This window comes from Peromyscus leucopus, chromosome 14, assembly GCF_004664715.2.
Source record: "Peromyscus leucopus breed LL Stock chromosome 14, UCI_PerLeu_2.1, whole genome shotgun sequence".
In the NCBI taxonomy this organism is placed as follows: Eukaryota; Metazoa; Chordata; class Mammalia; order Rodentia; family Cricetidae; genus Peromyscus; species Peromyscus leucopus.
The window spans coordinates 1,907,021-1,979,109 of NC_051075.1; the positions used below are offsets into that span (position 1 = coordinate 1,907,021).

At 42.7% G+C, this 72,089-nt stretch overlaps 1 protein-coding gene and 1 long non-coding RNA gene across 3 annotated transcripts; one reads left to right on the forward strand and one right to left on the reverse strand.

Annotated features, from left to right (window-relative positions):
• Positions 1 to 4,650: 4,650 nt before the first annotated feature.
• Nampt (nicotinamide phosphoribosyltransferase) lies at positions 4,651 to 39,548 on the forward strand. The gene is made up of 11 exons (XM_028891743.2): positions 4,651 to 4,824; positions 13,711 to 13,867; positions 16,038 to 16,141; positions 18,125 to 18,253; positions 23,951 to 24,109; positions 24,754 to 24,890; positions 29,531 to 29,756; positions 31,292 to 31,411; positions 35,079 to 35,219; positions 36,631 to 36,765; positions 38,381 to 39,548. Exons 1-11 carry the CDS (start codon positions 4,768 to 4,770, stop codon positions 38,489 to 38,491), a joined length of 1,476 nt encoding a protein of 491 aa, XP_028747576.1. The 5' UTR covers positions 4,651 to 4,767; the 3' UTR covers positions 38,492 to 39,548.
• On the reverse strand, positions 6,628 to 7,740 carry LOC119088965. Of its 2 annotated transcripts, XR_005092723.1 has the most exons (3): positions 7,545 to 7,740; positions 7,194 to 7,361; positions 6,628 to 6,752 (listed from the first exon to the last, which is right to left on the reverse strand). It is a non-coding gene; the product is annotated as an uncharacterized LOC119088965 (long non-coding RNA). The 2 variants fall into 2 exon arrangements; XR_005092722.1 differs by having other exon boundaries at positions 7,194 to 7,740.
• Positions 39,549 to 72,089: the final 32,541 nt, after the last annotated feature.

Below are 72,089 nucleotides of genomic sequence, written 5' to 3' on the forward strand. Positions count from 1 at the left end.
ATAGTGTTTGTTGCCTAATCATACAAATGAAGATGGAAACAATGAGACATGAAAATGAAAACATAAACACCCAGGACAGGAGAGGAGGAGGCAGAACTCAGAATCGTTTCAAGAAGGAAGGTCATCTTAGTTCAGTTTTAGACATAGACTTTATTTATAATTCACAAAATTTAGTTTAGAATCCAGTGAATCTGCTTCCCTTAACCCCAGCCTGTGCAGCCATTAATCTTCTCTCTTTCCCATATTTTTGTCTTTTCTAGATTTCATATAGAATTCATATAACATGTAATCTTAAGTTTCAGTTTCTTCAAGAATATCCTTCATGTGTCAAATACAGGCTAGGGACAGTCAAAGATAATATGTCTAGACATCTGAGTGTCCTTCATTTGAATTAATCCTAAGTAAAAACACTTAAAGAAACTCAGATTCTATGTGCAAGTTACATTTTTCTAATATGCATTAAAATAATTATTAAAATTAGGAATTTCTCTCTGGATACCACTAATATTCATCTCCTACAGCATCCATGGAAAGCACATCTCATTTGGGAAAATACTGAATTAAAAGATTTTGACATCTTCTAACAATTCTAACAGCCTTATTTTCTCAGCCATTGATTTGGACTATTGACTCTTACGTAACCATGAGCAAAATTTTTAATGATGACTAGTAAAACCTATATAATATTGCAACATGTGTATGTTTACCTTTCCGGAACCTAAACATTTTAACTTTGCTATATTTGTTCTCATCGTCTTAGTTACATTTCTATTGCCACAACAAAACACCATGACCAAGGCAATTTATAATAGAAAGCATTTAACTTGGGGGCTCATGGCTCCAGAGGGTTGGAGTCCATGACCACCATGGCAGTAGGGCATGGCAGCTTACATCTGCTCACAAGCACGAGGCAGAAAGCTAACTGGGAACTGTGTCGTCTTTTGAAACCTCAAAGCCCACCCCCAGTGACACACCTCCTCCAATAAGGCTACACCCCTTAATCCTTCCCAAACAGTTTCACTAACTGGGAACCAAGCATTCAAATATACGCACCTATAAGGGCCATTCCCATTGAAACCACAACATTCTACTCTATATTATAATGCAAAAAGCATTAGTTCAACTTCAAAGGTCCCCATAGTCTTTCACAGTCTCAATACAGTTTGAAAGTCTAAAGTCTCTTTTGAGACTCAGGGCAATCTCTTAATTGTAATCTCCTGTAAAATCAAAATAAAAAGGCAAATTACATACTTCCGACATACAATGGCGCAGAATATACACTACCATTCCAAAACGGATTAAAGCAGGCATAATGAGGAAACACTGGACTTGAGCAACACGGAAACCCAGGGGCAAGCTCCAATTCTTGTAGCTTCACCCCTGATGTCAAAGGCCTTAGATGGCTCTTCCTTCTAGACTTGCTGACTGCAACATACTTCTCTCTCCTGGGCTGTTCCCACACCCTGTCTACAGCTCTTCTTGGCAGACTACTCTGGCATCTCCAGCATTATGGGGTCTCTAACATAATCCAGGCTTCACTTTCACAGTTTCATGAAATGGCCTCTTTAGGCCTCCATGCAGGGGTGCCTTGGCCACACACTTGACCTCATCAGCTCCCCTTAACCTCAGAGGGAGGTCCCCAAACCCCTTTACTCCCATACTCTTCAAGATTAAAGCCAGGACCACGTGGCTGATGCTGCCAAACTCCTCTGCCTGCTTGAGATGGAACTTTAACCTCTCCTTGAGTTACATTGGCATGAGTTTTATTTGTTGATGTTTTTCAGAACCAGATAATGCCTTAGGCCTTTTCACAAGTTGTAGGATTAGCTGAAGGGGGAGGTCTCTCCCCTAGGGGCACCACTCCATTTATTCCGTTTTTTCCTGATCTCTTTCAGCATAAACCATGGCTCAAACACTAAATTTCCTGGTGCTCTTTTTCTTTTCAGACCATACCCCCTATCCCCTACGCCCTACCCCTAACCCCTATCCCCAACGGGGTTTAGCCGTGTAGCCCTGGCTGTCCTGGAACTTACTTTGTAGACCAATCTGACCTCTGCTTCCTGTCATGTGCCACCAGCCCCAACTTTCAAACTGTATGTTGTGTCTCTTTTTGTCCCATTTGCTCTTTTTCATTATAGATCTGTATAAGAGTGGTCACCATGCAAGAGTCAATGGTAGGCAGTCTTGAAACTTCCTCTGCCAAATAAATTAGTCCAAACCTTTTCAATTTAATAAATTTTACCCAGGGATCTTAGCAATTTAAGTAAGGAAAGGGTCTAAGCTTAACTTTATGAAGCTTTATTTTATATCTGCCTCTGTGATAGTTATGGCTACCTGATGAATCTTGAAGGGATGGGGAGAGAGAGGAAAGCACTATCGTCAGGGTTTGGAGATGAGAGAGATCTACACCTGCTTCTCCACTGTTTGTTGTTTTTGTTTGTTTAATGAGATGAAATTACATCAGTTTGAAAATACCTGAAGCAACCTTAAAATACAAAAGTGTATCAGAGGCTGTCTGAAAAACAGGAGGGGCTCAGCATCACCCACTTTGATCATAGCAAGAACCTAATGCCCAATCCGCTGTGCTTAACTGGCTCATCTGTAGGCTGAGAGAATGACCCAGGACTTTGAAAAAGCAGAAGGGACCTATTTGAATTTGGGTATTTATTATCTGTGCTGCAATAATTCACGAAAAAATTTGTCAGAACTTTTACATGCTACTAAATAAAGGTTTTATAACTAAATATTTCTTCCAAATTATCCTTCAGTATATATTATTTCAAAATGAACTTGTTTTTGTATTTGGTGATAATTTCATACCACAGTTCTAATCTCTATTTAATTCAAAACTGGTCTGGTCTACACATACAGTTTCACAAGAACACACCAAATTCCACCTTTGGCAATGTGGTTCTCTTTGGTGACATGATTCCTGTGTCAGTCAGCTTTCATCACTTCGACCAAACATTGAGGAAATCTTTGAAGGTTGAGAAAGTTTCTTTAGCTTCAGTTCACAGTTGCGTTGTGCTTGTGGTGACATGGTGCATCTCACAGAAGAGAAAGTGAAAGAATGAGACCGTTCCAACACCTCCCGTCCCTCAGTTATGAAACTGCCTCCAACCAGAGCCCAGCTCTTTCAGTTGTAGGGTTCCCCTACTGCTCAGAGGCTGGCAGTCAACGCTAGCATATAGGTCTCTGAGGGACATTTAAGATCAAAACCCCAACAACCTCATTGCCATCTTTTCCTCTAAAGACTGCTGTGGGATTGAGCCCACAGAACTTCTGCAGACATTATTCTTGAACTTAACTAGCAATGTCAGTATGCTTACAATGTTAGTGTTTTTACATTTTGAGCTTTTTTTATTTTTATACAAGAAAGTTCAAAGACTGCAAGATCAAATTTTGCTTTTGAAAAACGCTACCATAAACAAAGCCTACTTTGTAATCAGAATCCTATTTTTTTTTCTGCATAAAACAGCCTAGAACAGTGGTCAATTGGAGATGAATGGATTCCAGGAAGCCTCTAACTTGATGAGATCTATAAGGGCCAGTGCCAGTTTATTTATACTAATTTTCTCTTGCTACTTGTATTCTATTAAGAAACAAAACCCAAACCTTAGAATTTTTAAATGTTATTAAACATGAAAATGGAATTTGTTTTATGCAAAAAAATTGGAACTATGTACATGAAAACTGAACAAGGGGATGGTTTCATGGAAGTTGGATGACGTCAGTAGACGTCATTTCTCTTATTTGGGAGGTTGCAAGCTTTTTTCCCAGGATTTAACGATTTAAAAAAAAAAAAAAAACAGACTTGGCTGGTTGCCTTTTACTTCCCAACAATTTCAGATTCAATTGGGTCTTGTCCCTACATTGTCTGAGAGAGCTGAATTTAACCTTCCCCTTTAGACGCAAACTATTTTCTTCAGGAAAAGTCACATAGTCTTTCTTCAAAAAGGATCAAAGAGCTCAGCTCCAGACAGAGCAGGGAGGAAAGCGGGTCCACGCAGCATGGAACTCAAGACCTCACGCAGCTCCTGGGATTGGAAAAGAAAAGCCAGAGGATCACGATCGACACGGGGGACGGGACCAAAGGTTCCATCCATCCTCCAAGCAGGAGACAAAGGTAACTGAGCGCGTGCGGGAACAGGGAGAGGACAGTGGGAGGCCCCTCGGCCCCGGCCGGGTGGCGTGACTCCAACAAGCCTCCCTGGACGAGCGGGGACTGGGTAGGACAACAGGAAGGGCCGGGGCGGGGCGGGCAAGGAGGCTCCGGCAGGAGGGGCGAAGGCTGGGAACGCCCGGGCCCCGCCCCTGCGCCAGGCCACGCCCCTGCGCCAGGCCACGCCCCTCGGGGCCCGGAGCCGGCGCGGAGGCGGGCTCCAGGTCACGCGCTGGGGCGGGCGACCCGCGGCCCGCGGCCGGGGGCGGGCGCCGCCGAGGCAGAGCGCGTGCCTCACGTCCTCCTCGGCCCCGCCCCCGCGCTGCGCACGCGCGGGCGCGCCCCGCCCTCGTCCCCGGGGTGGGCGGGGCGCGGAGCCCAGCCGGGGAAGCCGCGGGAGCGCTGGGCTGGGGAGCGCGTGAGCTCCGGCGCCGCGTCACGGACCTGCCCGCCCTCCGGCCCTCCCCGCGCTCCGTTCCCGGCCCTCCCGCCCCCCCGGCGAGCGAGCGGTGACTTAAGCAACGGAGCGCAGCGAAGCCCATTTTTCTCCTTGCTCGCAGCCGCGCCGGGCAGCTCGTGGCGCGGCGCCTCCGCTCCGGCCCGAGATGAATGCTGCGGCAGAAGCCGAGTTCAACATCCTGCTGGCCACCGACTCGTACAAGGTGGAGCTGCGGTGTGGGCCTCGGGGCCGGGGGCGGCGGGAGCCGGGGCGGCGGGATGGGGCAGGTGGAGGAGCCGCAGCGCGGCCGCTGAAGGATGGAGGCGCGGGCCGGAGGCGGGGCCTGCGCCGCGGCGGGGGCGCGGCCGGAGGCTCGGCGGGATGGGCGCACGCTGCGGCTGCCGGCGGCCTGGGCGCCCCGGCAGGGTGGACTGGATGGGACCGCCCGACGATCGGGCTGGTTAGGTAACAGCCCCGGGCTGGCCAGGTACATCCCTGCCCAGGGGAGCGCGGGGAGAGGTCCTGGCGGCGTGCCCTGCACCCAGCCCGTGGCTCCAGCGTGGAGGACAAACCCGGCGCGGGGAACCGCGTCTGATTCAGCCTTCCACTCGGCTGGGCTGCGTTTCAAACTCCTAGGGGTCATTCACGCGCCCGGCCCCTGATTGCAGAGGCCAGTGTACTGGCACTTCAGGGTCATCACAGGATTTCTGTGAAAAGGAAAGTGAAAGACCGGGCGGTAAAGGAACTTAACCCTAGAGAACTTGTGGGGAGGGAAATGGCCCAGTGCTTCAAGGTGTCTATTGATTTGACTCTTGCAATAAATCCACTTGAAATGCACCTTAGCAAAGGAGGAGTGAGGAGAAAATGCCCCACGATTATGTGAAGTGAACCACACTGATCTTAAGCTAAGTTTCGTTAGCCAAGACACTTAAGGGTACGATGTCAGACTAGTACCCTCACTAAAACAAATTAAATTTTAGCTTTCAGGCTTAGCATTTACTTAAGCATCGAGGTGGTTTTGAGTGTAGTAATTAGGCGTGGTGCGCTCGTGGTTTTGTTTTGGCTCCTTGCTTTTTAGTTTTTAACCCTTTGATCTGAGAGTCTCACAGAGTTCCATTTTGCTTATAACTCTAGTTTGTCCATTTCTTTGTAATCTATTGTAAGCAGGTGAGTTTTCATTTTAATAGATGCAAGATTTATCAACAGGTGGTCTTTCAAATGGAATTTGTACTTTATTTTATTTTACTTTTCCGAGACAGGGTTTCTCTGTGTAAGCCCTGACTGCCCTGGAACTCACTTTGTAGGCCAGGCTGGCCTCGAACTCAGAAATCCACCTGCCTCTGCCTTCTGAGTGCTGGGATTAAAGGCGTGCCTCTCCGTGTCCGACTTCAGATGGAATTTTAAAGTGGAATTCACCTTTGCAAGATTGTTACAGTTTCTACTGTGGTACTTAAGACTTTAAATTCTCTACTTGATTTAGTTCAGTTGAGGTGTTTTGGACATCCTTGGTGATTTTTAGAAAAGTTGCATTCGTGGTTTTCTAAAATTTAAATAAATATCCCTAAGTAATTTTCAAATATTTTACTGTATTATGTATGAAATGACTGAATGTAATGGAAAATATAAACAGATGTTAAGTGTAAACTTTTAAAGGGCCAGGCTTGGGAGAGCACATCTTTATTTTAATCCCAATACCCAGAAGCCAGAGAGGCAGGCTTCTTGAGTTCCAGGCTAGCATGCTCTACGTAGTGGATAGTGAATGACCAGAGCTATATAGTGTTTCAAAAAAAAAAGTGTGTAAGTATCAGTGATGTAAAACTGCTTTGGTTTTTGGCGGTGTTTTGGAGATGCTTTTCCTCAATGAATAATCAGAAAGCTCTCTAGCTTTCTAGAAAGTCATGCTTATCTGCATGATTATAATTTGCTTATAATTTTTATTTCTGCCCATTTTCATTAGACATTTTGTCCTTTATTTTTTGCCTTTTTATCTTAGGTAGAGGTAGCAAAACATGCTTAAAACTTGAGATTACAAGTAACGGAAATTCTTTTATTGGAAATTACATATGATTACATGTTCTTTTTCAGTTCTTAAAAATTCTTGGCTGTTTAGAAGAGAGTGGCTGGATGTTGATGAAGAGATTTCTTCTAAAACTAAAGGGGAAAAAAATCATTTCCTAAACTACACAAAGTAGCTAAGGTAGTGGCCAAGCATATAGCAACATGTGGGATACATTTTCAGGGTGTCCTTAAGAAAGGGCAGAACACTTGGGGCCAGTGGAGGAGCGTTTGAAACACACTTCCATTTCTGTGGTCTCATATTTCATTATGTGTAATAAGGAACTGAGCACACAGGCAGATGCAGCTCTTCAGTCTCATCCTGAGTTCTTTTTCCAAATAAAAAGGCCTACTCTTACATCTTTAATCATTTGGGTTTTCAGAGTAGCTTAAGGCACAGTTTCCCACCCAGCTTTAGTGACATTTACTAAAACCCAGCTAGGGAAGATAGATGTGAGCCAATCTAGTCATTGCAGGGGTTGGGTTGCACTCAGGACTTTGCTGTAAAGGAGGCATGGTTTTTCTTTTTTAGCTTACCTCTGGGATGGTCAGTTTCCAAATAACCGGGAAGCAGTAAAAGATGCTTTTCTTCTGTCCCACACAGAATTTCCACAAAACTGTATACATCAGCAGAGAACAGTTTTAACATTTTTCAACATTTTATCTCTAGCAGATTAGCAGAAGACATTGTCGTTTGTGCTGTGGCTAGAAAAGACAGGATACATAAAAGTAGTCCTTCAGTGATGTTCAGGTCCCATCATACCACTGAAATGTGCTGCCAGGGTAACTTGCTTCTCAGGGGCCTCCTAGGCCAGCTATCTAGAACTCAGCACTTTTTCAATCATGCATTAGCACATAATGGAGTAACACAGAGGAGAACAACAGTACCTTACAATCCAGGGTGGGAAAGGTTGATTTTAGAGACACTTCAGAGAGCTGCTTAACTTCCTTTCAGAGATGACGCCGTCAGCTGTTGTGTTCTCCAGTGGCTGAGGAACACAGGAAGTTGAACATTACTGCAGAAGAGTTTTAGAGAGATGAGAATCATATGACCAAGTTAGTTCTGCCTGGAACTTGCAGTGCTTTCCTCTCACCGCTCCCGTTTTTTTGTAATTGCCTCTCTAGTGCTTCTGAGAGAAGGTTAGGAACATGGACCCATGGCACCAGAGCTTATCAATGAGCAGGGGTTCTGCATTTTTTTCCTGATGAATCTTAAAGACATATATGTATCAGTCATAGTGACATACCTCTATAATCTTAGCACCGAGAAAGAAGAGGTAGGAGGAGGTCCCTTCAAATAAGTTTTATAAATTCTGGGGAACCTGGGCAATAGAAATAAAACGGTAGGGCTGACACCCTCAGTTAAAGATGCTTGCTACCAAGCCTGGTGGCTTGCATCAGCTGGGGAGCCATGTGGTGGAAAGAGAGAACCAACTCCTGCAAGTATTTATGAAGTAGTTTATGCTTCAGAACTAAATAGCAACAAGTTATTTTCTGTGGCAGCAAATTCCCAGACCTTCCCCACACCGTAATAACTCCTGAAAAGCAGGAGAACCAGTTAAAAATTTTGCTGTAGTAAGGCAGAGGTCAGCTGGGATGGGGCTAGTGGATCCTTTTATGCTGTATGTATTGCACAGATAATGTAACTTATCTGTGGCCTTCAATACGTCATCCCATTCTATTTTAAATCTTGGTTCTTAATTACCAGTTAAAAATGCAAGTGATAACAATTTGGGAGGAAAGATCTTGAGAAGCCATCAGGTCAACCTACTCTGGAGAAAACTATACCTAATTCCCCCAGGAGAGTTCTGTTTACCTCACGTATGCCTCCATCCCCAGTCCCACTGTCGTAGTAGGACAAGGGTAGACCCTGGAGAATGGAATAAATGTACTGATGCAGTTGTTTGGCTGACACTGCACATTGGAGAAAGCTCACCCTTGTTAAAACGGGGCTAGAACCTTTCTGTTCTAGGCATTGAAAGTTATTGTGTAGCACCTCATCATTTGAGAAGCACTGTAGGAGCTTTTTTTTTTCTTTTTATGTGTATGGCTATGTTGTCTCCATGCATGTCTCTGTCCCACATGTGTGCTGGGTGCCTCTGGATTCTCTGGAACTGGAATTACAGATAGTTGTGAGCTGCCCTGTGGGTACTGGGAATCAAACTCTAGTGCTCTTAACCACTGAGCCATTTCCAGCCCCTGAGCTTACCTTTTCTTCAAGAAGGCAAGTGGAATGAAGTTCTGTTAAAAGGCTATTTTCATAGCCTTCTGTGTTCTTCACAGGGCTGTGTTAGCCATAAGAGAGCCCTGCCAGTTCAGGGAACAATTGCCTAGGAATGTGAAGAATTGCATATCATTTTCTCTAGCAATAGAAATCAAAGCAGTGCAGAAATGAACAGGATTCAAGAACTTCCTTGTCATACACTTAATTTCAGGCATATGAAACTTATTAGTGTTGCTTAACATTAAAGACTGAGCTCTTGATTTTCCCATTCATTCCTTTCATAGTCTTCATTGACTCAATAAATGGAACCTTTTCTTTGAGGAGGAGCTGAGATAGGGTTTTCTATGTGCCTCTAGGTAGCCCAGGCTGGCCTTCGGTTCAAGGCAGTCTTCCTGCTTACCTGAGTGCTGGGGTCACAGGTGTGTGCCACTCACTGTCCCTGGCTTAAATTGTACTATTGATAACCCACAGAGCTCAAGCCAGGCTGTAGGAGGTATCTGTATCATCTCATTACATCCAATTCTAGTTCTCCTTTAGCTCCAAAAGTCCTTGGTAGGTGTCTTCTCATCTGACTTAGTTGTGTGCAGTATGTAGCTTCTTAATTCCTGGCTCTGTTCTGAGCACTGTAATAGTCCCTCATGCCAGATTGATTGTTTCGATTATTTTGTGTGCGGCACACACTTGGGTCTGAGATTGTGAGCAGGCTAGGAGTTGTAGCTCAGTGTTAGAACATGTACTTACCATAGGTAAGAGCCTATGTTCAGTCTCCAGCATCAGAAAATACAAGTCAGGTTCTATTTCCCTCAACTTAAAACATAATGGCTCCCATTGCAGTTGACACACAGTGAGCTCCTCTCAGCCCCTGTGGCTACGGATGACCTTACCTGTTCCGAGGACCAGCTACACTGGCCATTGCTGTCTCTTATGCCGACGAGTTTCCTGTCTTCTCATCTGAATCTTGTTTACATGTCACCACCCAGAGAAATCTCCCCAGTTCCCTTTAAAGATACTTGCCAGGTACCTTCTGTCCTGTCCTGATTTTTCGTAGTGTCCATCTTAATCAGCAATTACTTTGTCTGAGTATTGTTTTGCTCTTGCCCTTCTCATTAGCCCTGTAAGAAGTGAGACCACATCAGCCTATTTTACTTTCTCCCCTCAGCATCTGAAACAGTAAGCCTGGCACATGAAACAAACAGGTCATGTGTCTGTGAATAAACTGACTGGAGTTACATCATATCCCATTTTGTGTTGAAGGGTCAGTGACCACTTTAGCAGAAAATAAAGAGGGCAGCAAACTAGTAAAGCTAGAGTTAATGCTTAGAATGTTTGCTAAGAAACTCTGATTTTTTAATTTCTCTTAGAATTGTAGAATATGGTTCATTTCTAATTCAACAGCCTATGAAACTTTGTGTTTTAAATGGTATCTTTTTTTTTTAACATAGAAAACATTCTGAATATTTAGGCAAAAGCCAGTTTTAAAGCACTATTAAAAAATGCATCCTAAACAAAAGCTTTAAAGAATAAATGCTTATAGATGAAGAGATGGCTCAGCTGTAAAGAGCACTGGCTGCTCTTACAAAGGATCCAGGTTCAGTTCCCAGCACCCACATGGTTACTCAGCTCTTGTCTGGCCTCCTCAGGCATAGCATGAATGTGGTACACAGACATACCTGTAGGCAAAACATCCATACACATAAATAAAAATAAAGAATTTTTTTTAATTAAGGGCTTTAAATTTTAAAGCTATGTTATTTTGCAGAAGTATAACTTCATTGGTATGATGGAAAATTTTTATTATACTTTTAGGCCCTGGTGGAGTTAAATGAGTTAGAGATATTTCCATTCAACTTTTGACTCTTTGGACTTCTCAGAAAAGTAATTAATTTGCCTTGTGGTATATTTTTATGTACGTGGAATGTGTATTTGTGTTTGCATGTTTCTGGGCTATTCTGATCCTACAGACATTGTGTATAGGCCAGAGATTAATGTCTACTATCTTCTTCCTCAGTTGTTCTCCAAAATAGTATATTGAGGTGCAGTCTCCCCTTGAGCCAAGAGCTCAACAGTTTGGCTAGTCGTAGCTAGCTAGTTTGTTCTGTGGACCCTGTCTCGACCTCTCATGCTGGGATTGCAGTTGGGCCACCATACCTATCTGCATTTCCATGGCTGCTGGGGACCCCAATGGTCCTCATGCAGCAAGTGTTTATCCACTGATTCGCCCTGCAGCCTGCCTTACAGACTTGTGAATTCTGGTAGAAGATACACCGTTAAGTATATGAGCTGTAAAGATCAGAACTGACTCAGGTCAGGGTGGATGTTGTGAAACACAGCTGTGAACCTGAATTCTATAAAGTTTGCACTGTCATCCAGACCTGTATTTCAGTTTTCACCTTTCTCCTACCTCAATACCCGAGTTTCTCTAAAAAGCTGGAATTACTAGGTTGGAAGACTGATGTTGTTTTTACATACATCTTGGGTATATTTTAAATGCAGGTTTTTGTTTGTTTGTTTTTTTGTTTTTCAAGACTTATCTGTAGTTTTGGTGCGTGTCCTGGATCTCACTCTGTAGCCCAGGCTGGCCTCAAACTCACAGAGATCCACCTGGCTCTGCCTCCTGAGTGCTGGGATTAAAGGCGTGCACCACTGCCACCCGACATGGGTTTTCTTTTTTGTACTGAAATATTATTTATAAATATACCTAACTTGGGTTTTGGGGTTTTTTTTTTTTTTTTGCATTGTGGTAGACAATAGGTTTAATTACTGTGAGTTCTGTATTAGCTTTCTCACTGTTTTTTGCAGCTTTCCTAAAACTGACAGTGATCAGTCCATGACTTCCAATCTTTAAAGTCCAAAGTGTCTGCGTTGTGTTCAGGGTGCCTGTGCCTTTTATTGTAGGGTTTTTTTTTTGGGGGGGGGGTCGTTTGTTTGGTTTTGGTTGTTGTTGTTGTTGTTGTTGTTTTTATCTGTGCCTAACAAGAAGCTGCAGACTTGCAGGACTTGGCCCTCCAAGTCCATGTCACTATAGAGGTTCACCCCCACACCTTTGCCTGTGCAGCAGAAGGGAAGCCCCAAGCATGTCTCACTGGGAAGGAAGCACAGAGGATGGTCCTTCCGAAATAGCCGTGGACATACATTGATTTTAGAATGCTAATGCTAAGCTATAAAGAGTCTGTAGGTAGAGACCAGCTTCACCGAGATGGAGGCTGTGCAGCCAAAGAAACACTGGCTTTCCTAAACTTGAAATCATAGCTTAGCGGGAAACATGGGGTGGACCGTGGTCCGGGACACTGGTCCACCATGGCTGTAATTTACCCTGTACCTTAAATTTTAAAGTTCCTTTTTCTGTTCTTACCACTGTGCAGACACACACTACTCCTCCAGGCATTGATGTGTACACTTACACATTTATTACATATTTATATAATTGCCTTAATGTGACAAAAACACTACAGTGAAATTGAAAGTCTAGTGAATAAACTTGTTTTTCAAGTGGAAGTTGGAAAGTCTTTGACAGTGGCTCTTAGCAAATTCATAGAATAGAAATTGTGATAAAAGGCTTTTCTGTTTTTAAACTCATGAGTTTAGAGATCTAGTAGGAACTTACTATTCAATTAGGAGGCAATTTGGAAAATAAAATTGGCTTCGTTTATGTTTTTAAATGTTTTACTACATTTTATATTTATGTGTGTAGGGACCTGTGTGTGTGGTGCTCATTTAGAAGTCAGAGAATGGCATGGAGGAGCTGTTCTCGCCTACCACATGTGTCCCAGGGATTGATCTCAGGTCGTCAGGTTTATTAGCAGCAAGCCCCTGGACCTGCTGAGCCATCCCAGCCCGAGACAGCTCCTGTCTGCTTTTCCTTCTTCGTCTGCCGCTGCTGTTGCTCTCATCCAGGTCTCTGTAGAACACTGTGGCCGTCAGGAGCTCCTCCTCAGTGCCTCGTGGTTGCATAAAGAAGGGGGTATTAGAAGATGTTGACTGTTACCACACTCGGCATGTTAGATAGCTGTGAGATAGAATGAGCATTCTTGATCCAAACCTGACCTCATAAAACCAGTCACTGTCAAAATCTGGAGGCCAGGAAGATGGCCCAGTCAGTGAAGTGCTCACTGCAGAATCCCAAGGACCCGAGTTTGGTCTGTAGCACCTGACAGGAAAAGCAGCCGTGTTGGCAGGTGCTACAATGCCAGTGCAGCCGAGGCAGAGGCAGGGGACCCCTGGGTTTGCTGGCCAGCTCATCTAGCCAAATGGACGAGCTCCAGGTTTGATAAGAGATCCTGTCTCAGAAATAAAATGGAGAGTGACTGAGGAAGACCCGAAATCCACCTCTGGCCTCCATACGCATGCATGCACATGCCCACACACCACACAAACATACACACAAAAAGGTGAAAGTATTTCCCTCAGGTAGATAGGTCCTATTCCCAAAATACAAGTATAGTCAAGTACCCCAAAATCCCAAATCTGAAGTACCTCCAGTCTCAAACATTTCACCAAAAGCAAAAAAGTGCACACAACCTGTCTGAATCAGCTGCCTTGGCTTGTTTCATATGATTGTGTACCTCAGACCAAAAAGGGCTGTACCCTAAGACCAAGTGGAGACTTTCCACCCTAAGGGCTTTGAACCCACTTAAGTATAACCTCTTCAGTCACTTTTGTTTTGATGGTAAGATAAGGAATTATTAGCAGAATTGTGTTGTGTGGCCAGGGTGGGGAGGTTGATCAATAGCAAGTAAGAACCAGTCTGATTTGGGGTAATTTGAAGACCTGTCTACTGTGCTTCAGTTATACTCTTAGTGTTTCCTAATGAAGGTATCTTTCTTTGTATAGGTTACTCACTATAAACAATACCCACCCAACACAAGCAAAGTTTATTCCTACTTTGAATGCCGTGAAAAGAAGACAGAAAACTCCAAAGTAAGGAAGGTGAAATACGAGGAAACAGTATTTTATGGGTTGCAGTACATTCTTAATAAGTACTTAAAAGGTATTGCTTTTCCCAGTACATTTAAAACATTGCTTTTATGTGGCTTCATATCTTTTCTGTATTGTTATGTTCTGTTATTTGAAGTAACCTTTTGAGTAGTCTAATTTTGATATTTAATTATATTTGATCATCACTTTAAGAGTTGTTTTGGAAAGTTTTGTTTCGTTTTGTTTTGTCTGAGACAAGACTTCACTTTGTAGCCTAGGCTGGCCTCAAATTCACGGCAGTCTCCTGCCTCAGCCTCCCAAGTGTTTACACTTCTGTGTTAGATGTTTTCAGTTAGAGATAGGTTTTCTGAAACTGATGAATTACCAAAGAAAGTTTAGGACAGTCAGTAATACTCAGAGGCCATTCTTGTTTACTGATAGACCTAGCCATTTACTCAGAGCAAGAGATTTATATTTGGTCCTAAAACTCATTTTGAATTATGGTAGATTTAACTAGAATATTTTTATATTGCTTTAGACATATCTTACAGTTTCATTTTCAAAACTGTTTACAGTAGTGGGTTTAGTTCTAAGATGAATTTTAAAACAGGAAAACCCTCCAAAGTAATTTTTAGGGGTGGGTTGGTTGTTTGTTGAGGCCATTTAAATAGTATATTTTGTAATGGAGTGTCTAGGCAGGGAATCAGTTCCAAAGACCTTACACATCTGGACATTTTTTAAACAAAAATAATTTTTAATTTTATGCAAATGATAGTTATTTTAGGGTCAGATAGGTTATACATGCTGCATTACTGAAAACCCAGCCAGGTGTAAAGGTCCTACTGTGTGGAAAGAGACTGCACAGGGTATTTTAAATAATATTTAAATAATATTAATTAATATTGGTTTCTTAAGATAGATCGTACTTTTTTTTATTCAGTTATATAACTTTGGAAATTATTATATATAGGTTGTTACCGTGTGTGTGTGTGTGTGTGTGTGTGTGTGTGTGTGTGTTTGTGTGTGTGTGTGTGTGTTGCATTGATTGCCTACTTTAGGCTACAGCTTCTTAAACTTTTGCCATTGGGAATCCCTTCTTGACCTGAGGAGTTTTTACACAATCCTGAGTATATAAGTATATAAAATAGATATACAAAGCAAACATTAACTTCATAATACATCTGATGTTATCTTTTATTAAAGACCAAACAATACATATTGCTTATTTTGACAATGATCAAACTGCCCTTTCATATAAATCTGTAGTACAAATGGCAGAAGTGTGTTTAGGGCCATTTCATAATTGATGGGAATTCTGTTCTAATTCAAAGCCAAAATGCATAGACAATTTTTTATGAAACCCAAATCAGCAACTTAAACCACAGTTTTTAAAATCAAGCATTGTTAACACAGTAGAGTACAAACATACATTTGCTGAAGCTACGTACTTAGGAGTGACAGAAGGAAAACACTAAAGTCTGTGTTCTGTGATTAAACCATTGCGTTTCTAGAAGAGCAGAGGATTTTGTACACACAGTGAAAGTACGCAGTTTGTAACAGACAGTAGTCTTGGAGCTGAGCAGGGTATTTTAGGCAGCATTTGTTGACATTGCGTCGCATGACAGCATGCAAGTGCTCATGTGTGTGTTCAGACCCAACCGGATGCTGTTTCATGATCCAGCACAAGTGAACATTGCTGAAGAACTTTGAATTCATTACCTGTTTGGTTTTGAATTAACTTGTGACTCTTGTACATTCAGAAGTTTTTACTGTTGCCGTAGTTACAAGTTTCTAAGTAGCTGTGGGTCACCCTGTAAGTAGGCGCTGTGCCCTTGCCCTTTCTGTAGGAGAAAAGATGGAAGAATATCTAACAGCACTGCAGATGAGTTTTGTTTGGATGCTGTCTGTGCGAGTGACTTTCTGTTCTCTACCTGCTTGCTCGTTTTAGTTTCTCAAGGCAGTCTCACCGTGTAACCCAGAGTGGCTTCAGAACTCAGGACCTCCTGCTTGGGCTTCCTGTGCACTTCATTTATGAGTGTGAGCGCTGTGTTTGACTGCCCCCGTGCTTGTAAAATAGTGAACATTTGTGCTTAGAATGAGCTCTGCAAGTAGAGGTTTCTTTTCTGAATCTGCTCTTGACCTGATGAATCTCGTTCATCATAAAGGGGGTGAGAGAGCTGAAAACATGGCTATGGTGACTCAGCAATTCACAGAATGTAAACAAGACCTGTGTGTCCTTCCAGGTAAAGTAGTGACCAAAGAGAAAATCCAGGAAGCCAAAGAAGTGTACAAAGAACATTTCCAAGACGATGTCTTTAATGAAAGGGGATGGAACTACATTCTTGAGGTAAAAATGGCTGTCACTTTTTACCTGTTTTGGTTTTTGTTTAATTCAAAATTTCTTGCCATAGAATTTGAATAGAAAATTCAACTAAAGCTTTTTGTTGATGATCTGAATATAATGGTTATTTTTAGGTATTCTTACAAAAACTAAATAACATTTGATTTTCCTCTCTAGTGTGAATCACTAAGATAGTTTATAGTAGACCTATGTAATATGCTATGTATGTGATTTAGAATTAAAATAACTCATTTTTTGAAAGATAATGTAATACATTTCTGGAAAATACACCTTAGAAAATGGAGATACACTAATAATTTTTATTTATTTATTTTTTTTTTTTTGGTTTTTTGAGACAGGGTTTCTCTGTGTAGCTTTGCGCCTTTCCTGGAGCTCACTTGGTAGCCCAGGCTGGCCTCAAACTCACAGCGATCCACCTGGCTCTGCCTCCCAAGTGCTGGGATTAAAGGCGTGCGCCACACACTAATAATTTTTAAAGGGTAGGGTCACTTGGCAGTTTCAAAAGTGATTTCTAACTTTCTCAAGTGAAAGTAGATGCTGTGAGTTCATTACCACATAATTCTGGGAACTTTCTCTCAGCAACTAGAATAGTTTGGTGTAGCTCCTTAGAGTTGATGCTTGCTTTTCCCTTTACTGTAACGTCGTAAGCATCCAGATTACTGGGAATTGAATTACACAGGCAAAAGACACCTAGTGGTTTCTGTATTACTACACTAAGATTGGAATATGTCGAGCACCGTATGAAACCCACAGTAATTAGAAATACTTATAACTTTCATGCCTATAGTAAATGAGTCTTAAGCCTTGGTAACTGTGTTGGATGTCTAAAAAGTGTGCAGCCAAGCTAACACAGTGTGTTTGCCATCACTGCATTCTGTGAGGTCTGTTGTGAGGACAGTGTCTAAGCCTGTCATTCCTGGTGGTTCTACAGTCAGACCTAGGGCTGCTGAGTGACTTGCCTAAGGTCTTGCAGATGCTTTTGGGATCAAACCAGGGTTTGTAAGGCAGCATTCTGCTGCTACATCATGATGCCTCCAGCGTTTTTCATTGCACATAGTTTTCTCTCATTTAAGTGCTCTGTCCTGAATCACATAAACTCCTAGGATTTCCACAACAACTTGCCTTCTAGACAAAGGTTAACTGTATATAGAGAGTGGAGGTGCTGGCCCAGCTACTTTTCTATTGCTGTGGTAGGACACCATGACCACGGCAACTAGAGAAGCGTTTGTTGGGGCATACAATTTCAAAAGTTGAGCCTCTGACCATCATAGAAGGGAGCCGAGGGAGCGGTGCCTGAGGGCTTATAGCCTTCTCCACAAGGCAGAGAAAAAGCCCACCTCTAGTGACACACCTCCTCCAGGAAGGCCACACCTCCTAGTCCTTCCCAAACAGCTCCAGCATCTGGGACCCAAGTGCTCAGAGACACGAGGTTATCAGGACAATGACTTAGACTTTGGCATTGAATTTCAGGGTCTTGGGTTTAAAAGTCTACTTGCCAGAAAAAAGATAAAGCTTACTTAAAATTATTCCAGTGGTTTCCTTTTCTTTGTGTGTTCTTTCACACTAGTCTTTAATCTTCCCTCCTTTTTTTTTTTCATGTATGAAAATGACCTGTATAGAACAAGTTGCTTGTAGAATATTTTTAGCTTATGTCAGAATGAAATTTTTCTCTTTCTGAACAAGTCAGGGAAGTGCCGTTTTGATCAGTGTTGATCGTAAGTGGTAGGTGTTCTTAGCAGAAACAGCATGAACTTAAAGAGCTGGATTGGTGCCTAAGTTGTTAATCATTTTAATTCACTTTAGAAGCTGCAGGATACTCTGACTAACTAGATTATTGCTAATGATTTAACAACAGCTATACTTTCTGCAGTGGTAAAAATTTAGCTTCCATAAAATGTAAAAAAACTTCCTGTGACAGACAACTGCATATTGCCTGTTAAATGAGTGAATATTGTTGCCTCCTGCCAGAAATACGATGGTCATCTCCCAATTGAAGTAAAGGCTGTTCCTGAGGGCTCTGTCATTCCCAGAGGGAATGTGCTGTTCACAGTGGAGAACACAGACCCCGAGTGCTACTGGCTTACCAACTGGATTGAGGTGAGTACGTTTGGCTTTTATTCCAAATCTTACTTTAGTGGTGATTGGCGATAGAAAACTGTGGAATCCAGTAAGTTTGCTCCCAGTAGTAAAGCTGTGTAATCTACAACTGACTCCTGTCTCAGCTTCCTCATCAGTGAACTGGTAATTGAACTAAAGGATCTTTAAGGTCCTTCTAGTGAAATGTGATTTTAGGACACTCTATATAAATCAGATGACTAAAGATTGTTACTTAAAGCTCACTTGACATCTGTCCTATAATTCTCTTTCTTTTGTTCCTGCTGGGACTAGAATCTAGGGCTTAGTTCACACTAAGAAACTCTTCCACTAAACTGTACCTCTAGCCCTTTTTTCCAAAACATTTCTTGAGGCAAGGTCTCACTAGGTGGTTCAGACAGGCCTTGAGTTGGCTGGCCTCTTGCTTTAGCCTCCCAAACAGCTGCCACACCAGGCCAGCTAATCCCTGACATTCTCCATGTGTACTGGCTTAGAGCAAAATCAAGCAAGTAATCACTGCAGGCTTCTGTTGGACATTCTGTTGCAGTAAGAGTCAATTCATTCACTGATTTTTCAATGAATTTTTCAGCTTCTAACCTAAATACAGACATTCTGTGTTTCTACTGTTTAATTTCTAAGTCTAAAACAAGGGCACATATGTAGTAGGTATTTTGGGTTGCTTTACATGTATCTCTAAGTGGTTCCACATTGTCATAGTCACAGTTTTGATGATAATGTGATCTCTAGCTTCTTGATGGATTACTCTGCGGCGCATCTGTGGAGGAAATGACCTAGCAAGCAACAGTGAAGCGGCATGTCACTGAGCAGTGTTTACGTAGTCAACATCAGCATTTCAGTGTTGATGAAAGTAATTCATTGTTACACTGCTTGAAATAAGATTTGGAAAAAGAAGACCCGAGAATATGTTTGAAATACATTTTACTAAGGTGACAGAGTTTAAAATGCTTTTGGACTTTGGATATGCCATCAGCTAAGAGCAGGGCTAAAATAGGCTCGGGGGAAAAGGTACAGCCAGCTAAAATAGAAGTTTTGATTGGTCTATACTACATAGTAAAACTGAATGAAGTAAATGACAACAAATCTTAGTTTTGTACTAGCAGATTTTGATTTTGAAGGATAATATAAAAACACAAGAGCAGGAGAAGGGCTTGGGGGTTTGGTTTTGGTGGTACTATTTATAGAACCCAGGGCACAGGGCCTTGCACAAGCTAAACACACATTGGTTGCCCTGAACTATATCCTCCACCTTGTAGTAGAATAGTTCTTAACACACTGTCTCAGTACATTCAGACTAGCATTTTTCTCTTCAAAGCCAAAAATCTCTTAACAGGAAGCACACTGATCACTTTTAGTTTGCAACTGAGTATCCATCAGTGAGTCCTGCCTCCTGTGACTAGTTGGGTGTCCCCAAAGGTGAGTAAAGAGTAGGGAAATGGGAGCTGGAAGGGCGTAGCAGTTAAAGTGACTGACTTACAGTCTTGGAAACATGACCCAGGAACCCAGGTAAATGCTAGCCCACCTCTAATTTCAGCCATGGAGGGCAGAGAGAAAGGGATCTCCAGAGCAAGCTGGCCAGGGAGACTAGCTCTGGGTTTGATTGAGAGACCTGTCTCAATGAGTAAGATGGAAGAGCAATCCAGAATGATTCCCAGCATGAAGCTCAGGTATCCACATGCACGTGTGCACACACACACATACTCCACACACTTGAAAAATGGAAAAGAAAAAAGTGATTAAATAGTTACTACTTCACCTTGCCCTTTAGAGTTTTCCTTTATCCTCTTCTGAAAGTGGTTATTTAATGACTATTGTTGTCTTTGGTATATTTTACTAAGAAACCACAAAGTTAAAAAAAAAATTCTGACAGCTTAGAGTGATGGTTAACAATGCATAATTAGCATTTATTCCTCTCCCTCTTAACAAATACCAGTTTTAATTAAAAATTATTAAACATATGGGGCTATCTATGGAGGTGGCTCAGTGGTAAAAGTATTGGCTGCACCAGTCTGAGGATCTGAGTTCCTTTCTCCAGTAACCACGCAGAAAGCTTGCAATGCCACATGTAGTTGGAATTTACTTTGGGCTGATATGGGGGCTTGTTATTAGTTATGAATGCTTGGCCTTAGCTTAGCCTTGTCCCATTGCTCTTTTCACTTAATTTAACCTGTTTCTATTCATCTACGTTTTCCCTGTGAGCCTTTTACTTTTCTTTCTTTTGTATGTTCTGCTTTCCTGCTTCCTCCTTGTCTGTCTGTCCCGTCTCCCCTCCCCCCTCATCTCCCTGTCCTCTCCTTTTCTTTCTTCCCCAAGCCTAAATTTCTCTCCTGCTTAACTCTCTCTGCCAGGAAGCTCCGCCTGTACCTCCTCCCTTGCTATTGGCCATCCTCCTTTTTATTAGACCAGTCAAGTGCCTTAGGCAGGCAACACATGTTTGCATAGTTAAACAAATATTCCAAAAGTGTCTCGGGCATACAGGGGCTGAGAAGCAAGCACATCAGACCAGACACCCCCTCTGACCAGCAAACAGTGAAACCGTTCTGGTACTAAAAGATGCTATTAAAAGATAATACCGATGAAGTACCATTTTACAGATGGAGAAACTGAGGACTGCCAAGTGTGAGGATCTGAGCAGATAGGTGACTAGCCACACCATTTCAGTTATGTAAGTGATACTGTAATAAGCGCCTCTGAAAGGAAAGCTAAAGTCTGTCTTGATATGTGTGGGCATATTGCTATCTGGAAAAGTTGCCATCAAGGCCCACTGCTTCATTAGACCTTGGATTGGCCCCAATTAACTTGCCCCCTCTCCCCTTTGCTCCTCCCGCCTCCAGTGTCTTCTGTAAAGGGGAGTGGTTACAGCAGCGTGATTTAAGCTGGTTTTGGCGTGTGGAGAGGAAATGGTGTTCTGCAGGAGCACTGTGTCTAACGGTGGTTTCCCTCCTTCCGGGGGTCAGGTCAGTCATCTGCGTTAGAACACAGCTGCAGGTTCTCAGGTTTGTCATGCTCTTGAGAACACTGACAACTGAGCTAAAGTGCAGAGGTATCTGGGAACACCCTTGGTCACAGCACTCCTGAGTTTGAGACCAGCCAGGGCGACTAGAAAACAAACAAATGGAGAGCTGATTAAACTTGATGCGGCAAGTGAGTGTAATTTAAATATCCATCCACCACCCACCAAGGTGCTTGGCACAAAAATGAGAGTAAGATATACCTTATTAAGGGCCTCTATGGGAGAGTGGCAGTTTGTTAGCTGACCATGAATATCATGAAAAGGATATGCTGAATTGGTACCAGCAGCCTGAAAACAAAAGCTGCAGTGAGAGAAGTGGTAAGCGTGGCAAGGTCATGGAAGACCTCAGTTCTGTTTGGACTGCCATTCCTTCCCATACCTTGTAGGAAGTAGATGATAATTAAAGTTTGTGAGGAGCTAGACCAGCAGGAGAATGGCAAGTTCAAGGCTGACTTGGATCTAGAAATTGAAAGTAACTGATTAGTTTGTAAGGATGGTAGAACCTGTCTGAAGCTCGCACTGGAGTGACATCCAGTGACAGTGTGAGGTGCAGGCCACAGGCTAACACTTCAGAGTTAGGAGGCTCGTGGTGGTCAGTGCGGTCAAAAGAGGAGTGTTAAGAGATGTGTCAGACGAGAGTCGCGGTAGCTCTGCTAACAGCTGTTCCCAGACAGTAGCTTCACACAACTCTGTTCCCCATGGTTGTGTGGTCCCCAGATGTTCCTCAGTGGGTCTTGCTTGGATTTAAATACTCACATTCAGCTAAGCTGGGCAGCCTCCCATGGCCTCATGCTGAAACCTTCACTTCACTAGCTGAAACTGTTGGCTCTTACAGATCAAGAGTGCTTTACTGCACAGGAGCTCTAAGTAAACCAGTGTAGGAAGCTTCAAGACCTTGAAACTGGGAGTGGAAGTCATGTAATCTGATTACTACTTTGATTTGGTAAGAGAGACAGAGAGACAGGATTGGTCACGGGATAGCCCAGAACCAAGGGGTGAGGATTAGAGCTTCAGATGAGGAGAGGATCTTGGAGGGCCATTTGATTCCACCACAGCCATCTAAAGCCACAGTAGTTTGCTTTTTAGATGAGCCAATTGTCATGTCTGAGATTAAATAATCTCTTTCCATTGTAGCATGAATCTTAAAAAGTTCTTATTAATAAGATCAAACCCGGACCAGGTATTGGGGTGAACACTGGAAGATCAGAGAGACAGAACAAGCCACAGCTAACCTCACCTGGCCAACTTCTCAGCTGATCTTGTTTCCTCAGACTGGAAGCCTCTGAGTCCTCATATCCGAATGGCTCTCAGCTGAACTGTGCTAGAAGCCTGAAAGCTTAACCAGGCCAAATGCTTAACCAGCCAAATGCTGCTTGTTTAACAATGTCCAGTCCAGTAACATCTGATAAACTCAGACCAAAAAAATTTCATTACTTATTTAAAACAAGTAGTTCCTTTTTAAAAGTAGATTCCATAATCTCCCTTTTTATCTTATATCTATATTTTCTCTTTTTTCTTTTCATAATACATTCAGTAGTCTACCTTTTGTCATTTTTATATCTTCCCCTTTTTCTTCAGTGATCTACCTATTTATCCTATTATTTCTTTATATCTTTTTTCTCAGAGTAGATTCAATGATCTATCTCATATCTTACTCTCTTTTTCTTTTTGCTTTCTAGGGGTGAAGATATCTTTAGGGAATCTTGAAAAGAAAATTTTTGGGTTAATTGTCAAGTCCTCTATCATTTGTCCAGTCTCTGCATAAAAGGAAAGTTCAGGGCTTGTCATAAGTCCTTGCTCAAGTAGTCTGTCAGGCTATTTGTTTCATTTACTGATCACTTGGCTTATGTTTAGTAAGTTTATAAAATTTTGCCTGATAAAATTTGTATCAGAAATGAACTATCTTTTTGGTCTAGCTCAGTTATCATTAGTAATGATATCTTAACTTTTTCTAAAGTAGATTGGAAGCTGCTTCTGATAATATACCATCAGGCATAGAAAGTGAAGATGGAGATTTACCGTCCTAGAATGAAGGCTTACTTTCCCAAGCCAAAGTAACTAGTGTGATTCCAGTAGTTAAACATCAGCCTGAGTTTGGAGTTTCCTGGCAGCCAAGAAAAAAGTGAAATTGAAGAATAGCTCTTACTAGAAAGTGAGAACCTAGCAATTCTAACACTTCCTCTCATAAACACTTCCCATAGCTTTCTTCCAACAGCTTTGTAAAGCTGAGGATGTAATCATGGGTTTCTACTATCATAGACAACACTGCTAGAACCGAGTTGGTCTAAAGGGCTAAAGACATGACTGCTCTAAGTAGGTACTTCTCAGAGGCTGTAAGTCAGGGTTGGTTCATAGGCCAGTTTGGTGCTGGCCCACACAAATAAAGGAATCAAGAATAAGTGCTGAGGCCTTTAGGACAATGTGCTGTTGTCTCAGCATCAAGTGTTAGCCTGCCCGTCCGTGGCAGATTGCAGTTTGAATCAAAGCTTTTGTTTGGAGTTGTCTGCTTGAGACTTGGAGTCTCACTTAGCTCTGCTGCTTCCAGCATTGGACAGTGGCTGCATCCACAGTGAGCATTCTTTTCCTGAGAAGTCCAGAAGTAAGCCGTGATTTCCCCCAGAAGGAACCTGGATTTTATGTTAATAATGCAGTTAATTTTTTTGTTACAGACTATTCTTGTTCAGTCCTGGTATCCAATTACAGTGGCCACAAATTCAAGAGAGCAGAAGAAAATATTGGCCAAATACTTGTTAGAAACTTCTGGTAATTTAGATGGTCTGGAATACAAGTTACATGATTTTGGTTACAGAGGAGTCTCTTCACAAGAGGTAAGAAACCAAAATGAATCTCATAGAATACAATGTGAATTGTTGGTGGGTGTATTAGCCACTCCTGTTATTGTGAGAAAACATCATTATCAAAAGCAACAGACGGAGGAAAGTGTATGAGAGCCCGTCATGGCAGGGAGGCAGAGGTGGGACAAGAGGGCAGGAAGCCAAGAGCTCAAATGCAAGCATGCAGCGGAGTGAGAGACCCAGAAGTGTCGTGGGGCTTTCAACTCTTGAAGCCTCTTCCAATGACGTGCTTCCTCCAGCAAGGCTGCCCTTCCTAAACCTCCCCAAACACCACCGTGAGTTGGGGATGTCTGAGTCTATAGGGAGCTTTCTCATCCAAGCCAAGGTGAGAGGCCAATGCCTGATTCTCAGAATATCTCTGGACTGAACTTGCTTTAAGTAGGCCATTTCTTGCAACTCTGGAGTCTTAGTGAACAGGTAACTAAATGCCTACTGCATGTTGTCTCACTACATGGAATATGCCTCTAAATACTTGTTCCGGTTCTCTATATATTAGGTGGAGGGTAGGTGGACAAGTGCGGCCGAGAGTGGAGTGAAGCAATTGCAGCGGGAAAAGGGATGAGGCAGAGGGGGTGTTAGCTCCTGTTTTGAATTTTGGTTTGTGGTTGATCTTCCAGACTGCTGGCATAGGAGCTTCCGCTCATTTGGTTAACTTCAAAGGAACAGATACAGTGGCGGGAATCGCTCTAATTAAAAAGTACTACGGAACAAAAGATCCTGTTCCAGGCTATTCTGTTCCCGCGGCAGAGCACAGGTAAAATGGAGGCTGTTCTCCTGTTAAATATTTGAAGTCTTGCCTTGCATACACAAGGCCCCTGATCCTCTCTGGCCCTGCAAACAAACAAAAATGCTTTCTAAAACTTGGTTTGAATTTGTTATGTGTAACTCAGCAACACCTTACTTGACAACAGAGCCAGATGCTAAATAAACTTTCATGGAATAAACAGTACAAATTGAATACTTACACTTTTTATAAAGATAATTACTGTCAGGCAGGGCTGGGACTTTGAACCACTCTAGTGAAAGAATCGAAGCACATTTCCCAACACTATTGGTCTTATTTAAGGACTGGTTTTTCATTTGCTGCACTGTGTATGCAGATAGCTTTTTCTTCATTAGTGAAGTCTAGAAACACTAAGTACTGGTTACTCTCCCTGCTTTTCTCTGTGATCTCCCTACCTTTGCCCAGGAAATTGTCGTCTGGACCCAGTGTCTCCAATTCCAGATAAGTAAGCCATTTTAATGGAAAAGGGGGGGGGGGCGGTGTTCTGATTCTCTTGTGTTTACTTATTTACTCTTACTAAACCATCTCAAGGTACACTAGGAAATTATAATCCACGTTGCACAGTAGAGTACAAGAGTGCCCTCTTCAGTCCAATACACTGTACTTGCTGGGAGCAAAAGCAAGTGCTATTTGCACTGTGTATGGCCAGAAGAGCCTGTCTGGTTCTAGAGTCCCTTTATTGAAAGTAAATAGTATAGCTTGGCAGTTGTGGTGCACACCTTTAATCCCAGCACTTGGGAGCCAGAGGCAGGTAGATCTCTGTTTGAGGCCAGCCTGGTCTACAAAGTGAGTTCCAGAACAGCAAGCGCTACACACAGAAACCCTGTCTCAAAAAGAAAAGTAAGTAAACATGGTGTGTAGTAAGTATATGCCAATCCTTGCTTCTGGTTCTTAGACCCATTTACTACGGTCATTCGGGAATGCTTAAAGTTCTTTGTATGTTTGAGTATAGACTAAGCTGAGCATTGTCACTCTGATGCATTTTAACTCACCACCTTTGGTGTGCGAGGCCATCTGCTGGCTGCTTCGAGGGACAGAAAGATACACAGCTGACCCCTCACTAGTAACAGTCTGCTCTGCTAGAACTTTAAAGAGTTGTTCACAGTAGTCTCAAGGAAGGTTCATACGCACTGACAGGATCAAAACAGCTTTTATAGAGACAGTGTGTGAAATCTTGACTTCTTAAGGGAATAATAAAATTTGAAGGAGCATTTTTGAGTAGTACTTTTTCATATCTTACTATCTGCCAAGCATTACGAGGAGTGTGTATGCTTTAGGGGAGTAAGAGCTGGAGCAGTTGCATTAAAAGTAGACTGAGAAGTCAGTAAAGGTTAATTGATGAAGAGCCTGCAGGTTCACTTTCATGTGGAGCGTTCACTGTGTGCACATCATGCTGGCCTGTTTATGTGTTTGTTTTTAACACAGTCTCATGTAGTCCAAGATGGCTTCAAACATAGTCATTTGAGCTCCGGATTCTCTTGCCTCCATTTCCCAAATGCTGTGGTTATATAGTCAGTTCTAGTTTACTATTAGTTAGGCATTTCAGAAAGAAGTAGATCCCCAAGTTTTGAGCAAATGATATATTGGAAATAGCTTTTAGGTTATTTTGATGGCAGGCAAATAGAAAAACTAGAAGCTAGACTTTCTAGGAAATAGAATAGGAAACGGTAGCCTTGAGAGGGGTAAGGTTCAGAGCTAGGTGGCAAAATCAATGGAAAGAAGGTTGATAAATGTGAGATAAAATAGATTAATTGAAATGTGATTCAGGAGAATAGATGTAGCTAATATTAAGGACATCGCTGTATGGTGAGACCCCTGGGATGATTTTTCATAAAAGTTTCAGCATTAAGAAACAGAAAAGGCTGGGCGGTGGTGGCGCATGCCTTTAATCCCAGCACTCAGGAGGCAGTCTGGCCTACAAAGCGAGTTCCAGAAAAGGCGCAAAGCTATACAGAGAAACCCTGTCTTGAACCCCCCCCCCAAAAAAAAGCAAGAAACAGAAAAGTATGGGTGATAACTGATGAAAGTCATTTGAGTTTTTAATTTGTCTATACCCATATCTTTTAAAAATTTAATGTAATCACATAGTAGGCTGTCAGCTGAATAAGTGCTGAAGCAATAAGCGCGTGAGTGTACCGTGAGTCTAAAAACAAGGAGCATCTCTTAGGGCTTTGTCCTTAAATGAAAAGGACGCTGCATGCATGCACAGGGTGGCATCCAGTGTGTTTTATGACCTTGTAAGAGTTTCTGTATTTGACTGAAAGCATGCTTGACTTAACCGCTGACAGGGGGTGGCCTTGGGCTATCATTTATCTCTATTTCCTCTGCTTCTCTGTCCAACCACACAAGAGGAGAAGCTACAGTTGTACAGCAGAAGGCCGTCTGGGGTCAACGCTAACATCTACAATAGCTCTAAACCGTTACTGCTGTTGTAAATATTTCCTCAGAGAATCAGAGTCTGAAAATAAAGATAACTGAGTTACATTCGCTTTCCCCTCAGACTCTGGAAAGGTGTCAAGCTAACCTGGTGACTGAAGTTGGAGTAGTGGCATCAAAGTCACTGAACAACCGAACACTTAGGAGCTCTCCTTAGAAACTGTCCTAGAAGATCGGGTGTTGGAATGATGCTGTACAGAAGTCACAGAGGCTGCATCTGCGGGGTGGACAAAGTTCCATTTTAACAGAGAACCAGATTCCCAGTTAGATGGAAGGAAGGAGGGAAAAAACAGTGTCCAAGGGAGACTGTGGAAGAGGAAGCAGGGAAATGAAATCCCAAAACATTGAAAGGTAGAAAGTAACATTTCAGTCAAGGGAAAGAACATGCATCAGGAAAGTGGAGCAGCTGAGAACTAAAGCCCCCCTGGTGACTGAAATGACAGTGGTAATAGGCCTGTGGACACAGATGGCAGCCTTAGGACTGTCGAGACAGACTTAGTCAGTAGTGGCTGTGTAATGATGACGTCTGACTGGAGAAGTTGGCTCCCACGTAGTGCGTCTCTCCAGGGTTGGGGGTCAGTGAGGGTGACAAGAGCCGTAGTGATGCCCGCAGCCTTCTCCAGCGGCGTGGAGTAGAGACGTGACATGACGGCACAGCTGCTGCCTTGTAAGGAGAGCTGTCACTGCGAGGTGACCTGTGTGAGCAGACCCTGTCGATTGCAGATGAGTGTGGTCTGGTAGTCCTAAGAGCCGTTGGCAATAAGAGAACGGGTGTTGCTTCAGCCCTTCACGATAAAAAGAAAACATAAAATGACAGTGTCTGACTTCAGTGACTAGAGTTCTGTTAGTTGGCTTTCCATCAATATCAGGGGATGCCTAAGAAAATCAACCTAAAGGTTGAACAAAACATTGCTCCTGGTTTCGGAGGTTTGTCCTTGGTTGCTTGGTCCTCTCACTGGGCCTGTGGCAAGGCAAGCCCGAGCCGTCACGGTGAAGAAGAGCAGGCAGGCTCGTGCTCCCTAGTGGCAGCAAGGAAGCAGGAAAGGAGAGGGCGAGGCTTCGAGTGCCCTTTGTGGGCAGCTCCAGTGGCCTTTCTGCAAGGAGAGCCCCGAGTTTCTACCACCTTCCACCAGCACCAGTAACTGGGACTGAGCCTTCAGTACACGGGCACTTGGAGGACAGTCCAGATCAAAATTAGCAAGTTCTTTTAACCAGTTTTGAAGTAACCTTATAACTACATAAGCTTTACAATAAATCGGGTGGGATAATCTACTTTGCATTATTTTGTTGGGGAAAAGTCTAGAAAATTGGGGGAAAAGAAAAATAGATTGGCCAAAGGAAAATGGTAATAATATTTAAAGCTATGTGTAATTGTGCTTAAGAATTTTTTAACTACTTACATTATATATTAATCAACAAAAATCTTATAATTAATCATTAATCCTTTTAGTAAAAAAAATTAAATGAGGGCATTGCAAAAATCGTAAGTCATTCTTTCCTAATAGAAACTTTGTTTTGTTCTCTATTTTAAATTACATTATGCTCAAACTAACTGTTAAGATTCTTGTTCCTTGAACATATACTAATGAGTAAAGAACTTGTTAGGTAAACTGCATCACTGCCTCTTACTGGACATTTTAAGATAGGTATAGTTATTTGACTGTATATTCTGTGATAAAGTATAAATAATTGTTCTTAAGTATAAGATTTTGAAAAGTAAAACAGACAGATATATGTCTTGGTATACAGTTTCAGAAATTTGGTAGACAGTTCCAGAGAGTCATAGGAAAGAACCAGGTGCTTGCCTTGCCTGGCACATTGAAGTATTTTTCTAACATCCAGGCATGAAGTGTGGAAAGCTGCAGGCACTGACTTTGGTTAGGCTGAAGGATGCTGAAACAAAAACCAGTTTATAATTGTTAACTATTGATTCGAGAGATAAGTAATAATAACTACTAAGCTGAATATAGTTAACTTGTAGTGTTAAAAACAAATTGGCCAAGGAGTGGTTTGGCCCAAGTATTTTATTTGCTTTCTGATGTGCACTTATTAAACTGGATCTCTTCTCTGTGACAGTGATGGTATGGTATAGTGAAGAAGGTGGTTAATGTCAATTCAGACATAGGTCACATGTCTGCCTGAGTAAATCTGTATTTTTCCGCTTTGTTTTCTAGTACCATAACAGCTTGGGGGAAAGACCATGAGAAAGATGCTTTTGAACACATAGTAACACAGTTCTCATCAGTGCCTGTATCTGTGGTCAGTGACAGCTATGACATTTATAATGCTTGTGAGAAAATATGGGGTGAAGACCTAAGACATTTAATAGTATCAAGAAGTACAGAGGCACCACTAATCATCAGACCTGATTCTGGAAATCCGCTTGACACCGTATTAAAGGTAAACTGTAATGTATATTATTAAGATGCCTGTACACCAGCTGCTCCAGCACTTCTCATTTGTATACACATCATTTCAAGACTTTCTGGGAAAGTAGAGTTGTCCAAGGTCACATATAATTGCAGAGAAAGGAAATAGAGGTTAATTTATTTATATATTGTCAAGTAGACAATTAAAGGCCACTGAATAATAAGGAAGTCCTTATGTGCCTTCAGAATTAATAGCATTACCATCTTAATCAGGCTTGTGCTTTAATCAGCTTATTTATGGTTTATTCCATTTATTAGAAATTGCTGTTACAACTCTGAAGTTGTTAGTACAGAAGGCGTATGTTCAGGGTAATAAAGGATGAAAATAATCCAAAACTGTGTTTTAAGTCGTGCTTGACTAGGACTAGAACTGTCTAAGCAGAACTGCCTTTTAGTGCTCAGGGCTTGATTCGCCTGTTTTACAAAGTACTCATCCCAGCAGGAGTTAATTGATGCCTTCTATAGAGAGCTACTGACTGGTGCTTCACACCGAAATGTTTTCCTTAATCTCATCAAAAACAAAAAACAAAACAACCCTCTGGTGGCTCTGACTGTCTCTGTTGTAAAGGGGGAAATGACCCACCAAGGTTGGGAAACATGGGAACGGCTTAGGCCTCCTGTCTGGAGCCTTCCTGTACAACTGCTCTCAGCTGATGAGCAGACGACTTGTCACTCACTCGTAGGAGGTGGGGACAGAGATGAAAGGTCTTTTTAATTCTGTAAACAGCTCAGGCTCAGTGTCTTACTAAACAGCTTTTATATTTCCATTGTGATAGTTATAATAAAGTCATTTACATGGAATTTGACTAGGATCTTTAAGCAATTGATGTCAGGAAAGGAAGTGATTATTATGGGAAGGGATTGTGGCTGATAGGTCTTCTGTGTCCCTGACCAAGTTTTCCTGATCAAGTTCAGATCTGTGTTGAAGGGTGATAAATGTTGAGCAGCCATTGCATTGAGTGGCTCCGATATCACGCGTGTTAGCTTTAGTGGAGCAAAGAGCTGTGGACAAACGACGTCGTTCGTGTGTGTGCCTCGTTTCCGTCTTATTCCGACGGTTGCATTTTCTCTCAGCTTTGTGACTCAAATGTCAGACAAATGGAAATCAAACAGAACTGTTGGCCACAAGCAGAATAAGTCCAAATCAAAGGCATAATTATGAGTTTGTTGTGTCCTACCTTACATTCTTCTTTAAAATATATGTTGTTTCAATGTTAGGGATTTTCTTAATGGAATCTGTATAATGTGAAAGACACGAAGGAGAAAAAGCCCGTTTTGTGCTACTTTAACGATATAAATTGATGAAATAGAAAAGCACATACATTTTTCTAATGTGTTTAAAGGCATTGGAACCAAATTTCAGAAAGGTGTATATGTGGTTTAAGATTGTTTAAGTAGCTGAATTTTTGTATTCTCAAAGTTATTTAATAAAGAAAAATAATTCTTAGCTTGGGAAGCCCCCCCCCCCCCCAATTTTAGTTACTTGTGTCCTGTTTTTTCATGCAGGTCTTAGATATTTTAGGCAAGAAGTTTCCTGTCACTGAGAACTCAAAGGGCTACAAGTTGTTACCACCATATCTGAGAGTCATTCAGGGAGACGGAGTGGATATCAACACTTTACAGGAGGTAATGTATTTATATGAATCTCACAGTAAGGAAATCCCTGTTATTGAGACAGCTCCTTTTTATTCATAAGTAGCCCATTAAAATTTAAATGTAATTGTGAGTCTTATTTGGAATATTTTTGATGGTAAATGTCTTTGGTGTTTAGAAGTAACAGTAGCTTAAAATACAGAAATACCAGCCAATGCATACTCTCCAGGCCTCAGTAGCCACCTCTGTCGTGTTTCTAAAGAGAAACAGAATAAAGGCTTTTGTTAGGGAACTCAAAGTACGCATAAGAGTTGTCAGCATGACACAATCTAGAGTCATTTGGGAACAGTCTCAGTGAAGGATTATCTAGATCAGGTGGTCTGTGAACTCGTGGGGGTGGGGCATTGATTGTTCTAGACCCCCTCCCTCAGCTGCCTTTCTCAGTACCACCCACCTCTCTGGAAATGGCACTGTTCACAGTGGGCTGGGCCTCCCTGCATCCGTTAGCAATTAAGAAAAAGCCCCTCAGACATGACCGCTGCTGGCCAGTGTGATCTGAGCAGTTCTTCAGTTGACGTTCTCTCCCTGTGACTCCAGGCTTGTGTCAGGCTGAAGCTGACCTGTATGTGACAAGTAGTCCTCTATTGATGCACTCATGGGTATAGGAAGAATATCTTAAACTGACTCGCAAAGCAAAGCAGTTTGGGGAAGTAGGGGAAGAAACCCACACCTAGAGGACAGTACTTGACTTTTTCATGTTGGAAATTAGTCATATATGGTTTTAGAGACAGGAAAAGCAATTCATCTTAACAGTTTCCCTCTATATATGTTAATCAGAGTCCTTAATTTTGATAATGGAGGGGGTACTTTATCTCACAAACCATCTTCTTTCCTTGACTGCCAGCCTCACTCTTAGATTTCCCTGTCAACATTCATTGTCCTCGTGTGGCATGCTGCTCTATCTTCTGCTGTGGACCAGAACAAATCTGCCTAAGAAAAGAGGCAAAAAATCTCATTCCTGAGACAAAATACAGTGTCCTGTTACTGTTGCTGTCCTGGGGACTTGATTTCCTTGGGTAGTGTTAGACTCTCTCCATCAGAATGACTCACTAATGTCATTAAAATAGCACTGACTCCTCAAAGTCCATAAGAAGGAGGATTTCTTTGTCGTCTAACAGATTTCCAAAGCCTTTATTCTCACGTCGTTCTATCTTGTAATCTTATGTTCAGGTCAGTGAGCTTTCCCTTCCCATCAGCCGTCCTGCACCCTTATCTTATTTTTTTTATTTTATTTTATTTTATTTTTTTTTTTTTTTTTTGGTTTTTCGAGACAGGGTTTCTCTGTGTAGCTTTGTGCCTTTCCTGGAACTCACTTGGTAGCCCAGGTTGGCCTCGAACTCACTGAGATCCGCCTGCCTCTGCCTCCCAAGTGCTGGGATTAAAGGCGTGCGCCACCACCACCCGGCTCTTCACCCTTATCTTGAAACCCTTCTGTCTACATCCCGTGTATGTTTCTTCTATGAATCACAACTGGATTCAGATGACACTGGTTTTATGTAAATGTTACAAATTACTTTGACCTACATAAAGATGTAATGTGTGAAAAGCACTTGCTCACTGAGCACGGTTCATACAAGTGATGGTAACAGATAATTAAATCCAAGGGCGCCTCAGCTAACTAAACACCTTGGTGTGAAATACACAGATGGATTGTGCAGTGTAGTGATGTTTGTCCGTTTACTTCTCCCTGACTTCTTTTTCCTTCTGATTGGTTTGTGAGTGATTTGTGACTTGTCCTACAGTGGAGAAGATGAGCTGACACACTGTGGTGTGAGGCTCTCCTTCCCATTCTTGCACATCTATGGTGGTGGGTCTGAAGCTGTTTGACCTCCATGTGCCTGTCCCTGGGAAGTGGAGGGGGGGCTCTTTGTGACCACCTCAGGAGACAAGAAGGTAGTTCAGTTCAAAACAGCTACATAGCCAGTGTTGATTCAGATCTCAAGAGTTTGATTCCAAGTACTTTATTTTAGGAATATTTGAGCACGGCACAATTTGGGGAAAATTTTTCTGGTGATAAATAGCTCAATCCTGTGTGCACAATAAAGCCTAAGACATTCTTTTTTGGTTTTTCGAGACAGGGTTTCTCTGTGTAGCTTTGCGCCTTTCCTGGAACTCACTCTGTAGCCCAGGCTGGCCTTGAATTCACAGTGATCTGCCTGCCTCTGCCTCCTGAGTGCTGGGATTAAAGGTGTGCGCCACCACTGCACAGCAAGACATTCTTTATAAAGTACATGTGACAGCTTCCATAAAGATGGGGTCTGTAGAGTAACTACATATGACACCTTCCACAAAAATAGGTTCTGTAGATTAACAAGCTTGGCCACAAAGGTAGTGAAAAGGTCACTAAGCTATTAACCACATCTGCTCCTAGCCTTCTGGGCAAAGCAGGTTGTGTATCTCTCCCTTGAAGAGACAGTCCTGTGTGTTTATATTCCTGATTCCCTAGTGCTTGTCTGTGAGCACAAAAATCCCCCTTCCTCCCGCAGGACACTGTGATAGACACAGGGCCACAAGTGTGTAAAACCTAAAGGAATCACTTTAAAATAAACTGTGTTTCACCTTAATTCTTCTCATTGAAAAACATATTTTGGTTTAAAAAGACAAACACACACACATAGACACCCACAAGAATTAGATGGTTGGAATTTTAAATTTTACAAATGATTGCATTTTGTCAGTGTTGGATTATTAGCACATGATGATATTTGAAGTTTGATTCCTTTTACAATTTTGAAAATCAGGAGAAAAGATCAATTTGAGGTTTAGTATGAGAGAGAATGTGTAAATGATTCCCTTTAAAGCCATAATTGGCCTCCACCTTAATCACTTTGGAAATTCTTTTTAAATAGACCTTTTAAAGAGAACATGGCTTTTCATGAAATTCAAAAAACAATAAATTTCACTTATTGTTTCTATTGTGAAAGTGATTGGCTTTGTTTGTAAAATTAGAGATACATGATTGGTCAAGAAACCCCACGTGGAGAAACATAAATGGCACTGATAACAGGGCTTCACTGTAGTTTTTAAATTCTGTGTCTCTGGAAAACACTGTGCCATACATGTCTCGCCAGCTGGCTCATAGATAATCCTCCTCTCCCAGTGAGCCAGTCAAATCATAACAACATCTAAAGTGTCGTGCATAGTTTTGTTTATGCACTGGACGCCAGGCAGGTTGACTTGACTACCACTGTCACTGTTGTTAGGTACAAGTGAGTACTATATGCTCCTGTCCATAACCTCTGCCCTGTGCCATATAGTAACTGTTACATGTAGTAACGCAGTGCATGTGATGTTTTTGTGACGGTTAGAAATCTAGTAATTTGGGGCAAGTATTTCAGCGTCTGTTGCTGGCCTTGGGCAGTAGCTGAGGTGGCTGGGAGAGCTCACGAAGCCTCGGGCATATGCATCCAGTTTTCTTGCTCCTTCCTCTCAGCCTGACTGCACTGACTACTGTACACTGAAATTCTGCAAGTGGACCCCCCTTCCACATACCCACTGTAACCTGAAAGTGTGTGCTATTACCTGCCTGGGCGTATCTTAAGTATTGACTGGTGCAAAACAACTGTCAGCATTCACAGTATAGCCGTTTGAAAATAACCTCCATTGTCTTCAGATCATTTGTTTGCTTGTTTTTATCTAGATTGTAGAGGGAATGAAACAAAAAAAGTGGAGCATCGAGAATGTCTCCTTTGGCTCTGGCGGAGCCCTGCTGCAGAAGCTAACAAGAGACCTCTTGAACTGCTCCTTCAAGTGCAGCTATGTGGTGACCAATGGCCTTGGGGTAGGTCCTTCAGCTTCCTTCGTGTGTTAGGTTCATGTATCTGGGAAGGGCGTAAGGAGTGCAGTAGTCAAAGGACGGTGTGCTGCTGGGCTGTCGGGTGTGGTGGGTACTGCCCAAGAAAGAGGTCGGTAACAGAAGAGATATGGGAACCAGTTAACCGAATGATTTAAGACAGAGAGTGTAGTCAGCATTGCCATTGATTTGGTATATACCTTTTTATCACGAAGTTGCTTCTGTTTAGGTAAGATTATCAGCTAACCTGGCTATCATATACTGAAAATAATCAAGTATGTAATAATCACTGTCAATATCTTACTACAAGGGTAGAGTTTTCGCTTCTGGTTTTGATACTAGAATCATGTTCAATAACCATAGTATAGCTGGGCAATAATCCCTTTCAAATCTTTCATAGCCTCTTAAAGGCTGAATAGTGTGTGTGGAGTAGGGGTCAGAGAAAGCTAGGAACTCCGAAGAATAGAGCAGGCCAGATGGCTCAGCAGACAAAGGCACTTCCCATGCAAGTCTGGCAACCAGAGTTCAACCCCAGAAGCCCCTACAGGTGGGGGAGAGAGCCAGCTCCCAAGCTGGACTTTGACCACCTTCACACACATGCACACGGTGGTTATCAGTAAAAACCCTGAAGGAAGCCTGTGCACTGTCATCCACCTTTGGAGAACCACAGACTGTCTTGTCTTCGCTCCTGCTCTTCCACGCCACTGCCCTCTGTTAGTGTTTGCCTCCTACCTTTCTGGTTCTAGAATAAACGTCATACTGCCTTCAGATTCTTTAGTCTTGTTGTTACTGTTCTGAGTTAGGGTCTTGCAGTGTGGCGCTGGCTGGATTCGATTTTGTAGCAGACCTCTTGTCTGTGCTTCCTAAGTGCTGGGCTTACAGGCTTGTCCCACCATACCCAGCAGGTTCCCCAGGCCTTGGTCCTTTGTGTCAGGCCAGCACCCCACCTCGTGGCTGTGTCCCCAGCCTGTTACTGGGTGAAGGAAGCAATGAAGGACAGGCTTGTGGAACAAGAGTGTCTTTATGTTAAATACTCTGGTTCTCTGTACAGTATGTAAAGACGTGTGTGTTTATAGTTTGTAATGTAAGGGCCACATGGTATGTTTCTCCAAATCATCCTGTAAAAGCTAACTAAGATTTGGGTTTCCATAGCATGATAATTTTGAAGAAAAGCAGGCTAATTAATGAGTTCTATTTCTAACAGTCAGTTGTGAAATAATATAATTCTACATGCAACACTGTAGACATTTTAAGCTTGTATGTAATACACTTAAAAAAAAAACAAAACTGGTTCTAGCTATGGATCTAACCAACCTTGTCTGCAGCATTGAGCTGTATACATGTTTTTAGACGTTTGGTGTATGATGATTTATCATTTTTCTCTCAATTTTGATTTCAGGTTAATGTCTTTAAGGACCCAGTTGCTGATCCCAACAAAAGGTCAAAAAAGGGCCGGTTATCTTTACATAGGACACCAGCGGGGAACTTCGTTACACTTGAAGAAGGAAAAGGAGACCTTGAGGAATATGGCCACGTGAGTATCCATTGACTAGAGTTTTTAATGGGAGTAAACTGGCTTTTCAAATGAAGAAAAGAGAGTTTTGTGTCTACTTTCAAACGGCTTTCAGAACAGTTTTGTGAGATTTAATTTTTTTTTTTTCCCACATAGTGACGAACATGATAGATACTGATGGCTTTTAATGGGCTGTTTGGATATTTGGTCTTAATCTTACTGTTAGCACTCTGTGGAGAAGCATAGCAAATAATACTTTTTAAATGTTGCTCTTCGACACTATTAACTGTGTTAGAGTAAAATATTGTAATTTTATAATGGATGGACTAGCCAAATTCCAAACTGTTTGAAGGGAATTGTTTCTTTAGATCTCAGTAATAATCATTTCAGAAGGTTTTCTTTGGTCTTATTTGATTATCTCATGGAATTCTGTGCTTAAAACAAACAAAAAAAAAGCAAATTGTCTTAGCATAGAAATAGAGTGGGTTGATTCAGATTACATAACTAACAGATGGTAAAGCCATAACTGAGTTTTCTTATTCTAGTTAACCAAACTGGGAGGAACGTATAGTTTGTATGCTGAAGTAGGCCATGTGATCTGATGGTTTTCAGCACAAGTATACTTAAGTTTGTGTGCTCAAAAGTGAAAAGATACTGATCTCTAAGCCACTAGATGGGCGAGGGATTCAGTTTGAGAGGAAGGCTTATGTCTGTCAAGGTTTGGGACTGGCATTAATAAAATAGTCTGTCTTTCTATGAAAACTGTGAACTTGTAGATCAGGCTTTTAGAATGAAATCTCTATGTAGTCCACCAGCAGTTTTTTGAGCAATTTCACATAACAGTTAGAACTCCAAGACTATGCTGAATGGGGTCGTCTCAAGTGAAGCAAAGCCAGTTGAGACTAATTCAGAGGAAACATGGATTTGAACAGTGCTCACACACTTGTCCAGTCAGGAGTATGCTGGTGATCTCTGATCATGGAGACATTTTGGTTAAGAGATAAGAACCAACATCCCCTGGTACTTTATATTGAAATTTATAAAAGAAAATGCTACATCTAGGTGCAATTTAGAGCATATAAGATACCAGTTAATGTCATGTGTACTATAAGAAAAAAAATGAATTTCAATAGATTTTTCATATAGAAACTAATTCAGTCCTCATCCTCTCTTGATGTTTTTCCATGACTTTGCAGCTACAATCTTTGTGTAACTCAGTCACTATAAATGAGACCAAAAAAATCAATGCCTGTTTTTCTGTGTTTCTGTCTTGGGTTTGGTTTTTGGATTTTATCATTTTTTAAGGACAAAACTTAATGGCTAACAAATTTATTAAACTTCTAGATTGACCAGTCTAAGCAGTGTGGAGGCTGTTGGCCAGGCTCTGGAGGGATAATGTAGCAGGGACAGTTGTAGTTCTCTGAAGCAAACATGTTTCTTCAGTAGTACAAAGGCTGGGGTGTCTCGTGTTTTGTTACTTCTTTTAAGAAAACTGGCCTGAGAATTTTTATCGTAATCTCACTGTTGTAAGTGGACACTCTGAATGGCTTTGTGTGTTTGGCCTCTTAGGTGAATTGGTCAAAGCACAATTCAGAGATTTGATGGTCTTTTTAATGACGAAATTTACATCCTGCAGGATCTTCTCCATACGGTTTTCAAGAACGGGAAGGTGACAAAAAGCTATTCCTTTGATGAAGTCAGAAAAAACGCACAGCTGAGCATGGAGCAGGACGTGGCACCTCACTAGGCCTGGTTGTTTGTGCAGTGTGTACATACGTGCACTGTGTGTGCTTGTGTGTATGGAGTAACATGTTCGTTGTACAGATGTGTGGGTTTGTGTTTATGATGCATTACAGCCAGATTATTTGTTGGTTTATGGACATACTGCCCTTTTTATTTTCTTTTCCCCAATGTTTAGATGATCTCAACTTAGGAAATACTTATAACCATGTACAAGATTAATGCTAAAGTAAGCTTTTTAGGGCCCTTTGCTAATAGATAGTAACTCGATCTGCTGTTGACCTTTTCACAAATCACAGAATCAAGAAACTTTTATATATAACTACAGATCACATAAAACAGATTTGCATAAAATTACCATGACTGCTTTATGTTTATATTTAACTTGTATTTTTGTACAAATGAGATTGTGTAAGATATATTTAAAGTTTCAGTGATTTAACAGTCTGTTTCCAACTTTTCATGATTTTTATGAGCACAGACTTTCAAGAAAATACTTGAAAATAAATTACATTGCCTTTTGTCCATTAATCAGCAAATAAAACATGGCCTTAACAAAGTTGTTTGTGTTATTGTACATTTGGAAATTATGTCAGGACACATACCCAACAGATTACTAACCTCACTGCCCTTGTAGAGTATGCGTTAGTCATTCTACATTGAAGAGAATTGTGGTTCTTACTCGGGTGTCTGGGCATTGTACAGTTCTGTTCCTTGGTCATTGTATGTACCTGTGAAATGCCAAATGCGAAAGGCCTGTTCTGCAATTTTGTATGCCAGATATTGCCTGTGGCTCTAATATGCACCTCAAGATTTTAAGAAGATAATGTTTTTAGAGAGAATTTCTGCTTCCACTACAGAATATATACATAAATGTAAAATATTGAAAGTGGAAGTAGTGTATTTTAAAGTAATTACACTTCTGAATTTATTTTTCATATTCTATAGTTGGTATGACTTAAATGAATTGCTGGAGTGGGTAGTGAGTATACTTATTTTAAATGTTTTGATTCTGTTATATTTTCATTAAGTTTTTAAAAAATTAAATTGGATATTAAACTGTATGGACATCATTTATTAATTTTAAATTAAACCCTCAGTAACTAATATGTAAGCAAGTTCTTGATGTTATCCCCAATGGAAAGCGCAATTCTTAATAGAAGAATCTATCTTCATTGGAGATGTAGCTGAATTTACAATCTCCATCATCACAATGTTCATAGTGATATACTGCTAGACCCCGAGTTGGCCATTGCATCCACCTAGACACTAGTGTCTTTGAGGTGACTCACTGGGTCAGTTGTAAGGTAGGGTGGGCCAGCTGCCTGCAGGCCAGCTTGGCGCTGCTCCTTCATTTTAATGACATACTCTGTAAGGCTGCTTCCCACTGCAGTGGCAGAGATAGAGTAGTTGCAATTGAGACCAAATAGTCCTCAAAGCCTGGAATGTTCACTTCCATGTCCACTGAACACAAGCAGAAAGCTCGATATCCTCTGTTCTAAGAAAAGGAGCATGCCTTTGCATTTTAAGAGAGATGTTGGTTTTTCTGGGAAGGAAGAAGCTGAATTTTATGGAGTTTCTGTTGTTCTTTCTCATTTAAGAATCTGATACTAGAAAACTGATTTGAAAAGTTTTAACAACTTGCCATTAGGATGAAATTTTAAAAGCTGTAAGTCATCTACAACAGTTACATGAAAGCATTATCACTAATCTGATGAAGTGAATTCAAGGTTTTTGCAAGTGATCCTAAAACTTAAGGAGAACAGAAAGCTTACTTACTTTTAGTAATCCTTATCCTATAATACATGAAAAAAAATTAAACTGACCTTAAAAAAAATAAATTTGTAATTTAAGTAGTCTCGGTATGGTGTGGTGCATGCCTGTAATCCCAGAACCGAAGCAGAGACAGAAGGATCAGAAATCAACATCATCCTGGACTACATAACAAATTTCAGGCTAACCTGGGCTACCTGAGACCCTGAGAAAATTAAAATGTACCTAAGATTAGTAGTACTAAAAAGACATGTCCTGAGTGGGTATCGTGGTAGGCAGAGGTAATCCCAGTACTTGAGAGGGATCCTCCCAATACACAGGATTATTGTTCAACACCAGTCTGAGCTGTGTAGACCCTTGTCTCTGCTCCCAGAAAGGAGAGGCACAGCATCACAGAATGCTACAAGGCCTAGAGAGCACTACACAAAACTGCCATTGGTATCATGCTAAGCAGTGTTTTTCTTCTGTGACTTCAAACAGCTCCACGTGCCAGTTTTATCTTGAAATATTTAGTGAAAACTAGCAGTCAGCATTTGTGCACATGGGTCCAGAAGTGGAATGAGTAATTTCTCTTGGCTCTGGTCCCCTTGGAACTGATGAATTTTGAATTTCTGTCACTAAGCAGTATTTGGCCATCTCCATTCTGAGTACCAAATGGTTGACATAAATGTCCAGTGGAATAGTGCCGTGTGTCCCCTTAGATTGGCTGACCCTTCCTGACTAAAGCAAGTGACATATACAGACTTAGACACTAGATCTGCAGTTGACCTTAGTTAGTCCCCCTCAATTCATAACTTTAAGTAGGAAGTAGAATTTTGTGTTAAAACTTATTTGTACCCTATATTTAAAGTAAAAACTTTTTATGAATAGCCCTTTCTTGAAATAAACTGTTAGGAAAAAAAGCTTTTATAGTGAAATCCATCTTGGAAAATTAGAGAAAAATAGCAAGGTATTTGTTGTTGTATTTACCATAACTTAGAATTCACTTAAACTAGTATTTTGTAGTTTTACATTCCTTTTTAACCCATCCAATGGAGAATAGCAAATTTTCTCCCAAGTTGTATGTTAAGTCAATTCTAATATGTACTCAGCATCAAAGACAACATGTAATAAACATGGAAATAAAGTTTAGTTCTGTTAGTGAAATGTTAAATTTGACTGTGTGTGTCAAATAATGCCATTCCCAAACCTACCTCTTCTAGGTATTTCTCCAAAGAATTGGAGGATGAGAGAGGAGGGTTCATTGAGGATTGCTCGGGTTTTCTGCCTTCAGCAGCTCTGGATGGCAGCACCATTATTCATTAGGAGTGCTGGGGGGGGGCGGGGACTAGGTCCCTGGGACTTGGGGACATTGAAATGCAAAAAGTATCTGGAGAACACAGGATTGGAGACAGAAGGGCCCCTCCAGGCATGGGTAAGGTGTGGGGTGGGGGGTGGGTGTGTTTAGGAGTGGGGGTAGGGTGTGTAGGTGTTCACTGGAGGCACAGTGAAGAAGTCAGCCCTGGAGAGAGTGTGGACCAGTGGTTGGCACGCGCACACACACACACACACACACACACACACACACACACACACACACCACAGACCAAATCCAGCCCACCATCTGGTTTGTAGATGACTTCATTGAAACATAGCCCTAGCCAGTCATTTAGTTATGGTCATTGTTTTCCTGCTGTGGTGGCAGTGTTGAGTAGTTGAAGCACAAGCTAGAGCCGGCAAAGCTGAAACAGTCCATACCAACTGGCATTGAACTCTTGACGGTTAAGTGGCAGAGCATAAGCAAGCAAAGGATGCTGGCCAGATCAGCTAAAGAGAAAGGAAACGTGAGAACACATATACAGGAAAGCTTTATCTGGAGAGATGGCTTACTAGGTTAAAAAAAAAAAAAATCTTGCTGCACAGGCATGGAGACCCAAGTTCAAATCCCCAGCACCCAGAAAAGGCTGGGCGAGTTGGGCATGTGCCTGTGATCCCAGCATTGAGGTGGTGGAAGCAGAGCTTCCAGGCCTGGCTTGCTGGATGGCCAGCCGGGGCAGCTAATCAGGAAACTCCGGGTACAGTCAGAAACTTTGATGTATTCCATTCTTAAGCTCCTAAAGTCATTTCATAAGCATATAGATGAGAAGGAAAACTGGCATATTTGTCCAGGGTTATCTTTGTATGTAGTTGGGTAGTTTTTTAACTTTCAAGTCACAAGCTCAGGATTTAACCCTCTTCTATGAAAGTTCTTATTTGTGAATATACACAGTTTGCATACTTCAAGCTTCCTAATCCACTGATGCCACAGGTCATGGCTGTTAGGGACGGAAAACAAGTTCCAGGGAAACAAGAAATCCAGAGGCAGACAGGTGTGCTTTGGGATCTCAGCACTAGAAAGGTGCGGCTGGAGGGTGCCGAGTTCAGGGCCAGCCGGGGCTACCTAATGATGTCCTCTCAGACCCCTTTCCCAAAAGGAAAAGTCCTCCTCAGTGGGGTGGGAATACTAGAAACACAGCACCTGTGTGAGCCAGCAATACCAAGCTTGTGATAATTTTCTGAGTACTGAGCTAGCAAGAAAGAAATGACCAGGTCAGAAAGTACAGATGGAAGGTCATGAAACAGAAAAACACTTTTGTCCAGGAATGTTCACCAAAATGGGGACTGTGAACTCAGTTGTGGGCCAGGGTGGACGTGATGGACAGAGGTGAGCTAGCCCTGGGAAGTCCCCACGCTTACCCGTCAGGGTGAAGGCAATCCAGCAGAACCTCCAGTCCCCGGAGCACTCAGAGAAGAGCTGCTGATCCTCAGAAGATAATTTTAAAGAACAAATAAAAGCCCTTAAGTTGCCACTGCAGTCCACATCACAGCCCTGCTGTTTCGAGGTCAGACTGAGAACACCGGTTGAACTAAAGGGCAGAAGCCCTTACGGGATGGTAGAAATCAGAGCATAACCTCAGTGAGCTGTCACAGTAATGATCTAAGAAATGAGCAGCTCAGAACAGTCACACAAAATACCATGAACAAACACAGGGGCTGCAGACACTGGTTAGGAGACAGATTAGTGTGTTCTTTAAACATTTTTTTTGAAAATCACTTTGAAACATGCCAGGGAGTGAATTTTAAATGATAAAATATTTGAAATGAGGATTGATAGAATGAGCATTTAAAAATGCAAAAGCTGTATACAGAGGGACCAGTGGCTTGGAAAGTAGTGCAAGTTAAGCAAATAAAAACATAAAAACGGAAAAAGGCCCAGCATTGGTCCTAGGAGTGTTCTAGAAGCAGAGAAAACAGGGTAGAAGATATAGTTTAAGTAATTAGACACACACACATGTAACACACTGACACACAAAACAGCCAAAGCAGCAGAATAAATACATGCAGTACCTGATTCTTGACAAGTGCCAGTACAGTGAGGAAAAGAGTACTGGGAATGGAGTGCACATGTGTAGAAAATAAAGCAAGACATATTACCCTTCTGTATCAAAATAAGCACCAGAAGAAGTGGGCACGGGCATTAAGTAGGACTCCAGAACAATAACAAGGATTGCATGGAGCTACAGAGTGAGCTCTTAGCTGTCCATCTAACAGGAGATAAGTGTCCAGAATATACAAAGAACTCAAAAACTAAGACAACTCCCAGAAGAGTAAGAATTAAACAGACTTCTCAAAAGAGTAGAAATCGCCAATAAATAAATGCATGGGGAAAAGAGTATTCTCAGCCATCAGTGAGACTCCATCTCACCCCACTCAGAATGGTTATTATCAAGGATATAGTAACAGGTGCTGGGCTAGAGGGGAAAAGGGAGCCCTTGTACACTGGGAGTGTAAGTGCAGCCACTATGGAAGACAGTATGGAGGTTTTACACACAGTTGATTTTTAATAGAAATAGCCACTCCTGGGTATATACTTAAGTCACCATCATTATTCAGTCTGTGCACACTCAAGCTTATTGCTGCACTGTTTGCCACAGCCCAGTTAGGGAACCACCTTAGGTGTCCTTTGGCAGCCAGTGTGCTCTGTATCCACAGTAGCTTTGGTGCAGCCATAAAGAACAACAAACATCCTTTGCAGGAAAATGGAGACAGCTGAAGACCACCGTGTGAAGTACAATCGTCAGGCTTGGACCGATAGTGAAAGTTCTTAATCATTTACAGAACCTGGTTCTAAGGCGTGAGTGCAGAAGAGGGTTGTTTCGGACAAGGAATGGGGCCAGCAGGAGGTGGGTAATAGTGGTTGAATAGGATGAAAGTTCATGTATACATCTGGAAAATGTCTTAACGAAGGCTGAGATAGAAGTGTACAAATTGGGCCAGCTTGGGATACATAATGAGGCCCTGTCTTGAAAGCCCTTATTTTGTACAACTAATACATGATTATTTTTTATACGGCCTTGGGATTCACCTGAACTGGGGAAAGCAACCATCTAACGATCAAATCTCAATGAATCCTTAGCAAAATCGGCCACATCCAGACAGGAGAGTGAATCTGCAAGCCTGGAATAACAGGGCATCTTGGGAGGGCACAGGGTGTGCACAGATTTGAGCAAAGCCATTATTAACATTCATGAAAATGTATAAACCCATTATTTCATACACTTGCTAATAAAAATATGAAGGAAAGCCAGAACAAAACGTGATGTTTAAGGAAAAAGATAAGCCCTGCCTAAACAGCACCAACGGATGCAGGTGTCTGAAAGGAAAGTCATCCCCAAGACAACCTTGTTGCCACTAAAACAGTCAAGAGTATGGATAAACTGAGTTCTGTTACGATACCGAAAACGGAAATTCTGTGTGCCACCGTTTCAGAACATTCTAAGGGATAAGAAGAAAGAGCAGTGAGCAGGGTAGACACAGCTCGGCCAACGCTGACTGTGAAACAGTGGTGAATAGGAATGTGCCCTGGATTTAAAGTAAGCAGGACTTATACCAGGAAAGCATAAATCAGGAGCAACGTAAGTGGAATTGGAAGGATTCTGAAGTGCTTTGGCTATCAGGAGAGTCAATTTTAGACCACAATAAACATGTACATACTGAACGAATCGACGTGGAAGTAAGTATATTGCTCTCAGACTCACAAGAAAAGTCCAATGTGTATATGGTTTTTGAAATAAATGAGAAAAGCAAGTGGAACGATTAGCAAAATAAGTAAGATTAACCGTGAGCTGTATGCACATATGTGAACCATCCATATCCTAAACACATGAATCCAAAAGACAGAAACAGTCTATTTGCACTTACAAAAGTCACATCTAAAACAAGGTTGGAAGTACTTTTAAAGGAACAATTGACTGGAAGTCGTAGCTGTACTTTTTCTTGTGATCACATGACTTGTGTGCTCAGGATTTCTGACATCACTCATCCCCAGAACAGTGTGCGAGCAAGGTGTGGCACTGAGAAGGAACAGAGCATTCCAACACCAGGCTGTGGCGTACTTACCAGGCCTTGGGGAAAACGAGGTTTCAGACAGTGCTCTTCTCAGATGAGCCATGTTTGGAAATGTCAGGTTAGTCAGTGCAGCAAAGATGCATTCTGAGAAACTGCCTGCTCGTGGTCATTTTCCTGATTCTCAGGCCTCGGATGTCTATTTCTCACATCTGTTTCTGAACTTGTCTGGAGTTTTGGTGAATTACCCTTTCATTGATAGGTGAAGGGTAGGAAGGAATGATCAGGTTACCTGTGAGTTTTTCTAAATCACACACATTTACTCCTAAAAATCTGATAAATGCCAGAACCCGATAGTGGGAAGGGCTTGTGTATCTCACCCTCCAAAGATAGTGTAAGCCGCTGGTATCTCGATTGAGAACCACTGTTGTGTATAAACCACTTCCTGAGCACTGGTGCAGGACTTCACACATGACTGCTGTCTACCTGTGTTAGTAGGGTTCTCTCTCCTGTTTAGGGAGCAAGGCTCAGCACAAGATGGCCAAGAGTGGTCCTCTGGGGCTCATAAAACTTGTCATCACCCTAGCCTGCCTGAGGATGGAAAGATCACTACTTTTTTCCTACAGGACATCTCACATCATGTCCATACTGCAAATCTGTCCAAACACACCCTTCTGCCTTTTGCACACAATAGTTCTAAGGAGGTTGTATTATAAAATTGCTTTTATTGCTAAGCAGGGAAACAGTGTCACACAGTTGTGGGTGCTGGTTGTGTCAGGCTGTGGTGTGCATGGCACTTCTTGGAACAAGGGGTCTCTAATTACTGGTGGTGGGTGAGTAAAGCTTTCTGTTACCTGGGGCGACTAGACCACGGTCCAGGGAAGGGGCAACGAGCTAAACAGCTGCTGAATTTAGTATTTTGTATGTATGAGAATGTAGTGGGGGAGAGGAAGAGAGAGCATGGAGACTGATACCTCATTCTATGTATGAGAATGGGGGCGGGGGAGTGGAGTATAGGCTGATACCTCATTCCTCTCAAGTAGTTTTGAAACTAATTTTTTGTAACAAAAGCATTACACATAATTGGGGAAATTCATATACACATAACGGACACTGTGAATAGTGGAAGATTAAGTCAGGGCCATTAAGCCAAGTGACACTAACTTGCTAAGTGAGACTTAACTCATTGGTTGGAACCTTTGCCTGGCTCTGCCCGCCGTGGAGCATGTGCTAGGGTAAGTGAGGCTTGCTCCAGAGCACACTCAGCCACTGTGTACTGAAGAGAGGAAGGCTCTTCATCCAGAACTCTGCCCCACCTGGCACTGCCAAGCCCTGACTCATTGTACACCCCAAGTCTTCATTTCATCAAGCCAAAAACTGGTGCTTTTAAAGACAAAAAAAAAAAATTATCAGTAGCAGCTGGTTAGCTATTCAGAGTCATCTGCATCTTGTGTGGAATTTCAGACTAACATTTCCTCCTTTTGTTCCTGGAAGAGTGTGCAGGGAGGGTTGTTTGACCCCTCGCCTGCTTTTCGTGGTTCTGTCAAAACAGTCTTTCCTCCTCGCTGTGTCTGCCAACATACGGCAGCTCACTCCAGATACGGTTTCCTTGTCACTTCCTCCAGAACGCCCCTTCCAGGAAACATCTTTGTGAACTATAGACATGTATCACTTGGCTTCTGCCATAGTGTGCTATGCCTGGCCACTGTGTCCAGTGTCTGCATATTATTACACAGACACAAGTGTGTAAACAGATGTGTCTATTGCTCTTCTGCTAGAGTCACATGCAGCTTGCAGGAAGCAGGCAATTACATTTCTTGTTTGTCAGGCTCTGTGTTTCCTTTCTCTGGAGCCTCAGCTGACCCACTCCCTGGAGACAGACGAGCCAAAGCATTTCCAGCTATTTTTAGTTTCTTTGATTGCTAACTTGGACTGTTCTGGGAGGAGGCAATAGGATGGCTGGATTGGTCTCACTAAAACCACATCTCAGACAGTTAATGGCCACAGCTTTGGAGCAAGGGAAGAAAACTCATCTATAGGATGAACTGGTCAAATGGGCAAAGAGCACACCCTAGACTAGACCGCCCCTCAGCCGTCTGAGCTTGTAGGAAGACGGCAGCAGAGGACCGGTCCGCCTCTGACTCCAGAGCAAAGCCATCTGCTGAGGAGACTCAGCCACGCTCCCCCTCCCTCAGGAGCTTCCTGGTGTTTGAGCACGGCAGGAAACTGACCATGAGCGTGGGGAAGCCGCCGTCCTCACTCCCTGGTAACGCCGGTGGCCTCGCACAGGCTGTGGCCTCCACTGGACGGCGCCCTTTGAGGGTATGTAGCCATTGCTCGGCCTCACATCTGACCCAGTTTCACTTCTGAGGAGTGTTTTACATGCATCGATCTGAGGATATGTAGAGGAGATAGGTGGAACGTGTCTGGAGAGGAACGGAGAGGCTATGCTTGAGAGTCTAAGGGCTGACAATTAGCTCTTCTGCTTGTGTGAGTTCACACATTTGCTCGAAGTCATGCGAGCCAGAAAGAACAAATGGCTTTTGTCTCCATGTAAGAATTATAACAATATGAAGAAGGTAGATATCAAAGTTTTCCCAGTGGCTCCTGAATAGTCTATTTTGGTGTGGTGTGGTGTGGTGTGGCGTGGCGTGGCGTGGCGTGGAGCTAGCTGTGCTCTTGTGGTTTACTTCCTTGACTTTCCACAGATCTGAAGACCTCTTCAAAAGTCTTTGACTTTTACATCACTCATCTATTAGCACATTTCTTCAGTAAGGTTGGAGAGAACTATTTCAAGGTTTTTGTTGTTTTGTTTTGTTGGGTTTTTTGTTTTTTGTTTTCCAGAGACAGAGTTTCTCCGTGTAGCCCTGGCTGTCACTCTGTAGACCAGGCTAGCCTCGAACTCAGAGATTGGCCTGCTTCTGCCCCGCCCCCAGAGTACTGGGGTTAAAGGCAAGCACCACTGCACCAGGCAAGGTTTCTGGTTTTCATTACTAACTGGTTCATGCAGTAAAATAACCTTATTCTAAATGAAACCTCTATTTCATTGTCATACCAAAGACTGTAATTTTAGTATCAAATATCTAACTTGTGCACAAATTTCCCGTATTTTCTGTGGTGGTTGGAATGAGATGTCCCCAAATGTTTGGCATTTGAATATTTGGTCCCCAGTTGGTGGCTCTTTGGGGAGGATTTGGGCAGTGTGGCCTTGTTGGAGGAGGTATGCGACAGGGGTAGGTTTTGAAGTTTCCAAAGACGTGTGCCTGATCCATGCCGCCCACCTGTGGATCAGGATGTGACTCTCAGCTGTCCCTGCCCCCATGCCTTTGTTCTGCCAGCATGGACTTTAACCCCCCGGAACTGTAAGTCCAGTTAAATGCTTTCCTTTCTAAATTGCCTTGGTCATGGTGTTTATTATAGCAATAGGAAAGTAACTGAACTTCTTTTTCTTTTTCTTTTCTTGGGGGGAGGAGAAAGACTCCTTAGAATCAGCATTCAAATGAGATCATAAATTGCAATGGGCTTGCATGTTGTAGAATATTAGTTGAAGTGTTACATTTATGCTGTGGAACATTTGTTTAATGATGCAAAGATGTGTTGCATTCTTTTTATTGCATTTGTTTAACTCTGTAAAGCAGTGTTACTTTGCCTATCTAAAACACCTGATTGGTCTAATAAAGAGCTGAATGGCCAATAGCTAGGCAGGGGAAAGGATAGGTGGGGCTGGCAGGCAGAGAGAATAAATAGGAGGAGAAATCTGGGAAGAGAGATTGGGGAGTGAGAAAAAGGAGAAGGAGAGGAGGATGTCAGGGGTCAGCAACCCAGCCGGACAACCAGCAAGAGAGTAAGTAAAGACAGACACACAGAACAGAGAAAGGTAAAGGCCCAGAGGCAAAGGGTAGACAGGATAATTTAAGTTAAGAAAAACTGCCTAGAAAAAAACAAGCTAAGGCTGGGCATTCATAAGTAAGAATAACACTCCATGTATTTATGTGGGAGCTGAGTGGCGGGCCCCCAAAGAGCCAAAAAAGCAAAGAGTAAAAAGAGTAAAAGAAAGAAAACAACCACATTTACAAGTCTCTGTCTCTTAAGCCTGTCTTAGGACATGGGTTCCCTGGACCCTCTCTTTTGTTCTTCTGCTACCGCATTCGAGCTATCTCCCTTATCTTGGAAAGGATCTCACAATACTGAGCATGTTAATTCCCTCATCATGGTTATTTAAATGACCCATGGCCTTATATGTTCTCTATAAAGGATGGTAACTCAAGAAGCTTGATTAAAAATCAATGTTTAGGCAGTCCTTCAACATGCTTGTGGATCACATGTCTCTTACTTGCCTTCTGGAATTTCAACTGCTGTTCTCTAGGGAGAGATAGATACTAGGCTCATGCCACCAACTCAGTCCGGCTCCAAGACCCGTCTGAGGACCAGATATCTCACTCACACCTTCCGTCAGCTCCCCTCTACAGTTCCACTTCTTCAGACTGAGACTTGAACATCAGTCTGGCCACCCCTCTACAGGTTGGAATCCTAGACTTCCACTGCCAACTCTACTAGCTCTTACCAAATGCCAAATCCCGAGTACCTCTCCAGACTCCTGGGGCTCTGAGAATCTTCTAACTTTACAGAAAGTCTGCTACTGTCTTGGAACATTTCCAAATTTCTTTATAAAGCCAATATTTCCCAGATACCAAAACCAGCTGAAGACCCAACAAAAAAGACAGAAAATTATAGGCCAGTATCTCTGATAAACATAAATACAAATATCCTCAAAAGATACTTGCAAATCAAATTCCAAAATGCATCAAAAAGCTTATTCATCCTCATCAAATCGGCTTCACACTAGAGATGCACTGATGCTCAGTGTCAATATGGAATGGTGTTTGCTCTGCCCATGACCTCGGGCTATAGGGCCTGGAGGAGGTGGTGCTTCTTGCTGTTGTCCATGACCTCTTAAAAGGAAAGGGAGAAGGGTCAGGAGCCCCTTCTCCCTGCTGCCTGGTGTGACCGAACTGCCAGGGGGATTGGCTCCTGGTCAGATCAGGGGACAACTTCAGCTGTCTACTCTGTATTCATGAGTGTATTTCCTCAATTTACTCTAATAAATTTCCCTAATACTCCTTAACCAGACTCCCGTTATCTGGTGCCCAATGTGGTAGATTATAGATTGTGGAAATTTTGCATGAATTATTTTAATAAATCAATAAATGTAATTCACCACATAAACAATCTCCTGGCAAATCTGGGGACACAGGAAACACATCTCAACATAATGGAGGCAATACACCACAAGCTCACGCTTGGCGTCATGCTGAAGCAGGAAAACCAAGCATTCCCACTAGACCCGGGACGCCATGTGGATATCCTCTCCTTCCCTGCCTCTGTAACAGAGCTGAAGTCTTAGCTAGAGCAGCCAAACAGTGAGGGAGATCAGAAGGGTGCAAACAGGAAAATTTAAGTGAAGTGATTATTATATGAAGATAAGATTTTTATACATAAAACAGGAAATATCTTCATATAATAATTTTGGCATGAGACTAGTGTCACTGTTCTCTACCATTTCAGAAGTTGAGATCCTGGAAGTTTTAATTATTAACATGTATCATGACTTTACTAATATTTAAAGTATTTGATTTTTACCTCCTCTTGCTGATATCAACCTCATTGATTTTATTTAACATCCATTTTTTTATATCATTTTGAACAAGATATTTGACACCATCTATTTTACCATATTGGAGAAGGCAAGATAACTGCAAAGAGGTACTCAGCCCTCCTTGGCTCCTCTACAAAAACAATCAAGGAAACAAGAATATGGCTGTAGTCCTGTCAGTGACCACAGGAGAGCCCTGGACTTCTACAGGATCAAAACAGAAACTTGGTAAAAATCTAGAAACCTGAGACACAGCAAGAGAAACAAACTCTAACTCCACACTGGGGATGAAGGAATGTAAATAAAAGAGTAGTAGAGAGCTGTCAGCACCGATAAGGGCAACCCTAGCTACAGGAGAGGTTTATGACCTTGCATGTTTACAGCCTAAACTCAGACAATTGACATCTGACCCAGCGTCTAGCTTTGGAGAAGAAACCCATGCATCCCCCAGCAACCCTCTGGGTGCTGTAGCCAAGAGTCATCTTAAAGAGCCATCTTGAGAATTCAGACAGCACACTGTCATTTCTGGTCCCCACAGAAAACACTGGCCAGAGTTGGCTGGATGGAGTGATTGATACAAGCCGGCTGAGAGGACTAGACAGGACAGGAAGGTGTTAAAATCAGATGGCAGCAGAGTGCCATCCATAAGAACCAGGGACCAGGGAGCCTTCTCCAGTTTGGTGGAATGGCTAAGCCACGTGCAATTTCTCCTGGGTAATGTGCATGTTTCCTCCCACTACCTTCCCAGGCGACACATGGACGATGGCCACTAGCAAAGCAGAGAATAAACTCGAGCAATGGCACTGTGGCACCTTGACCTCTGAGGTGCACAGCTTCCAGGTAGAGAGAATTCTTGTCCAGAGATGGCTATGTGCTTCTCTCCCTTGCTCCTGAAGATACCTCAGCTAAGAAGAGTTTTACCAGCTTAGCTGTGACCCATTCCATCCTCAGTGGACTGTAAATTACAGATAAGGAGGAAAAGCCCTCCAGGCACACGTTCTAAGAACTCTGTAGAGGTCTGAGTGGGAGCACTCCCATGGGCTAAGATACTTGAACATTTGGCGCCTAACTGGGCGCCTGTTTGGGGAGTTTCAGAGTGTGGCCTTTTAGAGGACATGCCTCTGGAGGCAGGCGTTCAGGGTTTCAAGACTGTCATTTCCAGTTCACTCTCTCTGCTTGGGGCTCGCAGATGTGAGCCACTGGCATCCTGCTCCAGCCGCCATGCCTGAGGCACTTTCTCCTATGCATTGCCTTAGTCACGTTCTGTCACAGCGGCAGAACGGTCACTAACACAGATGTCTGCAGAGAAGCTGCTGGTGCCGGCTCTCTCCCTGACAGCAGAGCTGAGAGGACACTTGCCTGCCTCAACAGTTGCCTCTGCCCACTTCATCCCTGAAGATGCCACATCTGGAAGTCTGGAGTCCTCTCTCAGCAGCCACCCCATGTTGGCATCAGAGGAGATAACACCACCTTCCTGTGTCTGCACCTATGTGAGCCCTGCACCAGCTGCCCCTTGTCTGAGCCTACTCTGCAGATAAGACTCAGTGTGAGTGCCACTGTAGAGTGCTGTGATCCTGGCCCTGCCTCTCTCTGAAACACCTGAGCTTACACCTGTGCTAATCAGAGGACGGGTGCTTTTGGCACCTTACTACTGCTGGAACCACTGTCAATGCCTGCAGAAGTCCACCTCACCGACGTGTTAGCACGCACGCACGCACGGGAGCAGTAACTGCACAGGGCCCACCCTACATGCTGAGCTGTGCACTCTACCTGCCTGGACTGCCAGTGTCCCTATCATGCCCGAGTCACACAGACAGGGGGCTCTCCAACTCCAGTGTGGTAAGTGCTTTGCCCATACTCACAGTCACAGCAGGACCGTGGGGAGGTAATGTGAGGACAGTCAGCTGGAATCAAACTCGGAACTGCACAAATACTGACAGCCCACAACATCTCTGGGAGGCAGCTGTTTACTAAGAGAGCATCCTATAAATGTGCCAGAGATGTTCTTTTCGCCATATGTACAAGTATCATCATAGGAACATAAAAATATGAAAATAAAGGTAACATGACACCCCCTAAGATAACAGTAGTAACAAGTCCACATACAAAGTGGATGAAATGCCTCATGACTCACACACAAAAATGATTTTTTTAAAAACCTCAATGCACAAGAGCATAGATATAACTAGTTTAATGAAATTGGAAGGCAACTCACAGTATGAGTGAGGAATTAAGCAAAAAGAAACAAATCTTAAAAATGAACCAGTTGGAAATTTTCAAAGTGACGAGCTCTATAAGTTGGATTGAGAAAATGGTTGAGAAAAACGGTTGAACGCCTCAACAGCAGACTAGATCAAGCAGAATAGCAGAGCTCGAAGGCAGGACTGTAAACGGTTGGGTTTGTTAGATGTTCATGAGTGTTCTACCTGTATGTACGTTTGTGCACCAACAACCATGCATTACCTGTGGAGGTCAGAAGAGGGCAGCAGATCTCTCTGGAACTGAAGTTACAGACAGTTGTTAGCTACCATGTGGGTGCTACGAATCAAACCTGGGTCTTCTGGAAGAGCAGTGAGTGCTCTTAGGCACTGATCCGTCTCTCCAGCCCAATACAGATCTTTAGAAATACCACATTACAGCATAAACAAAGGGAAAAAATGGAAGAAAACATACAGGACCTTGGGACACCTTTAAAAGATCAAATATCAAGGTCAGGTGTGTTGACACATGCCTTTAATACCAGCACCCAGGAGTCAGAAATAGATGGGTCTCCCTGAGTTCTGAGCCAGTCAATGCTACATAGTTAGACCCTGTCTCAAAAGCAAGCAAGCAAACAAAGACACTCATTCAAATGTCTAGGTCATCACTGGCATACCTTTTTTGGTTTGCTTTTTGTTGCTGTGATAAACACATGACCAAAAGAAACTTAGGGAGAAAGGGTTCATTGCACTTCACAGCTTGGAGTCCATCACCCAGGGAGGTCAAGCAGGAATGCAAGGCAGGATGTGGGAACTGAAGCTGGGGTCATGAGGAATGTTGCATACAGACTTGCTCAGCCTGACTGCTTACACAACCCAGGACCATTCACCCAGGGTAGCATTACCCACAGTGGGCTGGGACCTCCCACATCATCATTAACCAAGAGAACACCCTACAGAATTACCTACAGGTTAGTCTAATGGAGGCAATCTTTCAATTAAGGTTCCTTCATCCCAGAAGACTGCAGTCTGTATCAAATTGACAGGCAAAAGCCGTGGGGGTAAAGGTCAAGAGAATGAAAATCTGTTCACTGAAACAGTAGCGGAAAACTTTCCTAATCTGGAGAAGACAATGGGCATCTGGGACACCTATAAAACCCCAGAGAGATGTGACCAAGGAAGACCCCCGTCATAGCATAGCATAGCCAAGTTGTCCAAAGCAGTTCTTAAATCTGTGGAAGAAAAGTGCCAATTCACACTTGGTGAGTAACCTCACTGGAGGCCAGGGGGCGTGGAATGGAATTTCACTCCTAAAAGACGAGACTCAGCAAAATGATCTTCAGAATTAAAGGAGAAATAAAGGCTTCCTAGAACAGCAAACACTAGGGAAACTCATGACCACTGGTCCAGCCTTGTCCAGGGGACAAGCAGAGTCCCACAGCAAGCAGAGCGGCAGCTGCCATCCCGACAGCATGGGAAGAGTTAGGTCCCGCCTGAAGTTAGACAAATGAGAAATGGGAAAATCAACAAACCTCAACAGAATAAACCATCAACCACAAAGATGGATGGCAGCACCAATCAAAGCAACCAAAGAAAACCAACAAAATGACCGATACAAGTCCATATCTTTCATTACTAACTCACAATGCAACTGGTCTTCATCCTCGTTAAAAGATACAGGCTAGCTGAGTGAATTGGTTAAGAAATTGGACTAAAGCACCTGACCATGATCCCAGCACTCAAGAGGCTGATGCAGGGGAATGTCAGGTTCAAGTAAAGCAAGAACCTCTTTTTCAAAAAACGCTGCCTACAAAATTCATTTCTCCAGTAAGGACACATAGACTTAAAGGGGAAGAGTGGAAATGATCTCCTAAGCAAATGAAGTCTGAACATCAGTAAGCAGTGGTGAGAGGCTGGGGCGGGGGGCCTCCCTGAAGCTGTCGCTTGGGCATTAATTAGTGAGAGGCCCTTCCATGTGTGGGTTGGTGAATCTGGAGCCATTTGGTGCCCTCTTCTCTCAGCCATACAGGCAAATCTGTTTACAACAGGAGGAAAGGAGAGTCGGACGACGAAGGAAGTTGATGATCAATGGCGTCTCTATTCAGCTGAAGCATCTATATCCCTACACTTGGTCACTACATAAAGTAATAAATCCATTTTTTTTGCTTGAGCTTGTTTCTATATTTCAACCCTCTAGTCCCATACTAAAACAGTTGTAAATATTAGAACAGATATGTGGTTAATAAAGGGACTTCTAGATGATTAAAGACTAAGAAAAGAAACAAAAACTGAGTAAGGGATGTAAGAGAAATGACTTGGCCGGTAAGCAAGAGACTACTTTAGTTACAGTGTTTTCTTTAGTCTAGATGTTTATTCGAAAGTACACTAAGTAAATTCAACATTTGGTATAAAGTGAAACACAGAGGATTAATGGGGTTGAGGCCAGCAGAGTGAATCACATACTGATGGGCGAGCCCTGGTAGAGTGTGAGCTGCAAGAGCTGCAGTCACTGCTGCAGAAGGAACCCATCAGTCACACCAGTGAATCTTTTGTGAAACTGGAGTTTGAATGGCTGCAAAGACAATCCTCAGAAGAGGCTTCTAAGCAGGAAGCTTAGCCTTTCAAACATAACATGTATCTGTGGTACATACCTGCTCCCAGACCTCAGGGGCAGAGGCAAGCATATCAAGAGTGAGACCAGCCCTGGCGACAGAATGAGACTGGTATCGGGGACCATGGGGATCCAGCCCCTTGATAGTCCCCTCCCAGGGTCCAGGAAGAATATACAACCAGCTGATAATTTAATCTTTGCTGATAAGAAAATGAGTCTACATACATGAAACTCTTTAGACCATACACTTTATTCTTGAGTCAGTTTTTTCTCTACACAGCTCCTATTCTGCTCTCACGCCTAGCTCCTTTCTTGCCTGATTTCTCTCTACATTTATCTGCTGTCCCCTTTAAGTTCTATGTTAATTCTCTCATCTTAGTTCTGCCCCACCTAGGTCCTCATCCATCTAGTTCCTTCCCATCTTAGCTCCTCTCCCATCTCCTTCTTTCTCATCTGACTCTTCCTCATCCTCCATCTCGTTCCTCTAGTACTCTCTTCCAGCCCTTCAATCTAATTCAATCACCAGATGGTCTGACCAGATTTATACATTTTTTTTTGGGGGGGGGGCTTTTGAGACAGTGTTTCTCTGTGTAGTTTTGGTGCCTGTTCTGGATCTTGCTCTGTAGCCCAGGCTGGCCTCAAACTCAGAGATCTGCCTGGCTCTGCCTCCCGAGTGCTGGGATTATCTTTTTTTCATGATTACACCTGGTGGTAGAAAGGACCTGGGGAAATCTTGTTGATCTTTTCTACCAAGGTCAGAGAAAAAACAAAAAATAATAATGACTGCCATGCCCTTCATGTAAATGTTTAATATATTATCAGAGAAACCATATTATCTTGGTTATAAGTGTAAACAAAAATCTGACCCAGATAAATAACTTAGGGTTAGCCACGTGGGCAGTTCTCAGGACATCAAAGCTGCTCACATACGAGCATCACACGTGCCAGTACGGGCTCCTGAAACAGCCGCCTTTCCTTGCTCAAAAAGCAGCTGGAGGGGCCACCAAACATCTTTGATCAGGAGAGGGAGAGATCCAGGAAGGTCAGGAACTCCCCTTACACACAGTGGGGACAGAAAGGACATGCTCAGCCACGTGCTGCTGAGGAACCTCAGACCTCGCAGCCATCCCAGTTCTGCCACTGACTCCACCTGGGGGAGACAGAAGCACAGCGAGACAGCCTGGGAGGAACAGAACCGTGCGTTTTCTTTTCTCACGCTACTTTACAAATGGAATCTTTCTTGTTTTTTTGTTTTTTTTTTGTTTGTTTGTTTGTTTTGTTTTTCTTAAACTTTAAATCAAAATGAAGCTAGCTCTTCATTTGGCTGAGGGACAGGATCAAAAAGATGGCTATGTGTTCTGCTTCACTTATTCCAGAACAGTACATGCTCTGCCCCATCTGATCTTCTAAGTCCCAGGCAGCACTAAACACTAGCTAAAAATCAGGACACGGGCTACAGATTAGGACAATAACTGTTTGGATGACCCTTCCAGATTTCCCACACATTCTGATCCCCACCTCTTGCTGGACACTCAGGGAGACTCATAGAAAAGGTTCTGTCTTTGTTTCCTAACTTAACCTGGTCTAGAAAGAGGCCCTCCTTCCAGGGCCTTAGCATGAGCAGCAGTGCAGGTGACAAGCTGCTTTTGCAAACACCGTCACATCTGTGCTCCCTACCCTATGAGCAATGGAGGGCACGTAATGTAGTCCTTGTTCCGTGGGTTCAAAACAGCTAAGGTAGTAACCAAGAGACGGGCACTTGAAACACAATTTAGTTATAACTCAATCCAAGGATATGGACCCTCGTATTAAAAGGCTACATTGTCTTTCTGTCTCAGCTTTGGTTTCTGTTACTGGGACAAAACACTATGATCAAAAACAAGTTGTTGAGGAAAGGGTTTATTTACCTTACACTTCCACATTGTAGTGCATCCCTGAGGGAAGTCAGGAAGGAACTCAAGCATGGCAGGAACCTGGAGGCAGGAGCTGATGCAGAAGCCGTGAAGGAGAGCTGCTTACTGGCTTGCTTCCCCCTGGCTTACTCAGCTTGCTTTTTTATACACCCCAGGACCACCAGGCAAGGGTGGCACTGCCCACCATGGGCTGGGTCCTCCCCCATCAATCACTAATTAAGAAAATGTCCTACAGGCTTTGTCCACAGCACAATCTTACTTGCGGTTCCTTCCTCTCAGATGACTTTAGCTTGGGTCCAGTTGACACAAAACTATCCAACCCCCCCCCCCCACACACACACACATGTTACCTTAACTAGTTAGTTACAGACCTTGAAGCTGACTGGCTAGTTAGCTATTGGAACCAGAGAAATCTGTTTCCAGTGTTACTACAAGTCTGGGCTTTCATGGAATGGCTCCAAAGAGCCGACAGTGACGAAACAGAATGAAACAAAAACATGAGTAGAGTGAAGAGATGGTCATCCTGAAAAGAACAGGTGGTGAGCCACTGGGGCTTAGAAAACATCCTTGTCCTCTTCTGCTGTTGTTTTTTTTTTCTTTTACTCTTTTGGGGGCCCACCACCCAGCTCCCAAACAAATCATATGCAGAGCCTTATTCCTACTTATGCCCGGCCTTAGCTTGGTTTGTTTCTTGCCAGCTTTTCTTAAATTAGTTATCCCATCTACCTTTTGCCTCTAGGCTTTTCCCATTCTCTTACTTCTGAAAATCTCACTCTTACTCCATGGCTTGCTGTGTAGCTGGGTGGCTGGCCCCTGGAGTCCTCCTGCTCCTCCGGCTCCTTCTTTCTTCACTCCTTCATCTCTTTTCTTCTTCCTCCTCCCAGATTTCTCCTTCTATATATTCTCTCTGCTCTGCCTATTTCTCTCTCCTGTCTTGCAATTGGCCATTCAGATCTTTATTAGACCAGTCAAGTGTGCAAGCACAATTCTTTTTTTCCACTCTCCAGCTTTCATGCTCTTTACTCCACAACATTCTTTAGAGTTTCCCTTCCCCATCCATACTGTTGCTAAGTGTCAGCTGTTTAGGCAAGGTCCCCTTTAGATTGGCCAATGTCCCTCTTCTGGGGAGGCTGACTTTGGACCCAGAAGCTCAGCCCCAGGCTCTGCTCAACTCTGGAGGAGACAGGACTTGGGCTATTGACAGGGATCATTTTCCAACAAGTGAATTACAAGTAATGAAAGGTGTTTCATGCCATGTGGATGATAGATGGGTTTGCACAGAGTAGAAAAGAGAAGGGAGGATGTGTCTGCCTTTCTATGTTCTCATCGCTGGTCTAAGAACATCCCTAAGACTCAGCTGCTCTTGACTTTGTTTATTGAGACTCATTTGGTTTTAGTTCATGTTATACACATTAAGGGAGTTTATTAAATCAGCTTTATACTAATACCTTAAAATGTTTTAATAGTAACAGCAGCAGCCATCACACATGAGAGCAGAGAATGTGGTATTCACTCAACCTTCAAAGCCGGGTGCCTCCGCAGTCAGAGTAGTCCCACAGTGGCTCTCTCCCACTGTAGGGAGGTGACAGCTGGCTGTCACTCAGTTCACAAGGCTGGGTACCTCAACAGTGCCAATCAGGTGCTAAAGCCCAAAAGGTTCCTGGAGAGCTGCCAGCCCCACACTGAAAGGCTATGTTTGACAGCAGAACAAGATCAGCAGCAGCAGCAACACATCTACTCATTGTCAGAAGGGAAGCCGAGGCAGCAAGCAAGGCAGCAACTGAAGCAGAAACCAGGGAGGAACTCTGCTTGCCATGGTCTCTGGCATAGTACAGCAGATGGAAATTTATATTTAGATGTCAACCCACCAGATGGATAATTCTCTGATGGAGGAACATCAAGCAAGGCTTAGGAGGCCACAGACTTTGAATACTGTTTGCTTCTGTCTTTAATTTTCTCATGTGCTACTACAATTCTCCCTCAAGCAGCTACAGGACTTATCCCACAGCCTGGATTGGTAGTGTGTTTTCTTCATGAATTTATTGGGCATACTTATTTCTGTGGAGTGACAGTAAGATGATTCCTTCTTAACTGTGTGGTTTTGTTGAATAAAATATGCTTTCATAGTTAGGTCTTTGTTCCACAGATACTGTGAGAAACTTAGAAACCTGTTTTAAATCATTAGCTCAGGCTGACATTGGATAATAATAGTATTGCCAACTGCAAAGATAGCATTTATACCATCAGCTGATTCAATGCCCCAAACTAAGTTCAGATTAGACCAAATGCCTCTGTGAATGGATTGTAAGATAAACCTTCACAGAAAATGCACAAGGACAAAGTTGCCAGGTGTCTGATCTGTTGAATCAAAGTTACGGTCATAAAGCAACTTTGGTGCCACCTTCCCTCTTGCTGAAGTCTAGCTGATAACATGAGACCTATGATTAGCTCCCTGCACAAATTCCTCAGCACAATCAACTCTGCACAAACTCCTTACCTCAGTTTTATGATACAACATTCTAGGTTCAGCTAGCTAACTGTTTATGTTGGGTCCTGAAATGTACGTGGGTGACAGGAAAAACAGTTAACCAATGTCCAGAGAGAGACAGCCTTTGTCCAGATAAACTGGGGGAAAGTTTTCCCAACTAGCCATGGCTACAGAGGATAATCTAACCTCACAGTCCTGAAAAAGAGTTACACGTTCCTCCTTGTGATCTGGGGTTGCACACAGGATAGGAGAATGCATTTTAAAATTTGGGATGCTTTTAACACCACTGCCCCAGCAGAGTGCCTTTGCTTTACACACACACACACACACACACACACACACACACACACACACACACACACACACACACACACCAGGGATCCGCCCAGCCTCGTTGCCATGGTTACTCCCTCCCAGGTGCACTGGCTGCAATCTGTGCTTTCCCCAGACAGTACAACTTTTTCTCTTTCTGTAAACATTTCACCCTGAGAGAAACTGACACTCTTACTTTTTTAATCATGAAATGTTAGTCTAATGTTAGCTATACTTAAAAAAATATATAGGTTAGTACATCATTTTCTTATTTCTTCCTTAGACTTTTCAAGAGTTTAGCCTTTCCCCCCTGTAACCTTTATAGAGTGTTTCTTTAATTAGATACAGAATGGCTGGATCCTCTTTTACAGCTGTAGCTGCCCCACTAAATAGGAAGCTGTCAGGTTTATTTCATGTGGTTATCAGAATGGCTCAGATTCTTATTCTTTACTCAAAAAAAGGAATGTCATTGTCAAATGGAACTTATTGCCTAAAGCTTTCTGTTGGGTGTATATAAACTGTGTAGGACAAAGTACTCGAAGAAGAGACCTTGAGAGATGAATTCAACTTAATGAATTACATCAAATGACCATCAGTATGTGTGTAAGTCTTATTCCCTCAGATAGATAACAATTATTCCTGACTCCTGCTACTCTGTTTGCATCCTTTTTACTACCCTGGAGCAGCCCTAGGAGCTGGTCTCTTGGGCAGCAATATCTGCTTGGTCCCTATGCTTCACTCAGCTTCCATTTTTATACAACCAGGACCACCTACCCAGGGGTGGTACCACCTGCAGTGGGCTGGACTCTCCCACATCGATCAATAATCAAGAAGACACCTCCACACACTTGTCTATTGACCATCCTAATGGAAGCATTTTCTCAATCGACGTTCCATCTTTCCAGACGATTCAAGCTTATAACAGGACAAAAACTAACCAGAACATGAGATAACAACGCTGACTGATAAAGAAAACAGTCTGTGAAGTGGTAGTTGAGAGGTGTGTGGCGGTGTTCCTGCTGAGTTCCTGGCCTGGTTCCAGAGAGCAGCACCTAGCCCTAATCCTTCCTTTGTTTAACCACACCTTTTGTTTCTCTTACCTTTTGTTTCTCTTATCACCCTATGTGAATCTTGTTTGAGAGTCAAGGATCAGAGAGTCCCCCAAGCATCAAAGGCCTATACAAAACTTGGTCCAGAAAACCCAGAAAACTGAGGTACCTGATAATTCAAGTAATTTGCCCCTGGCATTTGGTCACTGGGAGCTCCTTTTGGGTTGCTTTAAAGGTACGGAAATTAACTATCTAAACTGTAAAAAAGAGTAAATAAATATGCCCTAGGTGAAGGGAAAAGGGCTTCAGTCCTTCGAGGCTGGACCCCCCTGCAGCCATGAAAGGCTTGATTCATTCTTAAGATGCCTCTGTGTCTTTATTCCACGGACCCGTGTGAACCCACACACGCGTGTAGCGACTCACACAGCTACAGGGCTGACAAAGCAGGCGCCCCTGAATAACATCCCTGGAAGCCTTGCCTATGCACTTGACTAGCCTCAACTCTTACCACCCCATCTCTGATGACACCAGACATTTTCCTCATCCCCACTGTACTTTAAGATGATACACCAAGCACAGGGAAGTCCAGCACTCCCTCCTGCTACCACGTTTTGTGGACAGCACTGTTTCTAGTTTATCTTTAACCTTCATAGCCAGTAAGCCAGGGACCTGTAAGCATCAGTAAGCACAGGTGTTTATCTTTTATTTTGCTCATTGATCTAACACATATTGGGTACAGTTTGCTCAGCCCTAGCAAATGCTGGAGAGCAAGCTTCCCTGAGCTCCGAAGCCCTCCTGAGCCTAACTGAGGCCTAGAGCCTCAACAGGCACTGCAGTTAGTCCCTTACATTCTAGACGCAGTGCTGGGAAAGGACCTTTGTGGAATGGGCATCTGTGATGGATGCTGCACTCATATGCAGTCTCCACAGCAGACCTGGTCTGTCACAATCTCTCCAAAGCTTCCCTCACCTGCATACAGCTGTGATCCTTTAAGATGGCTGCCTCACCTAAGCTGACCTCCTCTTCCAGGGCAGCCTGCATCCAATGACAACAAGAAAGGCCGTCTTAGCTCTGTGCTCCTGTGGAGACAGGCAGTTGGGGCACACTAAAGCTAGTGCTTCCTGTCTGGTGGGGCTCCCTCCTTCCGCCTCTGTAGATGTAACCAACCGTCTTATTAAATAAGAAACACAGAACCAATGTAAAGGAGAAAGCCAAGCGCTCAGAGCTAAAATCTTAGCCTTCCTCCTGCGGTGCTCCTAGCTTCCTGAAAGAGACCTACTTCCTGTGTGTCTGTCTTTAGTCTTTCTGTTCTGCCTTCTCATTGGTTGTAAACCCAAACACGTGACTGCCTCATCACTGTCTGTATGTACAGCCCTCCAGGTCTTAAAGGCATGTGTCTCCAATGCTGGATGTATCTGAACACACAGAGATCCAACTAGCTCTGTCTACCAAGTGCTGGGATTAAAGGCGTATGCCATCACCGCCACACTCTTTTTATGGCTCTAATAGCTCTGACCCCTGGGCAACTTTATTTATTAACATACAATCAAAATCACATTTCAGTACAAGTAAAATACCACCATATTTCCCCTTTTCTATTTTAATAAAAAGAAAAAAAGTAAAAGGTTATAACTAACATAAGAAAAACTATATATAAAAGTACAATAACTATATACAATATATACAAGTAATAAATACCTAAACAATGTCTAGTCCATTTGTATTTGACAAATCAGAGAAAATAATTCCATTATCTATCCTATTTTGGTAAGTCCAAAATGTATCTAATTCACTTTCTATCCTGATTAATCTTCAACTATAACTAACTAGCCTTCAACTATAGCTAACTAATCTTCAACTTCCTCAGAGACACAAGAAGGAAATAATATTAGTTAACAAAAATAAAAACAGGAAGTGCATGCAAGCAACTTCCAAAAAATTTGTGAGTTGACAGAAACAGCCAGCTGCCTGAGGTTTCTCCGCAGTGTTGGGGCATCATCTTCAGCCTATAGGCTTAGCATATCTGACAGACTCATTTGTGAAGTAGGATGTACACAAGGTCAACAGTTCAACCTCACATTGGGTGAGAGCAGTCCATGTACCAGAAACACCTGAATTCCACTAGTGTCCTGTCATAATTCAGGATGTTAAATTCTGGAAATTGTTGACAGTTTTTTAATTCAGCTGTCCATTCTTCTTGGCTGTGTATATATGGCTTCATCTCAGCATCCCGTTCTTCTCCACATCCCTCTATTAAATGCCAGTCTACTATAGAGAGGTGTGAGCTTTCAGCTGCTGTTCCATTGCCCAACAGAAGCCATTGGCCCTCTGCCTGTTAAGCTGCCTTTGAAGAAAAGGGCACTATACCTTTTTCAGATTGCGAAGGGCACTTCAGGGATGGGGCCAAATTGTCCTGGCCTCAGAAGATGTCTTTTGATAAAGCCATAACCACACTTGTTTTGGCAACAATCAGTAGTCCTTTGTTTTGTGTTGTCTGTCCATTTTGTCCTGTTGATTCGAGGATACTTTGTTGTCCAGTGGCTAACTTTTGACACAATGAAAGTTAACTCCAATTGCAGTTTCTTCAGTGCCCATATTTTCTCTGAAGTAGATTAGTATTGCCAGGAGCCGACATGTGTCAAAAAAGAAAAATTTCTAAGTTATTAAAACATTTTAAATGCCATATTCTGTACATCTCTGAAGGATTTGAAGATGACCCGTCTAAAACATCTCTGCTCAATTTTTAAAACATATCTAATATGACTACAAGTTCTATTGTAATGTCTAACTACTAACTTTCATTTCTTTATATCCTAATAGTTGGTAATAATAACATTCAAGGATCAGAAAATTGCATTACATTGTTAAATGAATGGTATAAATACAATTAGAAATATACATATAGCATTGTCTAACAATATCAATTTCAAATTTGTATACAATATAAAACAATCCAATCCAATGTATTTAAAACTAGTAATTGTCTTTTTCTTTTTCTTTCTCTCTTTCTTTCTTTCTTTCTTTCTTTCTTTCTTTCTTTCTTTCTTTCTTTCATTCTTTCTTTCTTTCTCCCTTCCTTCCTTCTTTCCTTCCTTCCTTCCTTCCTTCCTTCCTTCCTTCCTTTCTTTCTTTTTTTTAAACAAGAACCTTAAATCTAATCTCCTTTGCTTATCCTTTTTCCTAACCCTTGACAATAACTTGTAACCAACCCCCCTAAACAATGAAAATTATCCCACACCCAAAACCCATTAAAAAGACCAAAAAACCACCCACCCCATACCACCTCTTTGGGAATGTGGGCGTTGTATTCTTAAAATTGCTTCCTGCTGGGTATGGGCAAAGTTATCTTTATCCTGAAAGAAAAATTTTAGGTTAATTGTCAAATTCTAGGAAAGGTAACTATATCCTTCATTATCCAGTCTGTGTATAATGCCAAAGTTCAGGGTTTATCTCAAGTCCTTATTCAAGTAGTCTTTGAGACTGGATCATCTCAGCTAGTCATCTCAAAATTGCTCTGAGCACCTTGTAGTTCAAAGTTGATCTGTAGATGATGTTTGTCAGCTTAGTGATATTACTATTGTCCACGTGGAATTGTTGTTGTTGTGGTGGGACCCCATCTTCTTCCTGGAGACTTCAGTTGATGTTAGGCCTGGCCGTGATTTCCTGCAGAAAACTGATAAGAGACTTGAACACAAAGACATATATATGCAGCTAATTGAAGCCTTTTTTCTAGAATTAGTTAGTACTGTATATGACCATTCATATATTAACAAAGTTTAAAATGTATATATATATATAAATCTTGTAAATTTTGATATAGAATTCATACTTTAAGAAAAGTTTAAAGAATCAGGGTTTTTTTGTTGTTTTTTGTTTTTTTTAAAAAAGAGAAAGCCGAGAGCTCAGAGCTCAGAGCTAAAATCTCACCCTTCCTCCTGCGGTGCTCCTAGCTTCCTGAAAGAGACCTACTTCCTGTGTGTCTGTCTTTAAATAGTCTTTCTGTTCTGCCTTCTCATTGGTTGTAAACCCAAACACATGACTGCCTCATCACTGCCTGTAACTACAGCCCTCTAGGTCTTAAAGGTGTATGTCTCCAATGCTGGCTGTATCCCTGAACACACAGAGATCTATCTAGCTCTGTCTACCAAGCGCTGGGATTAAAGGCGTGTGCTGCCACCGCCATACTCTTGCTATGGCTCTAATAGCTCTGACCCCTGGGCAACTTTATTTATTAACATACAATCAAAATCACATTTCAGTACAAATAAAATACCACCATACGCCTCCCTCCTCCCTCACAAGTGCTCACCTCCTTGATGAGAGAAAGACTGGGCGCAGACCTAATTCTCTCTGTAGGATTCGATTTCAGATTACTTCCCGCCAAATGGATTGTGTCCTTACTGCATACTACTAGATCCTCGACCATTTCTTCATTTCCACTATTTTGCTTTTCTTTTGAGACCTCCTAGAGGTCCCACTCTTTCTCAGCAGCACCGCCACGAGGACCAACCAGGTAATACACGGACCCCAGAAGACAGATAACATGCAAAGCACAGCCCCAGGCTCACTCTGTCCCTGCAGGCCGAAAGCCAGGCCTGTGCTTCACGGGAAGGAAACAAGTTAAAGCCAGTGTCCCTGGTGAAAGGCTTTTCCCAGATTACCCTGCCTCTGAGTGGTTCCCATGGACTTGAACCTTTCATTTTAGGCCCCTCATGAAAATACCCAAGCTCTACAAATTATTTCTATTTCTATTTCTCAAAAAGACTCTGTGCCCCACAAATGCTGCTCAGGAAAAAATGGTCAGGGTAGAGCCTTTTCCTGCCCTGTGATCCTTCTGTCAAGTGTACTAATTCAGCCATAAGTACTTAGGCCTTTCAGTGTTAATTGAAACAATTTCAAACATCTGCTTGGCCTCCAGGGGCATTGCATACACATGGTACACAGACATACATGCAGACAAAACACCCATACGCATAAAATAGAAATAAAATTTTAAATTGTTTTAAACTGAAGGGATATATTTCTTCAAAATAAGAGCTGTTAGTCACTAAGGGACTTTCAAATAGCTTACACAAGAATGAAACAATAAAGCTGGGGTTATTGAACACTGTTTAGTTGATAACTTTTTTTTTAATTTATTTTACAACACCATTCAGTTCAACATAATGGCCACAGATTCCCCTGTTCTCCCCCTCTTGCCCCCCTCCCCCCAGCCCACCCCCTATTCCCACCTCCTCCAGATCAAGGTCTCCCCCGAGGACCGGGGTCGACCTGGTGAACTCAGTCCAGGCAGGTCCAGTCCCCCCCTCCCAGACCGAGCCAAGCGTCCCTGCATAAGTCCCAGGATTCAAACAGCCAACTCATGCAGCGAGCCCAGGACCCGGCACCAACGCACAGCTGCCTCCCAAACAGATCAAGCCAAATGACTGTCTCACCCGTTCAGGGGGCCTGATCCAGTTGGGGGCCCCTCAGCCTTTGGTTCATAGATCCTGTGCTTCCATTCATTTGGTTATTTGTCCCTGTGCTTTATCCAACCTTGGCTTCAGCAATTCTCGCTCATATAAAGTTGATAACTTCTTAATGTCTAGAAATTTAAGTTTCTATATATTGGGCCTCAGAAAATTGTCTAATCGAAATCAAAAGTAACAATGGTAGATAACAGTAACAAATGAATGTTTTTTTTTTCTTTTTTGTAAGAGGATGAAAATGACAATAAAATTTTACACCTAAGTTGGTTACACAAAGTAATTCTTCAAAAAAAAATTATTACAGAAAAGCCAGTCTTTAAGGATCATGGAAAATGTCTTTGGGAAGTCAAAGGCAAAGCTCTATTTAACAAAGACCTGTAATAAATTCTCTATTTATTCAGAAGATCCGTTGCTGTTTGGTAGACACCATTAATGTTTCAGAATCTAGATAGCTTCATATTGAGACCTCAACTTTCTGAAAAAATTCTTCTTCTTCTTCTCCTCCTCCTCCTCCTCCTCCTCCTCCTCCTCCTCCTCCTTCTTTTTTGGTTTTCCAAGACAGGGTTTCTCAATGTAGCTTTGGAACCTCTCCTGGAACTCGCTCTGTAGCCCAGACTGGTCTTGAACTCACAGAGATCTGCCTGCCTCTGCCTCCCAAGTGTTGGGATTAAAGGCATGTGCCACCACTTGCTCTGGAAAAATTCTTTATTTCCCAGAATATCAAATGGCCACTTATTTTCCTATACTTGGAGGAGGAGGAGGAGGAGGCTGTTGCTGCCATTGTGTTGGTAATAGATTGTAACGATATTTCTAGAGCGTCTTTCCGCCATTTATGTGAGGTTACCCACCTTCCTCCTGAAGACTGCTTCCGTGGCCCTGATGTCTGGCTTCTCTTCATTCAGAACTGAGGCTATTGAAGCACCCAAAGAAGCCATCATCCTCAGATCTCGCTGTTGTCCTCCCAGGTGAGCTCTTCCTGGGATCCCTTGGGTACCTGTCTAAGAAAACTGTATAGAAGACACTTATAATTCATTGTCTGTGTCTAGAACACTTTTACTTTTAACCCAGCTGGCATATGTTCAAATGATTTCTCTCTAAGTCTAGACCTCACTAGGAGTGATGTTCATGCCTACAATACAGCTCACATGAGGTCAAAGCATCCCTCTTTCTGTTTAGTGATGTTCCCTCATCCTCGCAATGTAGAAATCTTACCAACTTTGGATCTAGATGGACCCTTTCAAACTGAAGTTAGCCACTTCTCTACTGTTTAATGTTCTCTTTCCACATTCTTCCGGTCTCATGGAAAACGGTCCAGGTCTTTTCTCAGCCTTTTCCTCATCTTCTTTTGTTTTCACATCATATCTCAGCCTTTGGGGAGATTTCCGCTGTCAACATTATCTTCTGAATGACTAATTCAGTCCTCAGATATAACCATTTATATTTTGTTGACTTCCTTGGAATTTTAAAATTAATTTAAGTAATCACACTGTCATGATTGCACATCTAGGAATTCTAATTTGGGGTTATTCCTTTTGATGGGATTTGATCTTAATTTATGGAAATGCTGTCCTCCGGAGTGCTGCCAAGGACTCTAAGTTCCTCTCAAGTGCTCTTCTTTCTACCATTAGCTCACTTTCCTGAGAAGTGAGCAGCTTTACTGTACAAGGCTCAACTCAATTTGAACTGATGATTTTGGCTAACCACCCAGTTAGCTTTGAGCTTTCCGGTTGGCAAACAAACCAATTAGCCTTGCATTTCCAGTGAGGGGAGGTTTGAACAGTGTTTGGAGGAGCTGTTGACTGTTGGGTGGATAGCATGGAAACAGAAATATGGGCATTGTATTTAAGGGAAAGAAGTTAAGATGGCTGGCAGGTATGAGGGTCCTTTTTTGTCTTTCTTTCTAGAGAGAAGTAAAATTGAAATGTTTCTCTAAGTCCATGAAGATGGCTGAAAAAAGACTTAAAATAGGAGAGATACATGAGTAGGATAGGAAACAGAATCCCTTCTAACGATCCAACAACTACACCATCTGCTGACAACAACCACTACACCAGCTGCTGACAACAACAACCACTACACCATCTGCTGACAACAACAACCACTGCATCATCTGCTGACAACAACAACCACTGCACCATCTGCTGACAAAACAACCACTGCACCATCTGCTGACAACAACCACTACACCATCTGCTGACAACAACAACCACTGCACCACCTGCTGACACAACAACTACACCATCTGCTGACAACAACAACCACTGCACCACCTGCTGACACAACAACCACTGCACCATCTGCTGACAACAACAACCACTGCACCATCTGCTGACAACAACAACCACTGCACCATCTGCTGAAAACAACCACTGCACCATCTGCTGACAACAACAACCACTGCACCATCTGCTGACAACAACCACTACACCATCTGCTGACAACAACAACCACTGCACCACCTGCTGACACAACAACTACACCATCTGCTGACAACAACAACCACTGCACCATCAGCTGACAACAACAACCACTGCACCATCAGCTGACAACAACAACCACTGCACCATCTGCTGACAACAACCACTGCACCATCTGCTGACAACAACCACTGCACCATCTGCTGACAACAACCACTGCACCATCTGCTGACAACAACCACTGCATCATCTGCTGACAACAACAACCACTGCACCGTCTACTGACAACAACAACCACTGCACCGTCTACTGACAACAACAACCACTGCACCATCTGCTGACAACAACCACTGCACCATCTGCTGACAACAACAACCACTGCACCATCTGCTGACAACAGCAACCACTGCACCATCTGCTGACAACAACAACCACTGCACCATCTGCTGACAACAACAACCACTGCACCATCTGCTGACAACAACCACTACACCATCTGCTGACAACAACCACTGCACCATCTGCTGACAACAACCACTGCACCATCTGCTGACAACAACCACTGCACCATCTGCTGACAACAACCACTGCACCATCTGCTGACAACAACAACCACTGCATCATCTGCTGACAACAACAACCACTGCACCGTCTGCTGACAACAACAACCACTGCATCATCTGCTGACAACAACCACTGCACCATCTGCTGACAACAACAACCACTGCACCATCTGCTGACAACAACCACTGCACCATCTGCTGACAACAACAACCACTGCACCATCTGCTGACAACAACAACCACTGCACCATCTGCTGACAACAACCACTGCACCGTCTGCTGACAACAACCACTGCACCGTCTGCTGACAACAACAACCACTGCACCATCTGCTGACAACAACAACCACTGCACCATCTGCTGACAACAACAACCACTGCACCATCTGCTGACAACAACAACCACTGCACCATCTGCTGACAACAACAACCACTACACTAACTGCTGACAACAACCACTGCACCATCTGCTGACAACAACTACCCATGGGATCCCACAGAACTGAAAGGCAGGCCAGAGCCACAAAAACACTGGAATAAAAACTATGCTTTATATTTGCGGCCCCGGGTCAGTGCAGTCCTGGCCGGTTGTCAGGATTCCTCCAGACCCCTAACTGCCCTCCACACCCCAGCCCGAGGCCTCCCCTCTCAGCTCCACCTCTCACGTCAGTTTACCATGCAACACCTCTGCTTCTTCATCAGTGCTGCTTAGGACTTCCCTTTAATTTGCCTTTATAACATCAGAACTTTTTTAAAAAGCTCCTTGTGACAATGCTCAAACACACTCGGAAAGCGCGCCATATAGAAGGACAGAATTTTCACATGCATTGCCATGTTGTTAAGTCCTGTTATCACTATTATCATGATTGTGTGTTTAGGTGTACATGCACATAAGCTCTTTGAGGAATCTATGTGTGGAAGTCAGAGGACAACTTTCAGGAGTCGGTTTTCTCCTTTTATAGTTTTTAGGCATCTCTTTTTTGGGGAGAGGCTTATTGCCGCAGCAAGAGTCAGAAAGTCAGAGGCTGACTTGCAGCCATGCGTTCCTGCAAGTAAGCATCCTTCCACCATGTGGGACCGGGAACTGAACTCAGGTCTTCAGGTTGGTGGTACACTAAGAGCCACATTCACAGCATCTGTAATGAGTATCCTGTGTGAATGTGTATACTATGGGCCAGATGCTGGACTAAAGGATTTACAAAGGACATCTGAATAAATCCTCACAACAGTACCACAGAGTTGCTCATTCATTCATAAAATTCTCAAAAATGAGAGATTTTTAAACGTTCTGGTGACTGTATGAGTTGGAACTTGAACCAATCTGTTTGTCTGCAGAATTCACACTCTTATCTAATTCCAGGATATATTTTTTAATCTGCTCCAAATCCCTTTGTTAGACTGATGATAGTTATAACGGTTTTGCCACTAAGAACATAAAATGCCCAGCCTTGCTTTGGTTTCAAACTAAACTTACTCTGATAAAGAGATAAGGAAGTAAGAACAAATATTTCCCACAGAAACGGGAAAAACAGGTCACGACAGGGAAGAAAGGGACAGATGGAGAGTCTGGCAGCTTTCTCTACAAGGCAATTTCAGCTCCTCCCTGGGGTGTGGGGAACAGGGATTTTCACTGGACTGTGCACAAGGCACAGGTCCTGCAGTGTCCCCTCAGAGGCAGTGGTGTGGATGTCCCCCACTTTGCCTGTCAAGGCAAGAGACTGTGAACCTGATTCCTAAGCACCATTTGCTTGTTTTCTTTCCTTGGGATTTGGAGAGGTTATCACTACATTTTCACAT

Coding starts and splice junctions, on each gene's coding strand:
- Nampt (XM_028891743.2), top strand. CDS start 4,768: ATGAATGCTGCGGCAGAAGCCGAGTTCAACATCCTGCTGGCCACCGAC. Junction 24,110..24,753: donor GAGGAGTCTCTTCACAAGAG/GTAAGAAACCAA, acceptor TTGATCTTCCAG/ACTGCTGGCATAGGAGCTTC. Junction 29,757..31,291: donor CGCTTGACACCGTATTAAAG/GTAAACTGTAAT, acceptor TTTTTCATGCAG/GTCTTAGATATTTTAGGCAA.